This window comes from Trachypithecus francoisi, unplaced genomic scaffold, assembly GCF_009764315.1.
Source record: "Trachypithecus francoisi isolate TF-2019V2 unplaced genomic scaffold, Tfra_2.0 Lachesis_group8, whole genome shotgun sequence".
Taxonomy (NCBI): domain Eukaryota; kingdom Metazoa; phylum Chordata; class Mammalia; order Primates; family Cercopithecidae; genus Trachypithecus; species Trachypithecus francoisi.
In genome coordinates this window covers 7,485,583-7,542,491 of record NW_022681473.1, presented here as the reverse complement: position 1 = coordinate 7,542,491, position 56,909 = coordinate 7,485,583, and the positions used below count along the sequence as shown (strand labels likewise).

Sequence of the window (56,909 nt, the reverse complement as noted above, 5' to 3'; positions counted from 1 at the left end):
ATTGTTTTGTAGTGCTTTAAACATTATCTTAGTGTTTCATTACAGACGTATTATTTATTGGTACGGAAACTGAGAACGAAGGGGCAGAAGGATAACCTGGCAAAACTAGGACAGGCCTAAGAGGCATTGCTCCCCAGGCTACGCTTAGTCATGTTTTGTTTGCTCGTGAGTATCCGTGGTCTGGTTCTCTCTCATTGTGTGTCCATCACAGTCCTGGTCTGTGGTGAACACACGAGAGGAATACTTGGTGGAGAGGCCCAGCGAGGTCCCTAGTTTAGGGGTGGGACAGGGTCTCCTCGTCCACACCAAGCTGGAAGTCTAGGCAACTGTGAGTTTCCCAACTGTCTAGCATTCAGAATTCAGCTGTGGTCCAAGGGCACCTCCTGGCGGTAAAAACAAGCTTAGGCTGGCCGGGCGCGGCGGCTCACGCCTATAATCCCAGCACTTTGGGAGGCTGAGGCGGGCGGATCACGAGTTCAGTAGTTCGACACCAGCTTGGCCAACATGGTGAAATCCCGTCTCTACTAAAAATACAAAAAAATAGCGGGGCGTGGCGGCGGGCGCCTATGAATCCCAACTACTCGGGAGCCTGAGGCAGGAGAATTGTTGGAACCCGGGAGGCGGAGGTTGCAGTGAGCCGAGATGGTGTCACTGCACTCCAGCCTGGGTGACAGAGCAAGACTCGGTCTGGAAAAAAAAAAGTTTAGGCGGATTCCCCAACTGTCACCTTCCAACAAAGAGTAGCCTTTTATGGAGATTGATGGATTGGGTTTATCTCCTAGTAGAGCCTGCCAGGGAGGTTGTCAGCCACCATTCCTCATTGTAGTGGCTCCATAATGGCTTCTCTGATACCATCAGGCACACATTCCCCAGGCTGCCCTCTTCCACCCCAGCTACTTGGATATGTTCTTTCCCTGAGTTCTTTTTGTTTCTCAGCCATTTCAGAAGAGGCACTGTCCTTCCAATTTTATTTTATTTTATTTTATTTATTTTTATTTTTTAATTTTTTAAAGACAGAGTATCACTGTGTCACCCAGGCTGGAGGGCAGTGGTGCGATCTCAGCTTACTGCAACCTCCACCTCCCGCATTCAAGCCATTTTCCTGCTTCAGCCTCCCGAGTAGCTGGGACTACAGGTGTGCGCTACCACACCCAGATAATTTTTGTATTTTTAGTAGAGCTGGGGTTTCACCATGTTGGCCAGGCTGGTGTCAAACTCCTGACCTCAAGCGATCCACTGGCCTTGGCATCCCAAAGTGCTGGGATTACAGGCATGAGCCACCACGCCCGGCCCTTAACTGTTACTACTATTATTTTTGAGTCAGGGTGTCACTTTGTTTTCCAGGCTAGAGTGCAGTGGCACCATTATGGCTCACTGTAGCCTCAACCTCCCAGGTGCAAGTGATCCTCCTATCTTAGCCTCTGGAGCAGCTGGGACCACAGGTGTGGGCCACCCCATCCAGCCGATTTTTAAAATGTTTTTGTAGTGATGGGGGTCTCACTGTGTTGCCCAGGCTGGTCTCAAACTTCTGGGCTCAATATGTTTCCACTGCAGTCTCACAAAATGCTGATTACAGGTGTGAGCCACTGCACCCGGCTTACTATGTGCTTCTAATTTAAAATAGCACTATCCTATGTTAATATCATCTACTGTTTATGCCCAAATTTCTCCTGAATTGTTACAAATGTCTTTTTACAGTTGATTTCTTCTAATCTGGACTGAAACATTGTACATTTGTATAAATTATGTCAATGGTGTGTTTTGAGTTGTATAGCTCACTGTGCCTTACTATTTTTCCGCTAAGAGCTGTGTCGCCACATGATACCTCACTAGTGAGTAATGCAGTCCTCCGTGGTGTACAGTCACATATTGTACCTGTTCATCTCTGGGCATAGGATGCTCAGCTTGCTTCCAGCTCTTTGTCATTATAAACAGGGCTGCAGTGAACATGCTTAAGTATGTGCCCTAATTCTGTGTGAGAATTTGGGGGGATATAAACCCAGAGGTGGAATTGCTGGGTCATAGAGTATACGTAGAACTCACCTGTCTAAGTAGCGCCGAATTGTTCTTGGGAAAAGCTGCACCAGCAAACTCTTCCACCTGCAGCATATGAAGGGCCTTGTATCTCTGCGTCCCTCCTGTGATTGACATTATCTGCTTTTCTAATTTCTGTCAGTCTGATAGATATAAAGTGATATTTCATTGTTGCTTTAATTTGTATTTCTCTCGTTACTAATGATTTTAAGCATCACTTCTTGTTGTCTGTTTTTTTTTGAGATGGAGTCACACTCTGTCCCTCAAGCCGGAGTGCAGTGGTACTGTCTCGGCTCACTGTAACCTCTGCCTGCAGGGTTCAAGCGATTCTCCTGCCTCAGCCTCCTGAGTAGCTGGGATTACAGGCATGCGCCACCACCACGCCCAGCTAATTTTTGTATTTTTAGTAGAGATGAGGTTTCACCATATTGGTCAGGTTGGTCTTGAACTCCTGACCTTGTGATTCGCCCACCTTGGCCTCCCAAAGTGCTGGGATTACAGGCATGAGCCATCATGCACAGCCTTTTCTTTTCTTTTCTTTTCTTTTTTTTTTTGAGACAGAGTCTTGCTTTGTCGCCCAGGCTGGAGTGCAGTGGCACGATATCGGCTAACCGCAACCTCCGCCTCCCGGAGTTCAAGCAGTTCTCCTGTCTCAGCCTCCCGAGTGGCTGGGACTACAGGCACGCATCACCATGCTTGGCTAATTTTTGTATTTTTAGTAGAGACGGGGTTTCACCACATTGGTCAAGCTGGTCTCGAACTCCTGACCTTAAGTAATCCACCCACCTTGGCCTCCCAAATCGCTGGGGTTAAAGGCATGAACCACTGTGCCCAGACTTGTTTTCTGTGAAAGGGTCTTGCTTTATCATGCAGGCTGAAGTGCAGTGGCACAATCATAGCTCACTGTAGCCTTGAGCTCCTGGGCTCAAATAATCCTCCTGCTTCAGGAGGCTGAAGCCCTCAGCCCTCAGCCTCCCAAGTAGCTAGGACTATATGCCCTGCTAATTTTTTTGTTTTTGGTAGAAACGAGGTCTATGTTGCCTGGGCTATTCGAACTCCTAGCCTCAAGTGATCCTCCCACTTCAGCCTCCCAAATCAGTAGGGTTACAGGTGTGAGGCACTACACCTGGCCTCTTGAATTTTTGAGTTTATGCTTCTGTAAATTTCCTGTTCATATCTTTTGCCCATCTTTCTTTTCAGGTTGCAGGCTCCTTTTTTGTTGTTGATTTGTAGGGCTTTTTCGTATATTCTAATCTCTTATTGGTCTCAAATACCATCTCTCATTCCACTAATTATTAACTGTCCATGGTGTCCTTCACTGAACAGAAATCCTTATTTCTTGTGCAATGAAATTAATTTCTATCTTAAAGCTGTGCTTTTGAACTTTTTTTTTTTTTTTTTTTTTTTTTTTGAGACAGCCTGTTGCCCAGGCTAAAGTGCAGTGGTGTGATCATGGCTCACTGCAGCCTCAACCTCCCGGGCTCAAGCAATCCTTCCACCTCAGCCTCCCAAGTAGCTGGGACTACAGTTGGGTGCTACCATGCCTGGCTAATTAAAAATTTTTTTTGGGCCGGGCGCGGTGGCTCAAGCCTGTAATCCCAGCACTTTGGGAGGCCGAGTCGGGTGGATCACGAGGTCAGGAGATCGAGACCATCCTGGCTAACACGGTGAAACCCCGTCTCTACTAAAAAATACAAAAAAACTAGCCGGGCGAGGTGGTGGGCACCTGTAGTCCCAGCTGCTCGGGAGGCTGAGGCAGGAGAATGGCGTGAACCCGGGAGGCGGAGCTTGCAGTGAGCTGAGATCCGGCCACAGCACTCCAGCCTGGGCGACAGAGCGAGACTCCGTCTCAAAAAAAAAAAAAAAAAAAAAAAAAAAAAAAATTTTTTTTGTAGAGATGAGGTTTCGCTGTGTTGCCCAGGCTAGTCTTGAACTTCTGAGCTCCAGTGATCCTCCCATCTCACTTCCCAAAGTGCTGAGATTACAGGTGTGATCCACTGCACCAGGCCTGCTTTTGAACTTTTATATAAGATGTTCTTCTGTAGCCTCCTTAGTCACAAGATATTCTCCTACATTTTAGTCTATTAACATTATGTTTTTGTTTTTTGGGGGATGGAGTTTCGCTCTTGTTGCCCAAGCTGGAGTGTAGTGGTGTGATCTGGGCTCACTGCAACCTCTGCCTCCACAGTTCACGCCATTCTCCTGCCTCAGCCTCCTGAGTAGCTGGGACTACAGGTGTGCGCCACCATGCCTGGCTAATTTTTGTATTTTTAGTAGAGATGGGGTTTCACCATATTGGCCAGGCTGGTCTCGAACTCCTGACCTCATGTGATCCACCCTCCTTGGCCTCCCAAAGTGCTGGGATCACAGGTGTGAGCCACCATACCCGGCCTATTAACATTATATTTTTTACCTTTTGCATTTAGATCTGGAGCCCATTTACAGCAGTGCTATCCAATAAAAATACAATGTTAGCTACGTATGTAATTTAAAAATTTCCAGCAAACACATTAAAAAAGTAACCAAAATAGTTGAAACTCACTTTAATGATCCTTTTGAAACCCAATATATCTAAAATATTATTAAAACACATAATCAATATAAAAATTAAGGTATTTAAAGTTGTTGTCCTTTTCCATGCTTGATGACTGGTGTTTCAGAGCCACGGCACACTTGGTTTGGCTACATCTCAGTAGCCACACATGGCTGGTGGCTGCTGCTGTGGACAGCATGGACCTAACGTCCACTCTTGTAGGTGATGTTAAAAATGCAAATATATTTTTCACTACATAATTAATCCTTTTTTTTTTTTTTGAGACAGGGTCTCACTTTATTGCCCAGACTGGAGTGCAGTGGCATGATCTCAGCTCACTGTAACCTCTACTTCCAAGGTTCAAGCAATGCTCCTGCCTCAGCCTCCCAAGTAGCTGGGACTACAGGTACGTGCCACTACACCTGGCTAATTTTTGTAGAGATGGGGTTTCACCATGTTGCCCAGGCTGGTCTTGAACTCCTGAGCTCAAGTGACCCACTCACCTCAGCTTCCCAAAGTGTTGGGATTATAAGCGTGAACCACCAAGTAATCCATTTTTATCTGCCATCTCTCTCCATTGATTTGTGGTGCCTGCATTTATTGTATTTTTGTGTCTAACTTGTCTCATATCCCTCACCGCCTCATTCCTTCCTGTTGCCTTTCCTGGAAGTTTTGCTTTCTTCCACTCACAGCTGAAGGTGTTTTCTGACTTAATTCCTGACACTATGCTTCCCCTCTTCTATGTCCTATTCTTTTTTTTTTTTTTGAGGCGGAGTCTCGCTCTGTCGCCCGGACTGGAGTGCAGTGGCCAGATCTCAGCTCACTGCAAGCTCCGCCTCCCGGGTTTACGCCATTCTCCTGCCTCAGCCTCCCGAGTAGCTGGGACTACAGGCGCCCGCCACCTCGCCCGGCTAGTTTTTTTTTTTTTTTTGTATTTTTAGTAGAGACGAGGTTTCACCGTGTTCGCCAGGATGGTCTCGATCTCCTGACCTCGTGATCCGCCTGTCTCGGCCTCCCAAAGTGCTGGGATTACAGGCTTGAGCCACCGCGCCCGGCCTCTATGTCCTATTCTTAAAGAATCATGCCCTGAAGTGCTTCTGCTGCCACATTTGCAGATGCTGCTCGGAGCCTTTAGTCTCACGTCTCTGTTCACAATGCCTGCCCCTTCTGAGGGACTGCTTCAACTGGCTGTCCTATTTACATTTATATATCACATTAAAATAATCATTTCTCCATCAATTTCTCCATATACATTTCCTTCTAACATTTCCAAGTATTGTTTCCCTTCAACCCCCCCCACAGGCTTGCCACCTTGGAGTGCAAATACCTAGATTCCCTGAGCACCCCCAAGGTATGACTCTCTTCAAACAGTGGAGATTTTACAGTTGTATTTGAAGAAAAGATGCCTGTGTAATGCTGATGGATTCTTCCACTTAGTCCCATGACAGATTGTTCTAGTTACATGTATCTACCTGTTGGCTGTGGAACAGTCAATCTGCCCATCTTAAAGGGGAAATTATCCTGCAGGCTCTCTGGCCTACCAGATCTCAGGTTTGGAGCCCACTCTGGGGCTGTGATGGGCTAGTTCTGGGCCTGCACACACCTGACTCGGTCTTCATCATGACTGATGATAGTCAGGCCCGCAGTCAATGACACTGAAGATGGGGCTGCCTTCCTGGAAAAACGGTTGTCTGTGTGTATAGAAAACAATGAGAGAACACACTTTTCCTGTTGGAGGCCACCAAGGAGTGGCCACTTCCATCAACATCGGGAGACAAACACCCTGCCCTGAAAGCTCCGATTGCCAAGCCAGAGACAAAGGAGAAGCCACCAGCTCCTTTCTAACACTTCACCGGATCCAGAAGGTAGTCTCAGCTGGGCATGGTGGCTCACACCTGTCATCCCAACAGTCTGAGAGGCCAAGATGGGAGAATCACTTGGGCCCAGGAATTCGAGACTGACCTGGGCAACATAGTGAGACCCCGTCTCTACAAAAAATAAACAAACTTAGTTGGGTGTGATGGCATGTGCCTGTGGTTCAGGCTACTCAGGAGGCTGAGGTGGGAGGATTGCTTGAACCTGGGAGGTGGAGGTTGCAGTGAGCTGTGATTGCGCCACTGCAGTCCAGCTTGGCTGACAGAGTGAGACTCTGTCTCAAAAAAAAAAAATATATATATATATGTGTGTGTGTGTGTGTGTGTGTGTGTGTATATATATAAAATCCTCTGTGTATTTGCACACTTGGGCTGTAAAGTTACCTCATGGCTTCCCAGAGTGACTTCATTCTGTTGGTCAGTTTATTGGAACCTGCCACTTCTCTGATCCCTGTCTGAGCACCCTTGATCTACTGGAGAGCAGACAGCAAGTGGGCGCAGTAAGCACCCGCTATGTGCTCAGCTTTCCACCACTGCGCTGAGCAGTGGCTGAGACTGGCTGGGGGCTGTAGCAGTGCTTCCCAGTCTTCCAATATGAACACAGTTTAGCAACTCACAAGTGAAGAAAATTGTGCACCAGGGAAGGAGCCCTCATTGCTTTTTTTTTTTTGAGGCGGAGTCTCGCTCTGTCACCCGGACTGGAGTGCAGTGGCCAGATCTCAGCTCACTGCAAGCTCCGCCTCCCGGGTTTACGCCATTCTCCTGCCTCAGCCTCCCGAGTAGCTGGGACTACAGGCGCCCGCCACCTCGCTCGGCTAGTTTTTGTATTTTTAGTAGAGACGGGGTTTCACCGTGTTAGCCAGGATGGTCTCGATCTCCTGACCTCGTGATCCGCCCGTCTCGGCCTCCCAAAGTGCTGGGATTACAGGCTTGAGCCACCGCGCCCGGCCTACCTCATTGCTTTTTAACATGAATACTGCTTGGTGACATCATCCCAACCCATGGGGAACTACTTTGGTCTAAAAAGAGGCTTGGCATTGGTCAGCCCAGCACACTGGAGGTCACTGTCACAGGGAAATGAGACTGGGTCAGGGAAGCTCTCAGAGTGACACAGCTCTTCAAGAGCTTGGAGGCTGGGGCAGAGTAGAAACGTGAGATGCAGGAGACCAGAACCAAAGGAGAGGACACGGGCTTGGGCAGAGAGGCTGTGGTCAGGAAAGCAAAGACACCCAGAGGCAGTGAGAGAAGCTGAGCTGTTTAATCACCTCCTTGGCCAGACTCAAGGCGGTGGCTGTCCCTGAACAACACACCTTGAAAGCCATTGAGAGCAGCTGGAGATGGAGTGGCAGCTGGAATTAAAGGGTGGGGATGGGGAGGGAGGGCTCCTGCGCCTATCATCTGGCACTCCTGCCCCCAGGGCCTGCTTCAGCTCTGAGAGGTTCCTGGCTGGTCCGAGGGGTGAGGAACCAGAAGGCAGAAGGCGAGTGCCCTCGCTGTGGTGGGAGAATGACCCTGAGGCAGGGGCAGTCACTCCCCACATGGCCTGTGTTGACGGTGCGGCACTGTCCGCACCTTGGTGAGAGACAGAGGCACGAGGCTGGGGAAAGGGGAGAAGTTGGCGGGGGTGGGAGAGGGGGTTGCCTGGGTCCCACCACCAGTCTGGAATTAAACAGCAGAAGAGAAGGAACTGCCCAGTGACAGTTCCTGGTGATGGGTTGACCTTGGCAACAGACCCTAGCAGCAGGCAGTTGTCCTGACAAGAGGGTGGTCCCTGTCGACTGTCCCTGGCAGTTTCCTGAACGGAGGGAAGGAGCTGGCCTGGGACCTTGCCCCCAGCTACTTGTTCTTCTTGAAGAAGCTGAAGCGTTTTTCTCGCTCTCGTTCTCTGCCGTCTTTGCTGCGGAGCACAACAGGCCCCTCAGCCCCGACAGGTGACACTGGGGGCATGGTCATGGCCCGGGTCATGCCCCGGGTGGTGCTGGGCACCACTGGCTCTTCGAGCTCTCCAGAGGCAGAAGACGCAGTGGCAATGGCTGCGTTCACCACCCGTAGCCACGAGCTCATCTCTGCCTGTGGATGGAAAGACCCTTGGTCAGCTGCAAGGACGCTCCACTGGGGTGGTCACGGTGGACAGCAGGGAAGTGTGAGAGGAGGAGGCAGAAAGTGAGCTGACTGTTTCATGCTATTAGGAGAATGCGGCCGGCTTAGACAGGGAGTGCGGCCTGGTGCGGCCGTCACACATATCCAGTCTTACCACAAAGGACGAGACCAGGAAAAAGAGGGAGGACGGGGAAGGAAGGGGAGTCTGCAGCTGGAGGTTCTGGAATGGCACGGACAGAGAGGAACACGGAGGACAGCTCACCTCATCCTTGGCCTGGAATAAATATTCTTTTCCATCCTGTAAGCTGTTGGGAGAGAGAGGCCACAGGGCAGAGCTGAGAATCTGGATGTGCCAGGTCGCTGCTGGTGAGAGCGCAATCATGACCCAACACCAGGCTGGGACATCTGGCTGCAGCCCTCGGAGCCGGACCAGCCATGCTCTGCACATTCTTCAGTCTCCCCCGACTGCAGAAGCATATCCTTTCTGACTGGCCACAGAGGCAGGGGGAGCTCACTTCCACCCCAGCCTGGGCCTCCTGCTCCGGCTGCTTGCTGGCAGGCAGGGACAGGCCCCAGGAGGTCTTGCCAGATCCCTGCCTTTGGATTTCCCACCCTGGGTAATTTTTCACCCTGACACCGGCAGCCATCAGGCCTGGGTCTTGGTTCTCCTGCTCCCCTTGGTGTGGAGACAACCAGAATCCCCGCCTCCCTTATCTACACTGTCCCCAAGTGGCTGGCCTGGTTATTCCACTCAGGGGTTCCTTACAGAAACTCCCCTCCCTCTGGACCCGACTCACGGCTCACCTGTGCCACGCCCAACTTTCCTCCCATTCCGAGAGCACTGTTCCCTGTTCCTACCCCAGCTTGAAGACGTGTTTGCGCTTTCGGTAATCAAAGGCGACGCTGCCCTGGGCCCTGGCCAGGCTGACAGGCACTTCTCCGTGGTATGGCACTCCCGTGCTGGCTGCCTTGGCATCCTTGTAAAAGCCGAGGCTCCCACGCCGCAGGACACAGTACACGTTCTGCCAGGACCTGCGAGGGACATGGTGCTGACTGGCTGGCCTCGGTGGCTCCTGCAACCCAGGGCCCTCTTGGGTATCCTAGGACTTCCAGTTCTGCTCCCATCTTTAGGCCATGGTCTTCACACCCTCTGGTCCTCCCCTGAGGCCCTGCTCTGGTCCCAAGTCCTACCCTTTGCCCAGAAGATGTACTTTAAAGGGCATCCCTTCCTCTATCTGGACAGAGGCTCTGGGGAGGTCCCCTCTGAGGGCAGGCCCCGGAGAGCCCGTACCTGTTGGCAGCCTTCTTCCCGAAGGCCTCCATCTCTTGCTTGCGACACAGTACCCCCTCCATCTGCTCCTGGGCAGACGGCTCTGGGCCTCGAGGAGGCAGGGTGGCAGCGTGGGCTGACTCGGTGGACCTGCTCTGGGGCATCGCAGGTGGGGCCGGGCCCCGAGTCCGGGTCTGCCTGTCTCCCCGGGGCCCATTGGCTTCGTCCCCTGGGCCAGGTCCCTGGAGGGGAGAGCAGTGTCAGTGTCAAAGGATGAGACGGGAGATCCCTAACCTGGGTGCCAGGAAGCTCCATGTCCAGGAGTTGGTCTTCCTGCCCCCAAGCTGCCCGTGAGACTCTGCCCTCTCCCATCCCATCCCCAGTACTCCACCACCCCCACTCACCACCCCTTCTGGACCCTTCGCCTCCCAGTTATCAACACCCACACTTGCAGGGGAACTCACCGGCCCTTCAGGGGAGCTGCTGTCCTCAAGTCTCTGTTGTCCCAGCAGGGGCTGCAAGAATAAGAATCTGTAAAAGGATGTGCGGGGGTGGAGGGGCTACGACTCCAATGGGGGAACAGGGGGACAGTGGGGTCACCTGTGAGGGCTCTCCATCTGTGCAGACTCCATTAACACTGGGGGCTTGTGTGGATGGTGGCCGTAGCTGGGTTCTGGGATGACCAAAGGCAACACAGAATCATTAGTCCCTGGGTGGCCTGGGCTCAGCCTCCTCCTCCTACCCCAGGCATCCTGGCTCTCACCTGTCCCAGGTGGTGTCAGGAGCTGTCTGGCCGCCCACCAGGTCCCCTGGAGGCACACTGGCTGTGGGTTCAGGAGCAGGCGGCTGTTTCCTTCGCTCCTCCTCCTCCCTCTTTCTCTTTCGCTCCTTCTCCCGCTCCTCTAGCTGTCAAAAAAATGCTGCATTCAGCATGTAGAAGGTCGCGTGTAAGAGGGCCAGGGAAATAGGGAGAGCTGAAATGTCTCAACTCTGATTTGATGAAATAGGATAAAAGAAGAACAGAATTCGAGAAGACGGTGGGGACAAGAGACAAAATGGGAGAAGGTGTCTCAGCCTCACCCAGGGGAACTGACACCTCCTAAAGGTGTGGTGACAACGGCACTCTCAGCTCACATCTGGGAGCCACTGGTACAGTGGCAAGAGAGAAGACATGTCTGCTCCAAGCAGACGCAAGCATGGGTCGGGGGAGCAGGTTGGGGGTGGGCATCTGGGGTCCTGTGTCCCTCACCGCAGTAAGCTTCTCCAGCGCACAGAATCGCTCCTCCCAGGCCACTGCTGACTTCTGGAAGGCCTCGTGCCGCTTGATGAGGCTCTCAACTTCGTCAACCGTGCAACCCAGCTCAGCGCTGCGCACCAGTGGCTCCTGGCTGCAGAGCCAGGCTTCTGCCATCCCTGCATCTCTTCCAAACACGAGCACCTCCAAAACTGGGGGGATCGGGGGTCACAGGAAGATGGTGGGTCAGAGTGGCCACTGGCAGGGCACAGTGGCCATGGCAACCTCAAGAACAGGGACACAGACAAAGCCACTGCCCCAGAGCTGTGCCAGGCAGCGCCAAGGTTGGACATTGTGAGTTTCACACCCAGGGTTCCTGGTCTCACCTACTCTGGAAACCACAGGGTGCAGAATGCCCCCCACTCCCCACAGCACCTGGGGCCCCTCAGCAGCTCACCCAGCTGAAGCCAGTCCATCTTCTCCTGCCACTTCTCAGCCGTCTCCTGGCGCCGCGCCTGCAGCTGAGACAGCTTCTCTGAGATCTGGGGGGCAGAGATATGAGTTAGCACCAGGGTGTGAGGTCTTTCCAGGGCCCCTGGGGAGTCACCCAGGGCGACAGATAATTTCTTTCTTTTTTTTTTTTGAGACAGAGTTTCGCTCTTATCGCCCAGGCAATGGCGCAATCTCAGCTCACTGCAACTTCACCGCCTCCCAGGTTCAAGCGATTCTCCTGCCTCAGCCTCCGAGTAGCTGGGATTACAGGCACCTGCCACCATGCCCGGCTAATTTTTGTGTTTTTAGTAGAAATGGGGTTTCACCATGTTTCATCACAGCCTAGCCACACAACCCTTGGAGGCTAGGCTGGTCTCGAACTCGTGGCCTTAGGTGATCTGCCCACCTGGGCCTCCCAAAGTGCTGGGATTACAGGCGTGAGCCACCATGCCTGGTCCAGGACCAGTGATTTCTGATGTCAAGAGGCAGACGGTTCTCACATTTCCAGAATGCAAGAAACCCCTGAATGGCACTGAGGGGAGAGAATGAAAAATTTCTTGCAAAGAAAGAACGAGAGGAAGCAGAAAGCCGCCAAGAAGTCAGCGTTCAGCACTGCACAGTGAGAATGGCCCGGCCACCCAGGCCTCACCCACCTCCTCGGCCGCATAGTGGCTCCTGGCCAGCAGCTCCTTCCCCATGTCGATGCAGGAGGAGAAGCGGTCCGCCCGGGCCTCTATCTCTGCCTTGATGCCTTGCTGGTTCTTGATGACTAGATCCGCGGAGGACACATCCCTGGGGGGAGGCAGAAACAGCATCATCTGCTGCCCATAGCCCCATCACAGCCCAGCCACACAACCCATGGAGGCCCCGGGCCCTGGGGTTCTCACCGGGGACGCTCCTGGGCATCCATCTGCAGGTTGACCTCATCCATCCAGAGCATCAGTTCCCGGACAGCCTTGAAGAAGCGGAACTTGTCCGTGGTGTCCAGCAGCAGCTGCCGGCGGGCGGCAGAGCTTCCCTGAAGCTGAGCCCAGGCCTCAGCCACGGCCTGCATGTGGCGGCCGATCTCCTCAGCCTTGTCTCCAGCATATGCCTTCTGGAGCCGGTGGCCATCGTCCTGCACCTGCTGGACCTGCGGGGCCCCGGGTCAGAGTCAGGCAGAGTGGGGGACTCCAAGGAGCCGCAGCCTGCCTCAGTTCTGGCTGCCACTCTCACCTGCTGCTGCCTGTCTCACAGCCAAAGAAGCAGGGGGTAGAGCCAGGGAGTGGGGGTGCTGGGAAAGATGAAGGCAGGTGCTTGGCCACACTCTGCCCTATTGAGTCTCATCTGGGAACCTGGGCTTAACTTGGGGAGAATCTGGAAAAGGGCCATTGGCCAGTTGAACTTTCAGAGGCCTGTCTAGGATGTGATGGACCTTGGAGATTGCTAGAACGAGACACTTAGCCTGAAGAGGGGATTCAGGCAGGGGCTGATGGGTTTTAGTGGTTGAGGGAAAGATCCATGCTTCCTGAGTGTGGGCCTAGAGCTCAAGCCTGGGAAGCACCAACAGGCAGATTTAGCAGCGCATGAAGAGTCTCCTGGCCACTGGGAAGCCCTGAAGACAGTATGGGCTCTCGGGGGGGCTTGTCATTAAAAGTGTGATGCGCTGGCTAGATGTCCCCTGCCAGAGACGGTTTCTTTCTTTTTGAGACGAGTTTCGCTCTTGTTGCCCAGGCTGGAGTACAGTGGTGTGTACAACCTCTGCCTCCCAGGTTCAAGTGGTTCTCCTGCCTCAGCCTCCTGAGTAGCTGGGATGACAGACATGTGCCACCAGGCCCAGCTAATTTTGTATTTTTAGTGGAGACGGGGTTTCTCTATGTTGGTCAGGCTGGTCTCAAACTCCCCATCTCAGGTGATCTGCCCTCCTCAGCCTCCCAAAGCGCTGGGATTACAGGCAAGAGCCACCATGCCCGGTCAAACAGAGATTTTCCTTGGAGCAATTTCCTCATTTCAAAATGGCCCTCCAAAGGGTGCCATCCTCCCAGCATTTCTGAGCTCTGCCCTAGCTCCTGGGAACTCTCCCTGGCATTTCCCCCTTGGCCTCCTCTAAGCCTCCCCCACCTCCGCATGCTTGGGTCAGACCTGGGCGCTGAGGGCCTGGATGTCGTGCTCGTAGGCACAGTGTCGGCGCTGTAGGGCCTCGGCAGCGTTGAGGTCACGGCCAGTCCCGTCTGGAAGCTGCTGCTGCTTGTGCTGCACCCGCGCCAGGGCTTGGCGTGCCCCGTGCAGGAAGCGCTGCAGCTCGTACGCCGCGGCCAGCACCTGACCCCGCGTGTCCAGCAGCTCAAGCAGGTCAGCCCAGGCTTCGTTGAGACTGTCCTTCCACTCGGCCACGGTGGCCCGTGCAGCATGGCCCCCAGCAATGAGCCCATTGGCCAGTGCATTGGCGCTATCTACGCGCTCCTGACCGATGGTGCTCGTGTCCCGGGAGAACTCTCGGAATTTGTCTCGGAGCATCTGGTAGAGGAAGCAGATGGACAGACCATGCCGTGATGTTGGGGGATGTGGTCCCTGCCTGATGAAGCGAGTCCTCCACTCCAAACTCAGAACCTACCTCTCCCTGCTGGCCACGGGGCCGGGACAGGTTTCCTCCCGGTGGTTAAGGAGCAGGCGTGGCTGCTTCCCACTGACCCTGTATTTGACAGGCGCCCTCAACCCCCGGCAAAGGCATTTTGAGGTGCTTGGGACCCCCAGGCCTCAGACAAGAACCCCCTAACTATGGCCCATATTTCTGTACGACAGAGGCTCCAAGCCCCCAAACCGTGGAGGGAATCATACCCCGTTTTGTTGAATTCTGTTGAAAAGTGTGAGTGATAATTTCCTATTTGCCCTTGTCTCAGCTCAGCTTCATGTCCCCTTTCGGCACAATTCTTCAAATTTGTGTGTGTGTGTGTGTGTATTTAGAGATGGGGTCTTGCTCTGGAGTGCACTGGCGCAATCACTGCAGTGTCGACCTCCTAGGCTCAAGAGATCCTCCCACCTTAGCCTCCCGAGTAGCTGGGCCTACAGTCATGCACTGCCATGCCTAGCTAAAAAACATTTTTTTTGTAGAGATGGGGGTCTCACTGTGTTGCCCAGGCTGGTCTCAAACTCCTGGACTTAAGCAATCCTCCCACCTCAGCCTCCCAAGGTGCTAGGATTACATATGTGAGCCACCATGCCCAGCCTCTTCAAATCATATACCTCAAAATCAGGAGGGCAGTGCCTGCTCAGCCTGGTCTTGTCTCCTGGCCCTCCAGTGCTCTGCCTGCAACCAGGTCCTAGTCTCCCTGTGGGTCCTCCACTCTTCCCATGGCTGATCTGAGCTGGGTGCTCTCCCTACACTCACAGTCACATGCTCGTAGTCCTGGCCCAGCTCGTGGGAGGCCGCCACGACCTCGCGCTCCTGGATCCACTGCTCTAGGTCATCCAGCTCGCGGCGGAGCTGGCACAGCCGGAGGTGCTCCTGCAGGCGCTCCCGCCGCTCTCCCGCCAGCTCCTTCAGGCCAGCATACAGCTTGTCCACCTGGGCTTGGCGGATGGATATCCGCGTGCTGCAGAAACAATGGGAGAGGCATTGTGGGACTTAGGGGTGTAGCTCTGACCTCCAGCCTGTTCTGTGGAGCTCTGTCCCTGTGAGTCTCCCAACAGCTCGCCCACCCTGCGCTCCAGCTTTCTAGGAGGCTCCATGCACACAGCACTGAAGGCTCCACATTCCCTGCACCTTCCTGTTCCTGCAGCCAGCTCTCCCCTAGGCTGGGCCGGGCTGCCGCTGCACCCACCTCTCTGGGTGCTCATGGTCAATCATGTCCTGGCTGCTGGCCGCCAGCTGGTGGATGGTCTGCGCGTAGTCGGCCAGGGCTTGCTCCAGCACCTGGTGCTTCTTCACCTCTGCCTGGGCACTCAGCTCATCCTGGGGGAAGGGACGGCGGGAGGGGACAGTGGCATCAAGCAGCGGGTCGGGGGAGGGCAGAACTGGCCACATATACCAGGCTCTGTCCTGGCCCTCACCTTGGCCTTCTCCTGGCCCATCATGTGTAATTCCTGCTCGCCCATCCAGGCCTCCGCCTCAGCGGCATCACGGTAGAACTGCTGGGCTCGCAGGGCCTCCTCGAGTCGCTTCCCTCGAAGTTCCAGCTCGTGGCCCAGGCGTTTCCACATTTCCTGCAGCTGGGCTAGCTCCGGGCCTGCTGCTGCTGCACCTAGAGCACGCTGCCGCTCCCTCAGGTCCGCGATCCGGGGCTCATGGCCCTGAATCTCCTTCTGCAGAGTCTGCCCACGGCCACAGAAGAGAAAATGCGGAAAGGCCTGCCACAGCCCCACATGCTCCCGGAGACCGCCCTTCACCCCTGTGCCTCTCTCCTTCCTGGGTCCTCTGCTCCCTCTCCTAGCCTGGGGGTGCGATGGTAACACCCCTCAGCCCCCCAGTCCCCACTATGTCCCACTGAGAGGACCCACCCTCCCAAGGTGAGGAAAGACAGCCACTGAAGTCCAGGGTTACACTCAGCATCGAGGGGGGCCTGGTCTTAAGAAAAAACACACGTCCAAGTCTGGGGAGGCTCCTGGGAACTTCTCTTTTGCCTTCAGCCTCTGCCTCACCTGGTTTTTCTTCATGAGAAGCTGGACACTGGGTAGGTCCTTGCCATGCTCCATGGAGCTGGCCATGGGCAGCCGCTCTGTCACCCACAACTGGAAGAGGAAGAGGAGGTCAGTGGAGGCCCAGAGGCCAAGGCAAGCACCAGGGACTGATTAGTGGGAGTGGGGACACCTGGGGCTACCTCTGTGTGTGTAGGGAATGGTCATCTCTGGTTCTGGGGGGCATCCCCAAGTCTCCCTAGAGGGGAGATGGTCAATCCCAAAGAGAAGAGGGAACAGAGCCCTGCTGGCATTGAGGAGGGAGGCTGGAAAGCCACGTGGCTGGGGGCAGCTTGCCGTCCTTGGCCCCAGTGACTCACGATCTCATCCTCCACGTCCCGGTGGAACTGGTGCTGCTCGCGAGAAGCCTGCAGGCGCCGGCAGCGTTCCCGCATGGGCTGGCACAAGGCCCTGAACTTCTCTTCCACAGCTCTCGAGGTCCTCTCCACCTCCCCTGCACCCTGGTCCTCCTGGGCCAGCGCTTTGGCCTGGGCCTGGATTGCCTCCACCTCCTTCTCTCTCACAGCCATCTCCCATTCCAGCATCTGCAAACCACCAGGAGGAAGGACATGTTAGCTCTGCATTTCTGCCTTCACGCCCAGCAGAGACACCAGTCTCTATCCAGCCCACTGTGGCTGCTTATCACTGCAGCTCACCCAGGGAGAGCATCTCCTCATGGGCTGGATCAGTGGATCTCGAACTTTATATACACAAGAGTCCAAGGGCAGGGGTTGAAAGAATCTCTATCGGATACTGTGCTTACTACATGGGTGATGGGTTCAATTCTGCCCCGAACTTCAGCATCACACAATATAACCTTATAACAAACCTGCACCCACACCCCCACATCTAAGACTGAGATTAAAAACTCCAGGGTAGTGTGATAACTGTGCCCGTTATCAACTCATTGTCTCTCCATCCCCAATCCATCGTGGCCCTGCTTTGAGACACTGGAACTGGTCTCTGGAAACATTCCTCCTTTACCAGCGGGCACAATCTAGGCCTTGTCAGCAGAGGGCGCTGGAGGGACACCACAATGCCTAGCAGATGAGGGGCATTCCACGGTTCCAGGGTCTTAATCTTATCTTTCTCCTACAGCAAAACTGTCCACAGTGCGCAAGAGATTTGGTGGCTCTTAACTCTCTGGCAAGTTTTGCTGCACTCCAGTGGCCACTTCCTGCTGGTCAGCCTTGGCTTGCTGGCTTCAGACCTGCTCTGGCCTGTGATACCCCAGCAAATTTCCAGGCCATGCAGTGGGCCTCTGCCCTCTCCAAGGAGGTCTGAGACTCAGCCATCTTGCTCCTTCCTGGGGTACTCCTCGACCCCAGAGGTGTCAGCTGCTCCCTACACTTCCCATTCTGCATTCTTTAGAGCAGGGACCAGCAAGTCCAGCCCACTGCCGAGCCTTATAAAGTTTTTATTGGACCACAGCTGCACCCACCCCTTTTTAAAAATTTTTTTGAGACAAGTCTCGCTCTGCCACTCAGGCTGGAGTGCAGTGGCACGGTCACAGCCCACTGCAGCCTCGACTTCCCAGGCTCAAGCAATCTTCTCACCTCAGCCTCCAGAGTAGCTGGGACTACAGGCACACACCACCACCACGCCCAGCTATTTTTTGTATTTTTTTGTAGAGATGGGGTTTTGCCATGTTGCCCAGGCTGGTCTCAAAGTCCTGGACTCAAGTGATCTGCCCACTTCGGCCTCCCAAAGTGTTGGGATTACAAGTGTGAGCCACCACACCTGGCCATACCCCTTATTTTACATATAATCCACAGCTGCTTTTACCTTACAAGGGCAGAGGTGAAGGGCTGTGACACAGACTTCATGACCCACAAAGCCCCAAATATTTACTATCTGGCGCTTTACTGAAAAAGTTTTCTGACCCCTGCCGTAGAGTTCTCTTTACTACCTTTTCCTAATTCACACTTCTTTTTTTTGAGACGGAGTCTCGCTCTATCATCCAGGCTGGAGTGCAATGGCACGATCATGGCTCACTGCAACCTCTGCCTCCTGGGTTCTAGCCATTCTCCTGCCTCAGCCTCCCAAATAGCTGGGATTACAGGCACGTGCCACCACGCCCGGCTAATTTTTGTATTTTTAGTAAAGATGGGGTTTCATCATGTTGGCCAGGCTGGTCTTGAACTCCTGACCTCAAGTGACCCACCTGCCTCAGCCTCCCAAAGTGCTGGGATTACAGGCGTGAGCCACTGTGCCTGGCCTAATTAATATTTCTTTTTACTGAAGTTCTCATCTTCAAATTATTAGTGGGTCTGTCTCCTAACTCTAATCCTGACTGTGACATATCCCTAGAGATTCTGATACTGGCTGCCCAGAGAAATGATTCTGGGAAATGCTACTGAAGGTGTTATCTGCCAGGCCTTAGCTGGCCTCCCAAATCTTGAAAGCTTTAGACCCCTTCCTTTCTTCTGCTATTCACCATCCCCATCAAAGGCCCACAGCACACCTGCTGCTTCTTGAGCAGGATGTTGACGCTGGTGAGGTCCTTGCCGTAGTCATCTGAGTGCAGCTGGGCCTGCAGGCTCTCCAGCCAGCTCTCCAGGGCACAGCAGCTCTGAGCAAACAGCTCAGCTCGGTTGGCATCAAAGAGGCTGCGGGCCTTGGCTTGGGTGGTGGTCTCCAGCTCGTCCCAGCGCCTGTGCAGGTCCCCCAGCTTCTCCGACACCAGGGCTTTCAGCTCTGGCTTCTCAAGAGTCAGCTCCCGCCCCTCCTGGAAGGCAGGACAGAGAACGTCAAAGTGCCCAAATTAGCTTGAACTTTAGAGGCTGAGAGCACGGGCAGCAGAGACCTGAAGTGTGGGCAATAATTCCAAGTCCTTGTGTGTTCTCATCGACACACTCTTCGCAGAGGTTTAAGATCCCTTCTAAACTGCTGTTCCCTCACCGCTGATGAACCCCACTCCTCCTTCAAGACCCAGCTCAAAGAGCATTTCAACGAGGAAGCCCTTTCAATCTCTCTTTAGTTTGGGTTCCTTGGTGCCTGTGGTTTCTGGCACCACACTGCACATTGACTTATTTGCCATCGTTTTGTATTTCTCAACTCATTACTCTTCACTTCATTGATAGCAAGTGAGTCCCACCTGGTTTCCCCACTTCTAGCTTTTCTGCTTGAGGATTTTTGCATCTGGGGTGGTGAGGCAAGTGTGCTCCCTTGAACTGTGTGGAAGGCAAATTGGAAGAGCCATGGAGTTAATGAGCCCAGAAGCAGCCCTCAACCAGTGACAGACAGGGAGCTGATGGATAAATATGCAGCATCCAAGTGCTGTGGCTGTGCGGGTGCTGTGTTCTGTGTTCCATCTACACCCCCACAGAGTGCCCCATGAGGGTTGGGCTCCCGCTGCCCATGGGGGTAACTGGCATGACTTCTGTCCCTTCTCATCACTCCATTCCCCTACTGATGCTTCCCGGGGTCACCTCCCTAGAATCATTGTTTCTGGGTCTGCTTCTAGGGGAACACAAACCCAGATACTGCCTTCAGGCCATTTTGCAGGTGGCTGTGGCTGTCAGGATGAAGAGCATCAAAGGCTAGCACTGCTTGGGTAGCTTCACAGCTTTGAGCACAATCCACACTTGGAAGCACACACATGTGGTGGTCAGGGTTTTCCGGGGCTTCTCTCCCACCTCTTCTTCCCTGGGGCCCTGCACACATTCTCTGCTGCTGCCAGACTGACTCACCCCCTTGCTCCCAAACAGGCACGGCCTACCACTGGTTTTCTGTTCAGTTTTCTCTACCTGGAAACATCTTTTCCTCAATATCTCCACTTGTCCAAATTCTACTCATCCGCCATGGACTGCCCTGGATGTTGCTGCTTCTAGAATTTTCATATCTCCTCTCTCCTTATTCCCCAGGCTTCAGCAGGGCCACTCTCACAGCACTCATCAGATTCTTCTCTGGATTCTATTTAGCTACCTGCGTATATGCCTCATATCCTGACGACAGCGTTATTCCTTCAGGGTGGAGCCTACCAGGGGATCCCTTTCGGACCCCACGCAGTGCCTAATACAATGCTTTGGATATAGTAGTACCAAGTAAATATTTGCTGAATGAATGGAAACAATTGAAAGCACACTGGTCTCCTTTTGTCCCAACCGTCATGCCCTTGGGGGAAGGAAAGTGTCTTTTCGTAGACCTTGCAGTGCCTCACAGACTGTTGAGCGCATATCATGTTCTATAGGGATACTTGCGGAGCAGATATAAAACTTTATATGTCCTTGGCTCTTGAGGAAGAGCTGGGTGGAAGAGCAAGAACCAGGGACAGCAAGACTCGAAAATAAGGACTGGCAGACTACATACAGCCCATGAGGTAATCTGGCCCACTGCCTGTTTTTACAAATAAAGTTTTATTGGGAAACAGCCATGTTCATTCATTCACCTATTCTCTGCGGCTGCTCTTGTCCTACAACGACAGAGATGAGCAGTTGTAGCAGAAACTGTTTGGACTGCAAAGCCTCAAATATTGACCATCCAGGCCAAGCCCTCTCCAGACAAGGTTTGCAGAGCCCACTGAATAGCGTCATCCTGCTTTGAACTCAGGAACAGTTACGGTGTTAAATCCAAGCTGCAGTTTGGCTACCTACTAATTTGTACTTTATCAAGGTTCTGGACTCACTGTCCCACTCTCTGTCTCCAACAAAGACGTTTGTTTCCCAGGCCATAACTTTCCACTGTGGAGCTGTGGCACCAGAAGCCCCACAATCTCTAACCATGACGAAAACCACGTCCTGGAGCCAGGCCCTCACCTGCACGGTGGGGGACTCTGCCCAGAGGCAGCCCCCACAGCACCACTCACCTTGTCCACCTTGTCCAGCCAGTCTTTGTTGGCAGCCAGCTCAGCCATGAACGCCTGGTGCTTCTGCCACTTGGTATGCAGGTTGCGGGCCTCGTCGTAGGACACGTCCTGGGCTGTTAGCATCTTCTCATCAATCCAGAGCTTCAGCTGGACCAAACATAAAACAGGGACAAAGGAGGGGGGCATTTCCCAGGGAGGGAAGAGGGGGGCATAAAAGCAGGGCCAGAGTGAGCCAGGAGAAGTAGGCACCTTGGGAAGAAGCCATGAAGGGGCTCAGTCTCTGGTGACCTTGTGCTGGACTTATTCTAGGCTCAAGGTGGGAAAGAGATGGCTAGAGAATATCCCGGAGCCCCAGGGAGCCTCACCTCGTGACAATCTTGCAGGAAATGCTGCTGCTCCCGGTTGTCCCGAAGACGGCCCAGAAACTGCTGTGCTGCATCTTGATTCTTCCTGTGCCTGGAATGACACCCTCTTGTGAAACCCTGGAATTTGCTGTGAAAGGGTTGTGACCCTTTGGCTAACCTAGGGGCCTTCATTTCTTCTAGGGGAATAACGCCTTCCAGGACCACGAGGTTACCTGGAATCCTGACTTCCTTTTGGCCCTGGTTGAGGGTAGAACCTCCCAGCCCTCTCCAACCACTTGGTTCTTCCCCTCTACTTCTCTGTCAGCTCCTACCCCATCTGTGCGTTTCCTGTGCCACATTCATCTTTGAGGCCACCCTGTTTCCCAGATTCCCCCCAGGACCCCTAATTCATGGACTCCTCAGACCTCCTCTCGATGGAGTCTGCCTTTTCCCGAATCTTGTCGGCGTGGATGTTGCCTTCAGACACCAGCTGGCGCCCAGCCTCCAGGAGCCCGTGGATCCGTTCCCCATTGGCGTCCATGGTGCTCATGAAGTCCTCCAATTTTTTAATGGCAGCATCAGCAGCCTGGAGTGTCCCTGGCATCTCCGTGTGAGACAGAACATATTCCTGTGTGGGAGCGGTGACATTCAGCTCGTTTTCCCCAGCACAATTCACCCCCTTAGGAGAGACCCACCCAGGGGCAAATCTGAGAGGTAGGGGCCAACCCACGGACAGGGAGGGTAGCCAGGAGAGCTCTGAAGACAGGGAGACTGCCAGCCAGCGTGGGAGTCTCAGAAAGTCACAGGGAAGCTGGGTGGGAAGGACTTTCCATTCCCCAGCCCAAATCCTGTTCTATCTCACTTCTAGCTCCTGATTCCATTTCTTTAACAGTTACATGACAAACTGGATTTTCGATTTCTCCTAAAGTCAGTTTTAGTAAATTATATTCACATCTTTTTCATTCCCATTTTTCTTTCTTTTTTCCTTTTCTGAGACAGGGTCTCATTCTATGGCCCAGGTTGGAGTGCAGTGGTATGATCATAGCTCACTGCAGCCTCAAACTCCTGGCTCAAGTGATCCTCCAGCCTCAGCCTCCCCAGTAGCTGGGACTACAGGCATGCATAACCATGCCCAGCTAATTTTTTTTTTCTTTTTGTAGAGATGGGGGTCTCACTATGTTGCCCAGGCTGGTCTCAAACTCCTGAACTCAAGTTATCCTCCTGCCTCGGCCTCCCAAAGTACTGGGATTACAGGTGTGAGCCATCCTGTCTGGCTCCCATTTTTCTTTATAAAAAATTCTTCTATTTTCTTAATTTTTTTTTTTTTTTTTGTAAAGACAAGGTCTTGCCATGTTGCCCAGGTTGGTCTGGATATTCTCAGCCTCAAGTGATCCTCCCACTTTGGCCTCCCAAAGTGCTGGGATTTCAGGCCTGAACCACTGCATAGCCCCGTTTTGCTAACATGTCCTTCCTGTCCATCCTGCTCCTTCACATTTCCCTGGGTCCCTACTTTGCTCTTCCTCCTGGTTGGGACTTTGCCCGGACTTTCACCTGGCTGCTGAGTACGCCCTCAGCCTGACGAGCATCCCGCAGGAATCCCTGGAAGCCGTGGGCCTGGGCCAGGCGACCTTGCCGGCTCTCCCACATTCGGCCCAGCTCCTCCCAGCCAGTTCCTAGGGCCTCCAGTCGCTGTCGTAGGAAGAGGCACTGGGGGTCAGCCTGGTCCCGGGTCACCTCCTCGCCCAGGGCTCGCAGCCGGCTGTACTCGCTCTGGGCCCGCTCCACCTCTCCCCGAAGGGCTGCGTGTTGGGCCAGGAGGGCCTCTGCCTCAGGCAGGGTGGCTGGCCCTTCTTCAGAGGCCACAGCAGTCTGAGTACGGCCTAGCCAGGCCTGGAAGTCATCCAAGCTGCGCAGGAAGTCCTGCAGCCGCCGCGCCTCCCCCAGCGACTCTTCTCGACGCCGCATGGTGGCCCTGAGGTCCTCCCAGCCGGTCTGCACTTCTCTGAGCCGGGCGTTGATGGCCGCTGCCTGAGCAGGATGGCCAGCAGCCAGGGCATTTGCCTCTCGAGTCAGTTCACCGACCCGGGCAGCAATGGCCTCCAGGTCCCGCTCCGTGCCGGCCAGCTTGCGCTGCAGGGCCAGCACCCCAGCCAGATCGTTGCCTAGGCCCTGGGTGGACTCGATGACCTTGGTCTTCTCTCTCATCCAGGCCTGGGTCTCCGTACACTCTAAGTGGTAGTTCTGGATGCTCAGGGCTGAGGTCAGAGCTGCCTTCTTACCGTCTGCCAGAGACCGAAACTGCTGCCACCTGAGAGCAGGGGAAAGGTTCAGCTTCTTGCCCTGGCCAGGCCTATTTGGAAGCTTTTTCCCTGCTTCTCTCTCCCTTGGTATCTCCCCTTGACTCCTCCCTTTCTGGCCAGCAGCTGCTTCAGACTACCTTGACTCCCTCTCTCGTCTCTTTGATCCTTTTTCCTTTCCCAACATATTCCAGACTGGTTTGCTTCCTCCTTGGTGGCCACTCTTCCAGGCTCTACAAAACTTGCCTCCCACTGCCATCCCCATTGCTTCATTTCTCTGTCAGTTTCCCAGTCCTGCCCTCCCAAGCCCACCTGTGGTTGAGCTGCTCCTGGGTGTTGACAATGCGGTCCTTGCCTGGGGGGCTGGCCTTCAGTAACTTCTCGGCAATGTTATTCACCGCGGTGATTTGTGCTGCAAGGGTGTTCATTTCAGGCTCCAGGGTCTCGAACCTGAGAGGGTGGAAGAGTCAGACGTGAACTGTGGGAGGCAGCAGCGTGCCCAGTCTACCTAAGTCCACCTCTCTTAGACACCCAGGAGGGTGTCTCCTTCACCAGGAGGCTTATCTGCAGGAGTCTCTGTGCCTCTCAGCCTATGAGGATCATAGTATCTGTGGGTCAAGGGAGGAACCCCCAACTCCCCCAAAACAAGCGGAATAACTATTATTGCTAGAACTGCTCAAAAGATGGTGAAAGGTAAAGGTCAGGAACATACATACAAGTCAAACTAGACCCTGGCATGGGGCAACCCTTTATCGGATCCTCTGAACCTCCTGGGACTTCCCCCTTAGCTGCCTATCTGGGTCTCATCCCACTCATATGTGTTAGAAAATGAAGTAATAACCAAAAATATTTGTCTGGGTGATAAAAATGTGAAGGATAACTTCTTCCAGGGATATTTTATGTTTTGTTTTTGTTTTTGAGACGGAGTCTCGCTCTGTCACCCAGGCTGGAGTGTAGTGGTACGATCTTGGCTCACTGCAACCTCTGCCTCCTGGGTTCAAGCAATTCTCTGCCTCAGCCTCCCGAGTAGCTGGGATTATAGGTGCCCACCACCAAGCCCAGCTAATTTTTGTATTTTTAGTAGAGACAGGGGTTTCACTATCTTGGCCAGGCTGGTCTTGAACACCTGATCTCATGATCCACCCTCCTCAGCCTCCCAAAGTGCTGGGATTACAAGCTTGAGCCACCTCGCCCGGCCGGCATCTTATGTTCCAATAGGGCAGGGTTTGCAAATGTTTTCTGTAAAAGGCTCGACGGTAAATATTATAGGCTTCATGAGCCATGCAGCTGCTGCAGCAACTATTCAGCCCTGCTGCTGTAGCCTGAAAGTAGCCATGGGCGATACGCAAAAAGAGTGTAGCTCTCTTCCAATAAAGCAGAAACAGGCAGCAGGCTGGATTTGGCCCACGGGTTGTAGTTTGTTAACCTCTACATTAGGATACCTTGAAAACTAAAAAAAAATCTTTAATTACATTTTTATTTTTATTTATTTATTTATTTTGAGAACTCTGTCACCCAGGTTGGAGTGCAGTGGCACGATCTCAGCTCACTGCAGCCTCGACCTCTGGGCTCAAGCAATACTCCTGCCTCAGCGTCCCCAGTAGCTAGGACTACAGGTGCCCACCACCATGCCTGGCTAATTAAAAAAAAAAATAATGTGTAGAGGTGGAGTCTCACTATGTTGCCCAGGTTGGTTATGAACTCCTGGACTCAAGTGATCCTCTTGCCTTGGCCTCCAAAAGTGCTGGGATTACAGGTGTGAGCCACCAGGCCCAACCTAATTACATTTTTTTAAACACCAGGAAATTGGATTACACATTGATCATAGATCATATCAAGAAATTCCTAATTTTGTCTATGTGACAATGGTTCTATAAAATTTTTTTAAGATTTATTATTGAATAAATGATTTGAAGATTTATTCTGTAAATAAAGCTATTTTAGTGTCTCTGTCTAAAAGGCTTATGTATAACTTCAAAGCCTCAGGTATTTTAAGTCCACACAGACAATTTCAAAATAATATATTGTAGGTACGAATGCTTCCTTGTATTTCTTTTTTTTTTTTTTTTTGAGACAGAGTCTCACTCTGTCGCCCGGGCTGGAGTGCAGTGGCAGGATCTCAGCTCATTGCAAGCTCCGCCTCCCGGGTTTACACCATTCTCCTGCCTCAGCCTCCTGCCACCTCGCCCGGCTAGATTTTTGTATTTTTTAGTAGAGACGGGGTTTCACCATGTTAGCCAGGATGGTCTTGATCTCCTGACCTCGTGATCCACCCATCTCGGCCTCCCAAAGTGCTGGGATTACAGGCTTGAGCCACCGCACCCGGCCCTTGCTTGTATTTCTTAAAGGGCGCACCCTGAAGAATGTAGGAGGGACATGCTAATATTGGGGATTTGCTTTTCAAAAGGGCAGAGAATCAAATCAAGCAAGATATTGGCAATGACTGAATCTGGGTGATGGGTGTAGAGAGGTTTGCGGTGAAATGTCTCTACGGTTAACATCTTTTGTTAAAACTAGAAATGGACAACCATTAAGACTCAAAGGGGTGAGGCAGGCAGTTTAAGGAGGGACTCACTACCCACATCCTGGCCCCCCACGCTGCCTCCCAAGGCCAGTCCCACTGGGAGCCTGAGGGGCCTACCTCTGCTGCACCACCTCCAGGTCCTCCAGGCGCTCAGGCAGGGCCAGCCCGTTGAGCCACTGCTCCTTCTCCTCCACCCAAAGCCCGCAGGCCCCGGCCTCACTGAGCATGGTGTAGAGCGCTAGGGCTGCCGCCAGGGCCTGCGCTCGCTCGCCTGCCCGGGCCTGCAGCTCCTCGTAGTGCCGCTCCAGGGTGGGCACCCGACCTTGCACCTCGGGCGTGCGGCTCAGTGCGGGAGGCAGGGCTGCTGCCTGTTCCCTCAAGGCGTCCAGGGTTGGCCGGTGGCTTCGGATCTCCTCCTCCAGGGCCCGATGCTGCCTGGCTAGAGCCTGCGTGGAGAACTCGTCGTGACCCAGCTCGGGGCTGGACACCAGGCGCAGTGCGTCTACCAACCAGGCCTCCATGTCGTTTGCATCAGCCTGGAACTGGTAGAGGCTGGCAGCTTGGGCCAGCCGCTGGGCACGCTCCTCAGCCAGGGCCTCTAGCCGCTCCCACTGGGCTTGGAGCTCAGCTGCACGGGCAGAGGCCTGGCTTGCCCCAGGGTGACCCTCGGCCACCAACTGCTGGCCCTGCTCCAGGGTGAGCTTCAGGGGCCCCAGCCGGCCGCTCATCTCACCCCGCAGGGCTGTGTGCTTGTTGAGCAGGCGGAGGACACCAGTCAGGTCCCGGCCCGTGTCGGCTGAGGCCAGGAGGTGCTGCTGCTCCCGCACCCAGGCCTCAGCTTCGCCCACCTCCCAGAGGAAACGCCAGAGCCGTCGTGACTCCTCCAGCCGGGACCGCCGCGCCGCTGCCAACTCGCACAGTGCCTCATAACTCTGCTCTAGCTTGGCTACCCGCTCTGACACCAGCTGCGGGTCGCAAGGTCTATACTCTGAGAAAGTCACAGGAGAGGGTCAGAGCTGCAACCCAGCCCTCCGGCTGCTCCCTGCCACCACACTCTCTTGGGCTTCCCACCTTGGCTCCAGCTCAGTCACCATCGTTTGGTCACCATCTTTCCTGTCCCCAGGTTTCCCAACCCTTCCACCTCGGCTCTTGATGTGCTCCTTCCCAGCCCCGCCCTCTCCAGTGCCTTCCCCAGCTTTTCACCTTTCCCTGGGTTGCAGAAGCGCAGGGCAGAGGCACTGACGGCCCGCACCCTCTCGGCCTGCACGGCGATGTCTGCCTCCACCAGCTCGTGCAGCTGCAGCAGGTCCTCCACTCCTGTCAGGTGCTTGCCCAGGTCCTGAGACTGCAGCCGGCCCTGCCAGGCACACATGGAGTGCGGATGCCCGCCTGAGCACACACGCGCTAACCTGCTGTGTTTTCCTTCCAACCTCTCTGTGGCTCCAGGTGTTGCACCCAGGTGAGAAACCTGATTGCTCACATACACTGAGATACCCCAGTTCTGCTCTGGCACCCCGACCTCCTTATCCTTATCCTTAACTCTCCTGCTGTGGAACAATGTTCTAACTAACTCCTGCTCTTGGAAGCTTTGCTGTGACTAATCTTCTCAGCCTCAGAATCATTGACACCCTCCTGTCACCACTGTTCTGCCCCAGCACCCAGCAGCCTTCCTTCCACATCTTTCCCCAATCCACCCTCCTGGCCACTGCCCGCCTGGGAGACGGCAGCAACCCTAACAGGTCTTGCTCTCATGCTGCCTGCCCACAGGCCTTCTTCAGAGTAGCCAAAGTGACCTTTTTACAAACGTAAGGTACAATGAAGTCTCTACCCCTCTCAAAACCTTTTAATCACTTTTTTATTTTTTGAGATGCAGTCTTGCTCCCATTGTGCAGGATGGAGTGCAGTGGCGCAATCTTGGCTCACTGCAACCTCCACCTCCCGGATTCAAGCAATTCTCCTTCCTCAGCCTCCCGAGTAGCTGGGATTACAGGCGTGTGCCACCACGTGTGGCTAATTTTTGTATTTTTACTAGAGACGGGGTTTTGCCATGTTGGCCAGGCTGGTCTCGAACTCCTGACCTCAGGTGATCCACCCACCCTGGCCTCCCAAAGTCCTAGGATTACAGTGTGAGCCACCTTGCCTAGCTGTGTTTTTTTTTTTTTTTTTTTTTTTTTTTGAGACTGAGTCTTGCCCTATCACCTAGGCTGGAGTGCAGTGGTACAATCTCGGCTCACTGCATCCTCCGCCTCCTGGGTTCAAGTGATTCTCCTGTCTCAGCTTCCTGAGTAGCTGGGACTACAGGCGCCCACCACCACACCCAGCTAATTTCTGTATTTTTATAGAGATGGGGTTTCACCATGTTGGCCAGGCTGGTCTTGAACTCCTGACCTCAAGTGATCTGCCCACCTTGGCCTCCCAAAGAGCTGGGATTGCAGGCGTGAGCACCGTGCCTGGCCCCTTCAAATCACTTTAAAGGATCCATGTTACTTTGAATAAAATCTAAACTCCCTGACCAGGCCTGTAAGGCCCTAATGGGCTGGCTGTGCCCTCCCAAATCTCAGTCCACGGCCCCCACTCCTCATGCTCACAGCCCACCGGCCTTCCTTCTGATCCTGAACACACCATGCTGGTCCAGGCTGAGGGCCTGTGCCGGCTCTTCCTTCTGCCTGGAACGTTCTCTCCTGAGAGCTCTCTGTGCTGGTTCTTGGCACTATTTTGGTCTCGGCTTAAATGGCATTTTCTCAGAGGCCTTATCTGACCAGCTCCTCACGCCGCCCTGTTCCAGATTCATCAGTGGTTTTATGACCCCTGCTCTTTTGTTTATGGAAAGGTCCGTGAGTTTTGTCATCAGCCTCCTCCATCTAGAACATGAACCCGGTGTGGACAGGGCCCTGTTTACTTTGTTCACTGCCACTGGGGTCAGGGCCCTGTGCTGGTTCACACTCCACGGAGACTGGCCGAGCAGACAGGCAAACGCATCCACTGTGGGGCCCCCTCAACTCTTGATCACCTGTACCCCACCCAGCACGCCTCACTGATACCTTCATCTCTTCCATCCAGTCCATGAGGTAGAGCAGGTCCTGGAACACCTTCTGCAGCTCCAGGTTGAGGAGGAGCCGCTCCCGCCGGGCGGCCACCATCTGCCTCAAGAAGTCCCAGAGCCGTGCCACGTTGTGCTGCCGAGCGGCGATACGCTTGATGTCGTGGTAGCGCTCGGCGGCCAGCTCTGCAGCCACGGCGTCCACCGCCTGCACCCGGCCGCTGTAGGCCACGATGTCCGTCTCAATGGCTTCGTGCTTCCGTACTGCTGCCTCGACAGCTGCCAGCTCCAGCCCAAAGTTGTCCTGTGTCGGGGGCAGGGAGAGGAGGTGTGGGGACCAAGGGACAGTGCCTCTGCCGGCTCCTCTGTCCTGCAGAGCACTTGGGCTGCAAGACCCCAGCTCCATGTGGTGGCTCTAAGTTCCCTCTCTATCCCACCCCCATCCTGTTTCACCAGCACTCTCTTCTGTCCCAGCCTCTGGCCCCTTGCTCCCGGACCTCTAGGCCTTTTTACCCAGGTTACGGATTTCGTGTTTCATTGTCTCTCCAACCCACGGGGCTTCTTATCCACCCGTCTCTCTCCCAGTTCTGACCAGCCTAAGCATCCTAGGAGCCTCTAGTCCTACCTGGGACACGAGGCGCTGGTTCTCGCTGAGCCAGGTCTCCCGCATAGCAGCCTTGCGGTCGAAGCGGGCGGCCAGCTGCTCCAGCTTCTCCTGGCGGATGAGCTCGGTGCGCAGGGCCAGCTCACGCTCGTGCTCTGCCTTCTCCAGCCGCTCCCAAGCCTGTGGGGTGGGGACAGAGTCAGTGGAAGGGACAGGGCGGGGGGGGCTCAGGGGGGCTGGAGGCACATGGTAAGTCCCATGGAAGCTCGGTCTAGTGGATCCGTGGAATGCAGTGGGTGAGACGCCTGGGTGTGGAAACAGGAAACAGGGCAGCACTGGGAGTCTGTGACGCTATGTAGAAGCTTCTGGAAAAGGACTGAAGGGAGCGGGAACAGTGGAAACCATCTGATTCCTTTGTGTTGGCAGGACTGTGTGCAAACCTTATTTTTACTTTTAGTCATCTTACAACATCGTGAAAAAAATAAAAGGAAGGGATAGTGAGTTGGGGACAGGTGGAATAAGCTGAGGGACTTGGGGCATAATTTCCTTATGTGACCTCGTATGGAGAGTCAGACAAAGGAGCAGGGAGCCATGTGCCTGAGAGGACGGGAGAATCACACCTGGCACAGTGTGGGCAGCTGGGCGGAGTGCTCGAGTTTCAAGTTGGGGCAGCAGATAGTAGAGTTTGGTGAAGGTTGAGATGGCCCCGGGTTTGGGGATGTGTGCAAGGCGTCTGGGCCAGGCGCTACCCTGAGGGTGGGTGGCCTGTGGGCAGCCACAGACCTTGTTGATGTCCGAGATGAGCCGGCCCTCGCGGGGCGTGTAGACCTTCTGGTTGTTGGCCCGAAGCTTGCTCTGGATGGTGAAGAGCAGCACTTCCAAGTTGCCTTTCTCGGTAAACCTGAGGCAGGAGGCCAGGTTGGGGTCAGAATTAAAGCCCATGAGGGTCACAAGGACTCTTTCCTCTTCAAAATGGCTGTCCTCTGTTGCTTTTCTTCTTACAAAAGTAATACAAGCTCTTTACGTGGAAACCAGAAAATACTGGCGAACCAAAAGAACATCATTTTATTTTATTTTGAGACAGAGTCTTGCTTTGTCACCCAGGCTGGAGTGCAGTGGCACAATCTGGGCTCACTGCAACCTCTGCCTCCTGGGTTCAAGCCATTCTCTTGCCTCAGCCTCCTGAGTAGCTGGGATTACAGGCGCGTGCACTACCACACCTGGCTAATTTATGTATTTTTAGTAGAGTCGGGGTTTCAAATTCCCGACCTCAAGTGATCCACCCACCTCAGCCTCCCAAAGTGCTGGGATTACAGGCGTGAGCCACTGTGCCCAGCTGAAATAATTCTTTTTTTTTTTTTTGAGATGAAGTCTCACTCTGTCCCCCAGGCTGGAGTGCAGTGGCACGATCTCGGCTCACTGCAAGCTCCGCCTCCCGGGTTCCCGCCATTCTCCTGCCTCAGCCTCCTGAGTAGCTGGGACTACAGGCGCCCGCCACCGCGCCTGGCTAATTTTTTGTATTTTTAGTAGCGACAGGGTTTCACCGTGGTCTCGATCTCCTGACCTTGTGATCCGCCCGCCTCGGCCTCCCAAAGTGCTGGGATTACAGGCGTGAGCCGCCGTGCCCGGCCTGAAATAATTCTTTTATAACCTATTTCCCTGCTTATTTTTCATGAACATTTTTCCACGTCAATAAATGCATTTCTTTAATGTCATTTTCAGTGGCTGACCCGTGACTTATTTTTCTTTTATAGTGGTTGTGTTGATGAACATCCTTGAAGCTACATCTTTGTTTAATGCCCAGAAGACGACTTCCTAGGTTAAAGGGTACACCTTAAATCATTCCCTGGAACGTATAGAAACAGTTGTTTCTGGACTAATATTAGTTTCAGAGCTGATATATATTAATTCCCAAAGAACTCCATGACAGCATAAACACAGACATTTTGGCAGGTACTGAACAGAATTGCCTAAGAGCAATCACATACTTGGAACAGTTAATTGCTAAAATATTGAAATGATAAGAACCTCTGCAATTCTCACGTTACCAGCCACACCCACGTTGCCGGTTATGACCTGCCTGTCAGGTCCAGTCCCCTCTATCTTATGCTGGGATTGGGTTGCCATGACACCCTGATCAGTAATCTTATCTGATGGATTGCACTGACTCAACACACCATAGCAATCATTTCCACAGCATGTTTTTTTGTTTGTTTTTTAAGATGGAGTCTTGCTCTGTCACCCAGCCTGGAGTACAACAGCATGATCTCAGCTCACTGCAACCTTTGCCTCCCAGGTTCAGGTGGTTCTCCTGCCTCAGCCTCCTGAGTAGCTGGGATTACAGGCATGTGCCACTATCCCCAGCTAATTTTTTTGTATCTTTAGTACAGACAGGGTTTCACCATGTTGGCCAGGCTGGTCTCACAACTCCCGACCTCAGTAGAGATGGGGTTTCACCATGTTGGCCAGACTGGTCTCGGTGATCCATCCGCCTTGGCCTCCCAAAGTGCTGGGATTACAGGCATGAGCCACCATGCCCTGCCCACAGCATGATTTTTAAAAATGGCTAATCATTAAAAAAAAATTATTTTGTATCAACTACGTTGTTTGGATGCTTCTGGCGTGGGAAATCTCTACTGCACTTATGTACTGCCAAATTTCCCTCCCTGAAGGTTGTGCTAATTTAGGCTTCCTCTCGTGGGACCACAGCTCAGGGCAGGGTGGGGCCCCAGGGACACCTACTTGGGTGGCTTCTCCACGGTGCGGTAGGAGTTGAAGGACTGCAGCTGGTTCTGGACCCCACTCAGGGAGTTGGCCAGCTGCCGGTCATTGAGGGTCACAATCGTTTGCTCGATCCACTGCAGCAGCTCCGAGGCCAGGGACTCGTACTTCTCCACCAGGCGCTCTGCCTCCATGGCATGGTCCAGCACCTGGGAGGCAGAAGACAGGGACATGACAGTCCCAGCCACAGGGTCCCTGGCCCAGTCCTGCAGCTCCACCCTGCCCTTGCACTGGGGGAGTAAGACCCCTCAGCCGGGTCTCCTCTGGCCTTTATGGGTACTGCCCATGGACAGTACCTTGCCAATTCTCTTGCCTTCCACTGCCAGGGCCTTCATCTTGGAGAAGTAATGGTAGTAAGTAGCCACATAGGTAATGATCGACTTCTCATCTGGCTGGTCCACATTCACATCTGCAAGAGAGGACCATTTGGGTCAGGCCTCCCAGAAGTACATCCACAACTTGCATCACCTACCCCAAACCCTGGGCCTGCCCAGTCCTCCAAAGCTGACATCTCTCCATCCCCTTTTAGAGCAAAATGACAACTTGGCCATTCAAATGAAAAGGGCACCAAAAGCTCACCTTTTTTCCCTTCTGGAAACAAGAAGGGCCCTCCAAGCAGAGCACAAACTCCAGAAGGAGGCTTTTACCCAGAGTTCCCCATGGAGACCAAAATTAGTTGTTTGGGGAAGAAAAGCAAGAAAAGAAACAGCATTGCTATGTGGGGATGGATCACAGCCTTTTAGGCTGGAACAATGTTTAAGAAGTCAATGGAGGCCAGGCGCGGTGGCTCATGCCTGTAATCCCAGCACTTTGGGATGCCGAGGTGGGCGGATCACGAGGTCAGGAGATTGAGACCATCCTGGCTAACACAGTGAAACCCTATCTCTACTAAAAATACAAAAAAATTAGCCGGGCATGGTGGCGGGCGCCTGTAGTCCCAGCTACTCGGGAGGCTGAGGCAGGAGAATGGCGTGAACCCAGGAGGCAGAGCTTGCAGTGAGCTGAGATCCGGCCACTGCACTCCAGCCTGGGGGACAGAGCAAGACTCTGTCTCAAAAAAAAAAAAAAAAAAAAAGTCAATGGACTGAGGGGCAGCAGAACAGAAGGTATGAACTAAGCCTCCTGAACCTAAGATGCTCAGAGCGATGGGCCCTGTGATCCCCGCAGCTCAGTGGGGACAGAGGCCAGCTCTCAGCACCATCTCCAGGTGTGCTCACACTGTTTCTAACCTCAATCCCAACCTCAGCTGTGGGCCCAAGGAGCGGAGTGTCTTTCAAGCCGAACTGGCTTCTACCACACAACCGAGGCTGACTGTAACTTGCAATCTATGGGTTCTCTTAAATAGGCCAGATTTTATCCTAAAGGTAAGACTATGAGACTGGAAGCCTCTTGCCCATTTCTGGAAACACACAAGCAAGCAGGAGCCACTGAAGTCATCTCGGAAAGTTACAGAATGCTTAGCTTTATTTCCAGGTTCTGAATTACAGCCATGCTGCCCAGAGGCTCTCCAAGGAGCACTGCATGAAGCCTATGTCTGTTGCTAGCTCACTGACACTTGTCATTCTGGAGTAAAAGGGTCCAGGTGATAGGGCTACAGGTAGAATGGAAAACAGGGAGAAAATGGCCAAGACCAGCGAACATCCACCCAGTGAACTTTAGGAGCACCTCCAGCAGGGGAGTCACTGGGCCCTTCTCTCCTCCCTGTTCTGGCTGCACCAAGATTGGTCTCCACTCTCCCAGGGGCAGCAGAGGAAACAGGCTCTGGAGCGAAGCTGCCTGAATGCCAATCTCAGCCCCATCTGCCGGAGGACTTGGGCAAGTTGCTTACCCATTATAGGCCCCCATGGTCTCTTCCATGAACTGAGGATAACAGTACTGATTTCAAAGGGGTACTGTGAAGATTAAAGCATGTCAAGCGCAGAACCAGGTACCAAATAAGAGAAAAATCGCAGTCGGGTACAGGGGCTCACACCTGTTATCCCAGTACATTGGGAGGCTGAGGTGGGCGGATCACAAGGTCAGGAGTTAGAGACCAGCCTGACCAACATGGTGAAACCCCGTCTCTACTAAAAATACAAAAACTAGCCAGCCTGGTGGCACACGCCTGTAATTCTAGCCACTCGGGAGGCTGAGGAGGATAATTGCTCGAACCCAGGAGGCGGAGGTTACAGTGAGCTGAGATCGCGCCATTGCACTCCAGTCTGGGCAACAGAGAGAGACTCTGTCTCAAAAAAAAAAAAAAAGAGCCCAATCGCTGTTACTGATCTCATCTATCTCGTCAGCATTATGACCAGAACCACAGGAACCAATCAGCAAGGTCAGCTGACCACAGGCCAGTTCTGGGTAAGAGTGGAAGGTCATGCAGCTTAATTTTTTTTCTTAAAAATTTGTTTTAAAAAAATAAAGACAGGCCGGGCGCGGTGGCTCAAGCCTGTAATCCCAGCACTTTGGGAGGCCGAGACGGGTAGATCACGAGGTCAGGAGATAGAGAGCATCCTGATTAATACGGTGAAACCCCGTCTCTACTAAAAAACATACAAAAAACTAGCCGGGTGAGGTGGCGGGCGCCTGTAGTCCCAGCTACTCGGGAGGCTGAGGCAGGAGAATGGCATAAACCCGGGAGGCAGAGCTTGCAGTGAGCTGAGATCCCGCCACTGCACTCCAGCCTGGGCGACAGAGCGAGACTCCGTTTCAATAAATAAATAAATAAATAAATAAATAAATAAAGACAGGTCTTGCTGTTGCCCAGGCTGGAGTACAGTGGCCTTTGACAGGTGTGATCCCACTACTGATCAGTGTGGGAGTTTTGACCTGCTCCATTCTGACCTGGGCTAGGTCAGTCCTCCTTAGGTAACCTGGTGGTCCCCTGAACCCAGGAGATCACCAATGCTGAACTTAGTGTGGATACCCAATCAGCATAGCCCACTGCAGCCTAGAACTCTTGGGCTCAAGTGATCCTCTCACCTCAGCCTCCCTAGCAGCTAGCACTACAGGCAGGTACCACCATGGCCAGCAACACGTAGCTTAATTTAGAATCCTAGAATTTTAGAAGAGCCCTTAAATAGACCAATTCTCTCTTTTAAGACATGAGGAAACTGAGCCACAGAGGCCAGCCACTGGCTGTACGTCACAGAGCTCCTGTGTGCTCTGCCTGGGACACAACCCATGGCCCAGCGCTCTTTCTGTCACTGGGCTGCCCTTCTTCCGACCCACAGTCTTTTGTTAAAAAAAAAACTGAGAGCCGGGCGCGGTGGCTCAAGCCTGTAATCCCAGCACTTTGGGAGGCCGAGACAGGTGGATCACGAGGTCAGGAGATCGAGACCATCCTAGCTAACACAGTGAAACCCCATCTCTACTAAAAAATACAAAAAACTAGCCGGGCGAGGTGGCGGGCGCCTGTAGTCCCAGCTACTCGGGAGGCTGAGGCAGGAGAATGGCATGAACCCGGGAGGCGGAGCTTGCAGTGAGCTGAGATCCGGCCACTGCACTCCAGCCTGGGCGACAGAGCGAGACTCCGTCTCAAAAAAATAAATAAATAAAAAATAACTGAGAAATGATTTTCATACCACAAAATTCACCCTTTTAATGTATATAATTCAGTGGTTTTCAGTGTAAAGATGTATTTTTTAGGGGGAGGGGTAGTCATGGGGTCTCAGTATGTTGCCCAGGCTGGTATCAAACTCCTGGGCTCAAGCGATCCTCCTGCCTTGGCCTCCCAAAGTGCTGTGTGTGAGCTCCCACGTGGTTTTCAGCATATTTACAAGGTTGTGTAACTATCACCACTTTCTAATTCCAGAACATTATCTTCCCCCACCAAAGAAGTTCCTGTATCGGTTGGTGGTTACACCATGTCTTCCCCCTCTGCGGCCCCTGGCAACCACTGGTCTACCTCCTGTCTCTACCCTACCACCTCTTTTTCACCTAGCTCTGGCCCCACCTTCAGGATCCAGCAGCTTGGTAAGTCCCAGTTCCTTTTCAGCCAGATTGAATGCATTCTGCAGATTATAGTGTGCATTACACTTCTTCAGAGACTCAAAATCCAGCAGGTCTGGCCTGGGTGGGGAGGAAAGACAGAAGGGATCAGAAACATGTGAGATCTTAAAGAGGAAGAGGAAACCCACACCAATCTTTATCCCTAAGTCACCGACCCAATTTTGTCCAGAAGTAGGCATCCCAAACCCACACTGCTGCTCACAGGCCCTCCCCATACTGCCTCCCCTGCTTCCCATCACAAGCGCTCTGTGTAGTCCTGCACCCCCACGTTCTGGTTCTGCTCCGAGTGCTATCCCTTCCTTCTGACTGCTATGCAGCTCATCTCATCTCTGCCTCCACATGTGCAGCCCAGGTCATTAGCTGACCCCATCTTCTCACCGGTGTTTATGCACAATGGCGTTGAAGGCTAGTCCATCTCTCCAGCTGGTGGTGAAGTTGTGTACATTGACGTTGGGATAACTATAAACAGAGATTCGGAAAACGGTGAGTAGGGCTGAGCCCTGGTCTGTGATTCCAGGGCAGTCACCAGCTCATGGTTCCTGGAGCCCACCACAGCCTGGGGGTCACTGACCCTCCAGTGCCACATGCCCAGGGCATCCTCACCCTGCAGTCTTCATCTGGCACCACAGAAGCAGGGCATCCTTGGCTGACTTCTTCTCCTTGTTGTCTTCTGTCTCCACACTGATGTCTTGGATCTAGGAAGGAAGCAAGCAGGGCCCTCACTCCCTGGACAGGAACTCCTGGTGTTATCAGAGATGCTCAGATAAATGGCAGGAAACTACTCTTTAGACTGTGGTAACGGGGTGGACAGGCATAGCCTGAGGTCCTTTCAACCTAGGCCAGGGACCACAGAACACTGGGTGTAAGGGGTTTGAGGCAGCAGATTAGGGTAGGATGCTGAAGAATGGATGTGTCCCTGAGTTGAGGTGCTGGTCCCTCCAGGTGGGGAACTGCAGGCGGAAGAGTGAATATTTTCTGAGACTGGCTCTCCAAGGTGTCTAAAAGCTGGCTTTCCAAAGTGAAGCCGACAGAACCCGGGAAGGAAGGGGGTGATCAAGAATGCTGTGATGACATGAGGACACTGGGGCATGGGAAGCAGGAGGGTGACTGTTCCACTGGGGTTTATTCCAGCAGAGTTTATGGCAGGGGATTGGGGCCAGTGACCAGACCCTCTAGAAGTTCCCAAACCCCTTGTGGTGAAGGACCAGTTTGTAAAACTTCCAGTCCCTCGTGGACCAACCTGTGGTCCTACTGCACATGACCAATACACAGACCAGGGCACAGGGAACTTGCCACAGGGGTTTGACATTCACCCACGCTGGTTTCTACCCTGTTGAAGGAGGGGAGTCCACTGATCTGGTGCTTGGATAGTGCCGCAATGGCAACTGCTACATAAGGCTCTAGATCCTCCGTCTTTGTGTTTGTTGTGTCACGGGCCAGCAGGAACGGTCTGTGGTACAGAACCAGGGCAGGAACCACACCCTGTGTGATAGTGTGCTGGGGTACCTGGAATCGAAGGATGATGGTCCAGACCAGCCCAAGGGTCAGTCGGTGGTTTCCGTCCACAATGTCATGGGAGCCCATGTTTTCCAAGTGCACTTTCTGCTCCTTGAGGAACTGCAATGCCTTGTCCACGTTCTCCAGGCAGTGGATCCGCATGCGGCCCTTTGTGGGCTTTGGCTGTGGAGGGACGGGGGCAAAATGGCACGGGACTGTGGGCTTCCACCTTCTTCCCCAGCCTTCCCAGGGCCCAGCTTTGCACACCTTTCCCATGACCTACCTCAGGAACACGTGCACAGCCCCAGGGCTGGAGCCAAAGCTGAGGTTACAGATGAGGCTTGGGCAGATTAAGATTCCCAAGGGAATTAATTGCACCCAGAGTAGGTGGAAAAAGAAATGTTTTCAATGGGGCCACTGTTCCTGTCTCCACGAAGCAATGCTCCTATGTAATCCAAGTGGCAAAGGCACTCGAAATGAACCCATCCCCTGAGCAGAGGGAGCCACTGCTTCCCGCCCTGTGCCGTCACTCTCTCTGAGGGCTGCTCCTCCAGCTGGTCCCCTTGGACACTTTTCTGAGGCCCCCTCTTCCCTTCATGACCACAGCTCACCAGTGTCTCTCCCGAGAGCACCTCGAGGAGCCTCAGCAGGTTGCGTCCATCCCGGAGGTCGCTGTACAGGTCCCCCACCCGGCACGTGACCCGGGCCAGGTGCGAGTTTACCCACTTGGTGAAGGTTTTCTTCTGTACGGCTTCTCGTTCATCTGCAGTGGCAACATGGGGTTATTTCTGTCCTTCGAGTTCAGCATGCCTGCTTCTAAACACCAGTTGGCAGGGGTGGGGGATGGAGGAGCCTGAGAGATGGGAAGCGGGGTCCTCCAAGGAGGAGGAAGGGAAGGAAGATGACCAGGAGGAAAGCCCGTAACTTAGAATGAGCTCATAAGCAAGATAAAGAAGAAAGATGAAAGACAGAAAACAGGCTTTGAGAAGAAAGGATGAAGACCTCGGAAACCGTGGGACATGCAGGGAGGGGCTGGGGTGGGGCAGTCGTGTAAGTGGTGGAACACTGGTCAAGTGACTTCATCCATCAGAGCCCCAGTGTCCTCATCTGTAAAATGGGAACATCACTTTCTACTTCAACAGGTCATTGTGTTGATTAAATGAGATAAGGTATATAAAACACCTAGTTGGTGTCTGGCACAAAACGGCTCCTTGGTTAGCTGCTGTTATAAAGTGGTGTGATCTGACCTGAAGGAGAGCAAGAGCTGCCCAGGCCGGTGGGAGGTATGGCTGTTCTCTTTTGGTTGTGGACAAAGGAGAGGGTGTGGGCTAAAATCATAGCAGCGGCTCTTCCAAGCGGTCATTAGGACTTGATGGTATCGAGGCTGCAGGCCTCCTGAGTCAGCTTACTGTCCTTGGATAACTTAAAAGAAAAGGCAGCCTCCTCTGTTTTGGGGGTTGGGAACGGTACGTTCAACAGGCTGCAAGGGGATCCAGTTCCAGGACATAAACACCCCATTGCTCAGAAGAACAAGATGTTGAGAGTTGGCAACTGGGAAAACAGTGAGGCCAGGAAACATGGGGGAAAAAAAGCCAGGCAGAGTTAGGCACCAATCTCAAAAAAAAGTTAGGCAATGCCCTGCTGCCCAGCTCACAGAGGAGGGGAGCCACTGAAGAGGGGAAATAAGTACTAGGTTCCACAGGAAAATAAAAATTAAGAATGTTCTAAGTGACAAAGTGAAAGCATCAGAAGCTGCTCTGGTGATGAGGATTTCTGCCACTTCCCCACAGAGAAGCCCTGTGCAAGGACCCAACCCAAGTGGCTGGGGTCTGAAGAGTCACTTTTGCTTCCGTCTCAGCACCAGCATCTCAGACACCAGAAAGACTCATCCCTTAATCTCACATTCCTAAGCACCTCACCCATAAGACACAACAACACACCCACGTCGCTCCCTGTCTCTTACTTTCAGCCACTATACCGGCACAAAACCTGGGGTCCTAATAACAACATGGGATGGCCCCATGCTCTCCAGCACCTGTGAAACCAAGGGTGCCTTGGGGCCTCCCGGCAGGTCTACAGGCCCCATCTGAGCCAGGAGGAGCCTGGGTCACAGGCCATCACTGGATCCAGGGGGACTGCCCTGCTGCTGGGCACCCTGGGGTGAGACCATTTTGGCACACAGGCAGAAGACACAGAAGTAGTGTCAGCTAGGAGGAAAATGGGCAAAGTCAAGCACGAGAAACCAAGTGTTATGTCACAAGACGCCCACAGCATCTCTAGATCCTTACACACACACACACACACCAGTGATTCCCAGAAACACACCCAAGCACTTGTGCCAGAGTGAACACACACCTGCGCACACATCTACCTGGGCCTGTTTGCACAGATCCTCTCCTTCAAGACACTCCCTCTGCTTCCACATACACTGCCCCCTTGCACACATTCAGACGCACACTCAGAAGCGTGGAAAACACAATCTCCTGGTCCCGGGGCCTGGCTCACCCTTACTCCTCCCCTAACTGTCCTGGCTGGCGCTCCACCGCCAGATCCAGATCCGCCTTAGAGGCACCGTTCGGGCCTTCCCGGGTGCTGGCGCCCCCGCGCCCCCCAAGGCTGTTTGCCTTTGCTCCATGCAGCACCCCGAGGCCCGGCAGTCACACGCACCCATGTCATCATACACGGTCCCTGCCAGTGGGTCCAAGCCTTTCCCCATTCTGTTGACATCTGTGTATTTTCCAGCCTCTTGTAATTATCCCCTCTAAGCTGCATCACGTTGTCTCCCAACACAAACACTGGAGTCACACTGTGTCCCGTGCTGGGTCCTCAGCTCCGGCCACTCTCCCCACACCCAGGTCCCTCTGGCCCAGGTGCAGTCGTCCCCACAGGGGGCCCCTGGGCCTCACCTTGCAGCTGTTTGAAGCGTCCTTCCAGCACGCTGGCATACTGAGCAGGGTTGATGAAGGCAGCTGGTGAGAGCAGGAGGCCCCCGGGGTTCTGGGCCCCTTCCACAGCCTCATAGTAAAACTCGCCGGCCTCGTGCAGGCCGTTCCTGTGCACCCTGTTCACTCCGTTCCCATTCATGCTGCCAGCTGCTGGCTACAGAGCCCAGGGCCCAGAGTCCATGCTCCCCGCCGGCAGGGGGCCAGTTTCTGTTCCCCAGTGGAACCTCAGGCTGGACTCCAGGGTCGGGGGATTCAAGAATGGTGGGAATTACAAGGAGCGGCAAAAAGAGTTATGGGGTGTCCCGAGCTCCCGAGACAGAGAGTGGGGGCACGCCTGGCTGCAGCGAGAGGGGACAGGCGGCTCCAGACAAACAGGTTAGACAGTGTCGGGGAGGGGAAGGAGGCGGAGCGTGGCTGGCGGGGGCAGGGCCAGGCCCTGCGGGGCGGCGGAGGAGGGCACTGCCAGCACCTTGGAGACCCGCCCATCAGGCCCCAAGTTACCTAAGAATACGCAAGATCCACGAGAGGGGCCCCCCAGTGCAAACTCCTGTTTCCCAAAGGTTTGCAGGAACAGCGAGGGCCACCCCTCTCTGCGTGACTCTGGGAGGTCCTTTTCCAGGATGTGTGGGCTTTGAGCCCCAGCTCAGAAACAGACAAAGAGAAATCCGGAAATGAGGAGATCCTCAAAGAGGAAAGGCCAGGCACCGTGCGAGGTACTTTCTTTTACTCCCTTGTCTGTGAAATGGGCACTGTTTCTACCTTTCCACCTGTTTACCACCACCTCCAGTGCCAGCTCCTTCCCTGCCCTCCGGCCCACTAGGGCCATCCTCCACTAGGCCATCCCAGCCCCCAGACACCCTGCTGCTGGGCACATCTACCAGGCGCTCTTCCTCTCGGCTTCAGCGTTTGCCACGTGCAGCCTACACTTGCCCTTCCCTGTCTTCATTGTTTATTTGACACCTACTGGCTGGAGACATAGTGCTAGGCAAAGCCCATGCAGAGCTGCCTCTTCAGGGAAGCCCAGTTTAGTGGTGGAGATAAACACCCAATGAGAGCACGAGGTCGCACAGATGTGTGCACAGACACAGTGACAGTCCTGGGTGGTCCGAGTTATGTGCAGCCAGACATGGTGACAGTCCTGGGAGGCATGTGTCCTATGTACACAGGCATGGTGACAATACTGGGTGGCACTTGTCATGTGTGCAAACATGGTGGGTGGCACATGTTGTACACACATAGACATCATGACAGTTCTAGAGGCTACATGAATCCAAAACCAGAGTGCCAGGAATATTTCCCCCAAACATGACATTCTCCATAACCCACACCTTCTGTCTTCTCTGATGTATAGACGCACTGGTAGGAGCGTTTCACAGCCGGCCTGAAGACCCAACCAGCAGGACAGAGAAGCCCAGGAGAAAATGAGAGGGGGTCCCAGGAAGCTATGGCTGCCACAAGGGGGTCCTCAGACTGGTGCTGAGCTGGCTCAAAAGAATCACTTGGGGAGCTTTTGAAAAACCCTGAGTTCTGGACCAAGATTCTAATTTTCTGCGTCTAGGGAGGGGCTTGGAAACCTGTATTTGTTTAAAAAAAAATCCCTGGGTGATCCTGTAAAACATGTGGCCAGGTTTGGGAACCTCCCCCTTGGAGTCTCTCTTCTTCTAGGGGCCAACCCCACCCCCACTGGGAGCATCACCTCTTGGTGAGAATAGCTGGGGCCTTTCAGACTGGGTTGGGCTGGGCTGGGCTGGGCAGCTGGCAGGTCAATGGCAATGACAAGGGTGGGATGGAGGAGGAAGCCAAACGGGGTGGGTGGCCTTGGGGTGTGTGGGTGAGTCAGCCCCACGCCAGCCACTGGTGGTGTCAGGTGGCAGCCGCACTCTTGTTGCCATGACAACTCCTCCCCCGGAAGACAGGGAGGCCGTCAGACGAGTTTCTGCTCAGAGCAGAGAGCCCAGGCCCCAGGCCGTAGGGAAGGGCAGGGGCCAAGGCAGGCAGAGAGCACACCCAGGAGAATGGGCAGCTGCTGAAACCAGCAGCAGCGGGAGGAGGGAACCTGCTTCAGGGAACAGGCAGATGAGATAATGGGAGTAACAGGCGGCAGGTGGAAGGAACAGGTGGGGAGGGAGCAGAGGGGAAATACTAGACCCGGAACAGGTGTGGGAAATGACGGTGGAAATCAAAGAAGACACAACAAGGGCATGACAGGTAAGGGAGAGGTGGGCAGAGACGGGAGTGGCAAGAGTGAGAGTGCCGAAGGATGAAGGGACGTGACCCTGGGGGCTGAGGCCAGAGAGGGAAGCTGTTTTAGTCAGCTTAGCCAGTCCAGGGGCCAGTGCAGCGTCTCTATGCTTGGTGGGAGGAGCTGGGGAAAGTTCTGAATGGCCTGAAGGCTATTCTTGAGGCTGGATTTGGGGACCAGGGAATTGATAGGGTGTTCTGGGTCTCCCACTTAGAAAGAAAAGTCAGTCTTCCCATAAAGTTAAAGGGCTCTTCATGACAAGCTGACAAAGCCTCCTCCAGCATCCCCCCAGCTCGACCCTCCCCTGACCTCACCTGCCAGAGCCTTAATGCGAGACCTCTCAAAGAGGCGGGCTGAGCTGCTGTCATTGTCCCAGTCGGAGTCAGGAAGGTCCCAGCGGTTGTTGATGTCGCTGTACTGGCCCTGGATCTCCAAGCTGTCAAAGTCTGTGGGTGACAGAGTGCTGCTCATGGTGGTGGCTGGCTTTCTGCTCCTGCAAGGAGAATGCGGCCAGTGAGGGTTGTTGAGGGACCACTAAGCCCTCCACTCACCACCAGGGTCTTCTGTCTTCCTGCCCTACCTGTGCCCCGCTCTCCTTGTGGCCAGAGGCTGTGGTTGGCTGCTCAGTGGAAATCAGCCCCCAGAGGGAGAGGGGAAGCCACCAGGGAAGCCTAGGGACAGGAATACATCAGAAGCACAGAAAGTGAAACAGGAAGGGAGCAGCAGCTCAGAGTAATGCGGTGGTCAGGAAAAGCTCCAACGGCTTCAGGCCAGAGACGGATGGGTTTGGGGGCAAGGAAAGGGGTGATGGGCTTCAGTGCTTCAGACAGCAGTGTACAGCCCAGGATAATGCAGGGAGCATATATGGGGCCCCGTGGGCAATAATGCCTAGAAAGTGGCATTCTTTCCTTCCACAAACTGTCCTGAGCCTGTGATCAACCCAAGATGGCCTCCTCTACCCTGTCAGCAAGTTGAGATAAAAAGACCCAGATTCGTTGGGTGTGGTGGCTCACACCTGTAATCCCAGCACTTTGGGAGGCTGAGGTGAGTGGATCACCTGAGGTCAGAAGTTCAAGACCAGCCTGACCAACATGGTGAAAACCCATCTCTACTAAAAATACAAAAAATTAGCTGGGCATAGTGGCAGGCGCCTGTAATCCCAGCTACTCTGGAGGCTGAGGCAGGAGAATCGCTTGAACCTGGGTGCACCACTGCACTCCAGCCTAGACAAGAGAGCGACACTTGTCTTAAAAAAAAAAAAAAAAAAGGACCCAGTTTCTGCTCTTGAGTTAAGAAAAAGCTATGATACACCAGGAAGACTGATGTGCTGTTTGGCAAGTATGGATATACCAGGAAGATCGATAATGCTGTTTGGCAAGTGCCCAGGAGTTCAAAGGAAGACACAGTATGGTTCTCTCCCCTTCGTTTCCTTTGGTTTGCCACAAAGAATGTTAGTAAGTACTCAATAAATGTCGGCTGTGACACGTCCCTGCCACTGACATGCATCACCTCACCATAACTCCCCGTGGGGTGAGGGCCCACTATCATCCCCATTTCATAGATAAGGAAGCCGCACAAAAGACATTAAGTTGGCCAGGCGCAGTGGCTCACGCCTGTAATCCTAGCACTTTGGGAAGCCGAGGCGGGTGGATCATCTGAGGTCAGGAGTTCGAGACCAGCCTGGCCAACATGGTAAAACCCCGCCTCTACGGAAAATACAAAATTAGCCGGGCATGGTAGCACACGCCTGTAGTCCCAGCTACTGGGGAGGCTGAGACAGGAGAATCACTTGAACCTGGGAGGCAGAGGCTGCAGTGAGCTGAGATTGCACTACTGCACTCCAGCCTGGGGGAGACAGAGTGAGACTCCACCTCAAAAAAAAAAAAAAAAAAAAAATAAAAAATAAAGACATTAAGTTACTGGTTCAAGGTCACGCAGCTGGAAGAAACAGTGCTGGGTTTTGAAAAGTTATTTCCGACTCTGGGGACATGCTCTTAAACGCAGCCTCTTGAACAGAGAATATGCACAGGTTCCTCAACCGTCCTAGAGGCCTCGAGTCCTCCCCGGAGGGATGAGCAGCCATGGCTCCTGCCTAGGGCCCAGGCTGGGGAAATGTGAACCACGTCTGCTTAACAGCACTACTTATGGCTCTAACTTACGCAAACACACTCTGTCCTCAAAACTAACAAATGAGGTTCAGAATAGCTGCTGGGGATTTAAAAAAAAAAAAAAAACACCTCTACTGTCTAAAGTTCTTGCGTAATTCAGCACTCAGCAGCCATTCGAGAGAGGGGAGGGGACTGGGTCTGTAACTTTCACAAAACCCCCCAAAATTTATCCTGATCCCTACTTCCTAGGACCAGGGCTGTGGTCTGGTAGCCTCAGGTTCTGGAAAGGAAGGAGGTATGGAGAAGAGAGAAGTGCTGGGTGGTGAGACTCGGGTAGGTGGTGGGACCCATGGGCATACAAAGGCAGGACCTGGCTTCCATCATTAACTAATTCCATGAAGCTGAACCTGACCTGCTTGAAGGCCAGGGTTGTCTGCCCCTCCCCTTTCTCCTAAAGAGAAAATGTGCGCAAGGATTTTTCTTGGGAGGAGCATTAATGAGATGCAAGGGAGCCAAGGTCTAAGGCTTGTAGATTTGGGCTTTAATTCCCTGTAGAAGGAAAGGGAGCTTAATTTCTACTAGGCCTAGGACTCTTCTCATTCAAAATCCACCGTTTCTCCCCACAGATTCTCTGGATTTGTTCTGTAAATATTTATATAAAAATATATTCTAGGGCAGAGTTGAATCACCCTGAGCAAAGAGCGCTGTGGGCAAGGCATGACCTGAACTAGTGTCACCTAATACTCTCAGCTTCTAGACGGGAAAGTTAGTCCACGCCTCAGGACCAAGTATAATTCCACTTCTCTCAGCCCCTCAGATTAGTGCTTCCTAACCAGCAGCCACACTTATGCTCAGCTCTGGGATGGACGTCTCCAGCACTCAAACTCTCCCTGCACAGACAGACCTGCCCACAAAAACGCCTACACCCAAGTCCCACCCTGCCCCTGCTTCGGTTTCCATGACCCCTTACTAGGAGTCACAAATGTACCAAGGCTAGCCCCCGGGAGTGTTTTGCTGGGCCAATAAGCTATTTTTAAATGACTGATTTTTTGGCCAGGTGAGGAGGCTCACGCCTGTAATCCCAGCACTTTGGGAGGCCAAGGCGGGCAGATCACCTGAGGTCAGGAGTTTGACACCAGCCTGGCCAACAAGGCGAAACCCCGTCTCTACTAAAAATACAAAAACTCAGCTGGGCGTGGTGGCAGGTGCCTGTAGTTCCAGCTACTCAGGAGGCTGAGGCTGTCAAGTCGCTTGAACCCGGGAGGCAGAGGTTGCAGTGAGCCAAGACTGCACCATTGCACTCTAGCCTGGATGACAGAGTAAAACTTGTCTCAAAAAAAAAAAAAAAAAAAAAGAGAGAGACTGATTTTGGATTCCTTTAGATGGGTCTGCATTGTCTCTCTACAGGCCCAGCCACTTCACATACTATGTTACCTGCCTGGCCCCAACTGCTGAGGTTTGCAAACCCAGCCTCATATATCTTTGTACTCCACAAAGAGCAGAAACTCAAAGAAGCTAACCATCTGACCCTGTCTCCAAACTCCAGTATCTCTGAGGCCCCTGCAAGCTGCAAAGAACCTAAACATGGACTGCTTTGGCTTGTTTTTGGGGCTCCAACTTGGTCCTCCCAAGGGGAGGGGCAGACAACCCTGGCCTTCAAGCAGGTCAGGTTCAGCTTCATGGAACCAGTTAATGATGGAAGCCAGGTCCTGCCTTTGTATGCCCATGGGCACACACTTCCCCACTTACCCGAGTATCACCACCCATCACTTCTGTCTTCTCCACACCTCCTTCCTTTCCAGAACCAGTGACTGCCAAGACCACAGCCCTGGTCCTAGGAAGTAGGGCTCAGGAGAAATGCAGAATTGGGGGTTTTGTTAAAGTTACAAAGGGGTCCAATTGGGAGCCAGACCCTCCAGGGAAGTCCAACTGTTAGAATGTCTCTGTGGATTCCTACCATTACCAAGAGAAAGTATGGAGCTAGAACCTCCTCTTCCCCCAGATAAAACCTCGGCCACTTAAATGCTCCTCTCCCCAAAATGAATTTGAAGCATGCAAGCTGTGTGTCCTGAGTTTCCAGAAATGCTGTGATATGGATAAGGAACCAAGCTGGCACTGGTGTCCTCAGATCACAGACCCCCACAGGGCCACCATGTTGTGACTCCAGGGAGTTTGTTCCCACAGCCTTCCATGTGAATGGTGCTCTCTGGCATTGTTCAGCATGTGGCTCTGAGGCTCTGCTACCTCTGTGTCTTTGAGCATTCTGGCTCTGCAGCTCCCTGGCCTTGTGGACAATATGCTGTGTTCTCAGCATGTATCCCCTGCTGCCATCTCTAGATTCCCACTGATTTCTATTTGTATTTCTCCTACACATATCCAGCGCTGGTTTCTTGCCACTGAGTAGATCATTCCTCATCTATGACCAGGGTCTCCATGCTCACACTTCCTTAGTTGGCCAGCAGCCCCCCAGCTTTATGACCTCCTGTCTCTCTTGAAGCTGGAGAATCCTCAGTTGTCCTCTCTTCCACGGATTCCTGAAGTCTGGCAATAGGGCGGTGCAGTAGCTAATCCAGATTACAGTCTCATCATACCTTATTCTTAGCAATTGACCTCAAGGCCAGGCCCAAGTAGCTTACACTGTTAGTGCTAGAAGAATGCCAACCCCCGCCAGCTGCAGGCTTGGGGTCCTGCTGGAATCTATGCTAGGTGCTGCTGGAGGCAGACTAGGCTCACGCGTGCTGATCCTTCAGGGCAGCTTTCCTCTCTTTCAGCTGATATGTTAAGCTAGACATCCTATACCCTGGGCTAGAGGCTGCCTTGTACCCTAATTCTTCCTCTCACTACATCCTGCTCCTGACGAATTCTTTCCCTCCCTCAGAGTTGATCATTCCCTCCTCTGTGCTCCCAGGGCCCTTCGGCATGCAGCTAGTATTGTACTTACCACATCGCATTACAGTTAGTTGTTTACATGTCTCTCTGCCCACTCCACATTTAACTCATTGAGGACAAGGGCTGTTCACTCGTTTTGGTGTTTTTCCAGACTCAGTACAATAGATATGCAATAAAGAGATATTGAATGACTTGACTATAATTCATTTTTTTGGCTATCGAATTAATGTCTTTCTTAGGACTAGAGAGAAGCTCAAGGAAAGAATGAACAGGACATGGGAGAAGACCTGCTCCTGGGCTGGAATACTTTCAGGGTTGAGCTCAGCAGCTCAGGACTGGGGATTCTCAAACTTCCATGAATCACAACAACCTGGAGGACTGTTAAATCACAGGTCACTCCCAGCATCCCCCAGCTGCTGAGTCGGTACTCTGGGAATGGTACCTGGGAATGTGCATTTCTAACCTTTTCCCGGGTGACACTGAAGCTACTGGTCTGGGGACCACACTTTGAGGGCCACCCTTGTCCAAAGATGGGAAGCAGCTGGAATTGGTTAGAGGAGCCATGAGTGCTGAGAAAACACAAAGTTTCAGGGGTGAGTGTGACCCAGGGTTAGCTTATTGGTCTGCTCAGGCCCTACCCCACACTAAACTCAAATATCACTTCGCCTCAGAAGCTCAGCCAATGAGAGAGGAAGATGAAGATGGAGTAGGTACCAGAGGTAATGAAAGAAACAGTGCTGATGCCCCAACAGCGAACTGCAGATATGCGGGAGGAGGACGGCAGAGCTAGAGAAGTCATGGGAAGGCAGAGTTGAACAAATGACAGCGGGATGAATAATAGATTAGAAGCAATGAGGACTTTGGCAAAGTTCAAATCTTATTTGCTTCTAAGTATAAATGGGTGGACTGGCAGAGAGATAAAAGGAAAAAAAGTCACAAATCAGCTCAGGGTCCCCAGGAAGGCAAGAGAAAGATGGGCCCCAGGGCAGAAAACAGGAGAAGGCAGGAACAGCAAAACCCCAACCCACCTCTCAGACTGTGTTCCTGATCAAATCCCTCGGAGGAAGTTAGGAACTGGGCTGAAGAGGGGGACCGAAATTTTATTTTCTCTTCTAGAACACTCCAGTTATGGCAGATTTATTCAAATATTCAAATTCTTCACTCCCTTGCTACCTCCCTTCCCCAAGCCCGGGGTCACATCAATTTTTCTAAGGGAAGAATCTAAACTCCATCCTACCGTCTCCGCGGCCAATCCTTTGCCCTTCTGAATATGCCAAGAGGTTGCCCCACACCTCAAGCTAAGACACATATTTGTAACTCACTCTGCCCTCTTCACCTTCAAGGAAAACTGGTTTGTGGCTACCTCTGCCCATGCCTGAAACCCCCGGGCTCTCCAGCGTTGAGGGCATGTAGCAGGTTAAGACCGGGGCAAGCCTGCACCTCACACAAGCACGCAATGTCCTGGGGTCAATGGGGTAAAAGTTCCAAGCCGAGCGGAAGGTAAATCATGACTGTGGCGCCGGAGCTGGAACACCCCCGCGAGCAGGCCTCGCCGGGTAGTTCCGTGCGGGGCGGACCGCACAGCCCTATCAGCGTCCCGGCCGCAGAAACGCCGCACGCGGCCGCTTCCCCGCCGCCCGAAGCGTCTGCGTTCTCCTCGGGCCAGTTCCGGCCACCACAGCCAACCGCGTGCCCCTCTCCCACACACTGTGGGGGAACAGAAGGGAGCGCGGGGAGCCAGCTGCCAAACAGGCGAGGAGGAGCCCACGCGGCTCCCGGGAGGAGGGAGCCGGGCTCCCGTAGCCCGCCGGACAGAGGCGGCCAAGCGCGCCCCCAGCACCTGGCCCGGCGCCGGCCCGTCCGCCTCGCAGCCCGGGCGACGCGAGAGGCCGGCGCTGTCAGACCCGCTCTCAGCCTGGCCGCGAACGTGTCCGTCAGACCCAACTGTTCCAGACTCTTCTCCCAGCTCCAGAGAGGCCCGAATCCCCCACGGCCTTGGCCCCCACCGCCCTCTCCCCGGTACCTGTGTGGCTGGCACGGGACCCTCTCCGTCCCGTCCCCGCCTGCTCCCGCCCCGGGGTCCCGGCCGCCGGGACCCGACCCCGACCCCGACCCCGACCCCGCCGCCCGCACGCTGCAGCACAAAGCGCGCCGCCCCGCGGGCCGGGACAAAGCGGGCGGGGGCGCCGGCACCTACCTCCGCGCGGAGCGGCGGCCGGGCGGGCGGGGGCGCGGCGGGCGGGGGCGCACCGGTAGTTGCCGCGCCCGCAGCCCGGCCGCGACAGGAGGTTGCAGGCAGCGGCCGGGCGCACCGCGGGCGGCGGGCGGGCGCTGTCACGGGGCGCAGGCGGCGCGGGGGGCGCGCGGGGCGGGCGGCGGCGGGGCGCGTGGCGGTGGCGCGCGGGCGCGAGCGGCGGGACTGCGGCGCCGCGGAAGGAGGACAATAGCCTCCCCCTGCCGCAGGCCGCCGGCTCCCGCGGGAGGCCCGGGACCATCTGGAGCCGGCGGCCCCGCGGGGCTCGGGGCGGGGCCCGAGTCGCCCCTTCCCCGCCCGGCGCCATGGCAACCGCGGCCCCTGTCGGTGCTCCCCGCCGTTCCCCGCCCGGGGTCGTTGACCTGCTCCGGGGCGAACGCGGCGGCAGCTCCGAGGCCGGTTGCCGAACCCCAGCCACCTTCCGTGCGGGTTCCCCGCAAAACCCCGCCTTCCCGTCCTCTCTGGCCCCAGATCCCCACCACAGCTCACAGATCGTGGTCTCCCCCGATTCGGACACCTCACCTTTCTCCCTATTCTGCTTTTCCTCCAAAATTCGTATCCCCAAGACACGCGATCCTTCCTCTAATGACACTGCCGAGACACGCGATCCTTCCTCTAATGACACTGCCGACGAGGTTTCCCGAGATCCAGCCTCCGTTCCCCTTTCCTCTCCGGGCACCTCCAGTCCGTCTTCGCTAAGCATTCCTCTCACCAGTCCCCTCGCTCTCGCGTCCTCCTTCAGGCAGCTGGGCCGGCTCTGCCTCCCAGAACATCTCCATGGCACAGTGAAGATTCGCCTTCTACACAGATCAGATGCTCGGAACAGGCATCTCAGCGCTTCTCAGCTCCTCTCATTTATCAACCAGGAGAATTCCGGCCTAGTCACCGTCTTGAGGGGGGTGGGGGTGGGGGCAGACATTTCTAGGCCTGGCACTGGGTTTCTCCTTGGTTTGTTAGTGTCTGGGTGGTCTAAGGTCCTTAACCAAGGTGAACTGCTGCCTGCTTAGGAGAGGAAGGAATTATGCCCAAATCATGACAAACTCACAGAGTGCCAGGTGGGTGCTAAAAGCGCATCATCTCATGTGACACTCCCACCCCCACTCCAGCTCTGAGAAGTAGGTGCTGTTTTTCCAGATTAGAAAACTCAGCTCAGAGATGAACCAGTGGTAACAGGGTGAGCTTTGTACACAGCCGTTAGTTTATGTACTGCCCCTGAAGATGTGGGCCCATTTCTATCCAGGGAATGCCTGAAATGGCCAACTAAGGGCACTCAAAGAACGGGCTTTGAGCGAATTATTGGATTTAAGGTTTTATAATAGCTTAATGAGTAATTTAGGATTTTGCTCCTTTCTGAAAAGGTATGCATACTGAAACAAATATATGCAATTGAAGGACTTACCAGATACGGTTTTCACAACCCTAACTAGTGGTGTCATCTACCTGGCCTTGGTTTTCCTAGTCTATAAAATGGGCTGGGAGGAGGGTTGGGGAGTTCCACTGAAAGATTACTTTGAAGTTCTCTCCTAGCTCTGATATCTGTGCTTCTGCCACAAAACTGGAACTGGTTTTCTGGTGTGTACCTCACAGTTAGCTGCATTTGAGGCTATTTATGATTATGATTATGATTATGATTATTTTGAGACAGAGTCTTGCTCTGTCACCCAGGCTGGAGTGCAGTGGTGTGATCTCGGCTCACTGCAGCCTTCTCCCCCCAGGTTCAAGCAATTCTCCTGCCTCAGCCTCCCTAGTAGCTGGGATTACAGGTGCATGCCACCATGCCTGGCTAATTTTTGTATCTTTAGTAGAGTCAGGGTTTCACTACATTGGCCAGGCTGGTCTTGAACTCCTGACCTCAGGTGATCCGCCTGCCTCAGCCTCCCAAAGTGCTGGGATTATAGGCATGAGCTGCTGTGCCTGGCCTGAGGCTATTTATTTTTTTTTTTTAATAGCCACTCTTTCAGGCAATGGCATTGTAAGGTAATGGCATTAAAGAAACAAGGGCAGGCCGGGCGCGGTGGCTCAAGCCTGTAATCCCAGCACTTTGGGAGGCCGAGACGGGCGGATCACGAGGTCAGGAGATCGAGACCATCCTGGCTAACATGGTGAAACCCCGTCTCTACTAAAAATACAAAAAAACTAGCCGGGCGAGGTGGCGGGCGCCTGTCGTCCCAGCTACTTGGGAGGCTGAGGCAGGAGAATGGCCGGAACCCGGGAGGCGGAGCTTGCAGTGAGCTGAGGTCCGGCCACTGCACTCCAGCCTGGGCGACAGAGCGAGACTCCGTCTCAAAAAAAAAAAAAAAAAAAGAAACAAGGGCATAAACTGCAACTCTTCCTAGAGGTAGGAGTACATGTTGGTTGGTTCAGGGGGAAGCAGGCACCAACTTGTGCATGACGGTCATCAGGGACACTTGGTCAGGGACATTAAAGCTGATGGGATGAGAATCAGCTGCCCATGGCTGGGCGCAGTGGCTCACGCTTGTAATCCCAGCACGTTGGGAGGCTGAGGCAGGTGGATCATGAGGTCAAGAGTTTGAGACCAGCCTGGACAACATGGTGAAACCCCTTCTCTACTAAAAATACAGAAATTAGCCAGGCGTGGTGGTGGGCACCTGTAATCTCAGCTACTCAGGAGGCTGAGGCAGGAGAATCGCTTGAACCTGGGAGGCAGAGGTTGCAGTGAGCTGAGATCATGCCACTGCACTACAGTCTGGGTGACAGAACGAGACTTCATCTCAAAAAAAAAAAAAAAGAGAAAGAATCAGCTGCCCTGCCAAAGGAACTGGAACCACCAAGCTGCTGCTGCTGTACTGGTTATGGGAACTGAGGGTCACAGTGACAGCCTATAATATTGTGACCCAATTAGAAGTCAAAGGTATTAAGTCTTATGATTAGCAAAATAATATATTTGTAAAGTTATTTCCTATTTTCAGCATTTCATAATCCTTCAAGAAGACTTGTAAGATAAACATTCTCATTCTTATTCCATTGATAAACAGACTGATGTTCAGACACCTAAGTAAATGTACAAGTTCACAGAATTAGTTCATGATAGAAACTCCAGGTCTTCTGAATCCTGATATGTTCTTTCCTCTCTGCTAGACAGGGAGTATAGCAAAATGGTTAAAAGCATTGATTTTGGAGTCAGACTCCTTGGGTTTAAACTGTAGTTCTGCCACCCACTCACTGTGTGACCTTGGGCAAGTTACCTCCCTAGGATTCAGTTTCCTTACATGCAAAATGGTACCATAATGTGGGGAACATCAAATGAGTTATTGCAGGTAAAGTAAGAACAGTGCCCAGCACATAGTAAGCACTTAACCAGTATCAGCCATTATGATTTTACCATATTATTTCCCATACTGTTTCCCGATTTGGAGAGGAAGCATGTTGAATAAACAGAGCACTGAGATCGCCTATCTCAGCTCTGTGACTCGGTTGCTTTGGAAACTTGTTATTTTGCTCTGTAGTGAACCAGCACAGTCAATGATGAAGAAAACATCTGGTTCCTTCTTACTTGAGTTGCAAAAGTGAATGGAATGATGTCCACCAAGTTTGTTGAGCTTCTCAGTGAATCCACATTTGCTGCTTACATTATCAAGATTCATGGAAAGGTCTCAGCTCTGCCCACCAAACATACATACATAGCTAAATTCTCAGCTCTTGTTTCTATATCAGGGAAGAGGTGTCTCTCCTTCCACCTAAGATGGGTTCTTCTGGCTCCTATGGTAAGTCTCATCCCCTTCCACAGCCTCATGGCCCTCACTCCTCCCTCTCTGCTGGCTCCTTCCCATCAGCATTTAAACATGCTCAAGCATTTGCCAGCTTAAAAAATAATCAAGAAGCCCTGATCTCCCTCCATGCATTCCCCTTGCTCTTTATGTTCACAGTCTTCCTGAGTCATTTGCACTCATTGGCTTCACTTCCTCGCCCCTGTTCAATCAAATATTTATGCAAAAACTGTATGGCTAATTATATGCCAGGCACTTTGCTGGGATCTGGGGACATAATGATGAGTAAAATGCATACTGTCTGTTTTCTCTCAGAAGAGCCTGTGGTGGGATTGACAAACATTAATAAAATAACCCAGCAGATATATAACCACAAAGTACAATGAGTGTTATGAATGAAAAGTTCAGAATGTTAAGAGAATTGAACAGAGTCATAACCTCAGATCACCTGAGCTGAGATCTGAAATATGAGAAGCATTAACTAGACAGAGTGGGGAATAATAATAGCTGTTACTAACATTAATGTGGAACTGTATTTCTAATACTTTACACATAACATTTCATTTAATCCTTTATAACAACTCTGAGAGGTAAGTATTAACCCCATTTCGCAGGTGAGGAAACGGAGACATTGAGAGATTAAGTACCTTACTCAGGGTCATCAAACCAGGCAAGGGTAGTGCTGGGATTTTAACCCAATCTGACCCTTGAACCCGTACTCTTACCCACAGAGTGAATGGCTAACAAGCCTGATGTTGCAGGACACATGGTGTACATAAGAAACGGAGAAGAGTCTGGGCGCAGTGGCTCACTCCTGTAATCCCAGCACTTTGGGAGGCGGAGTCAGGTGGATCATGAGGTCAGGAGATGGAGACCATCCTGGCTAACACAGTGAAACCCTGTCTCTACTAAAAAAATACAAAAAAATTAGCCAGGCGTGGTCTCAGATGCCTGTAGTCCCAGCTACTCAGGAGGCTGAGGCAGGAGAATGGCGAGAACCCAGAAGGCGGAGCTTGCAGTGAGCCGACATCATGCCATTGCACTCCAGCCTAGGCAACAGAGTGAGACTCAGTCTCAAAAAAAAAAAAAAAAAAAAAAAAGGAGGAAAGAGGCAGGGCACAGTCGCTCACGCCTGTAATCCCAGCGCTTTAGGAGGCTGAGGCAGGTGGATCACCTGAGGTCAGGAGTTCGAGACTAGCCTGGCCAACATGGTGAAACCTCATCTCTACTAAAAATACAAGAATTAGCCGGGTGTGGTGGCAGGTGCCTGTAATCATAGCTACTTGAGAGGCTGAGGCAGGGAGGCGGAGACTGCAGTAAGCTGAGATCGTGCCACTGCACTGCAGCCTGGGTGACAGAGCAAGACTCTGTTTCAAAAAACAAAACAATACAAAAGAAATGGAGAAAAGACCAGGGTGCAGGGAAAACAGGCGAAGAGGGAATGTGTAGAGAATTGCGGCTGGGGAGATAGGCAAGGGCTAGATCATGCAGAGCTTTTTATGTCATTTGAAGAATTTTGATTTTCACCTTTAGAACTTTGAGAGACTATTGCAAGGTTGAAATAAGGAAGTGATAGGATCAACTTTGTATTTTAAAAAGGTTACTGTAGCTGCTATGGGGGGAATAGGTTACTCCAGCTGCTATGGAGGGGTGCAAAGACTGGTGTGAGAAACCAGTTAGGAGGCTACCACTGCGGGTAGGGTGAGAGAGAAGATGGTAGCTTGAACTCAGTTGCTGGCAGTGGAGATGGAGTGCACAGGTTGAAAGAATTGACCAGATGTGGGCTGGGCGCTGTGGCTCACACCTGTAATCCCAGCACTTTGGGAGGCCGGGGCAGGCGGATCACGAGGTCAGGAGATCGAGACGATCCTGGTTAACACGACGAAACCCCATCTCTACTAAAAATACAAAAAAGTTAGCTGGGGGTGGTGGTGGGCGCCTATAGTCCCAGCTACTTGAGAAGTTGGCGCAGGAGAATGGTGAGAACTCGGGAGGCGGAGCTTGCTGTGAACCAAGATCACACCACTGTACTCCAGCCTGGGCAACAAAGCCTCAAAAAAAAACAAAAAACAAAAAAAAAAGGAATTGACCAGATGTGGTGATGGAATAGATATAGGGTGGTGGTGAGGAAAAAAGGTTGGTCAAGGATGGGGTGTGCAATTAGAATAATGGAGCTACTATTTGCTGAGATGAGGAACACTCCAGGAGAACCAGGTTTGGGTGGAGAAATTGTTGGTTTTGGAACCTGGGTTTGAGGTATCTTTGAACCAATCAAGTGGAGATATTGAGTAGTCAATTATATATGGGCAAGGACTTTAAAGGGGATGTCTGGACTTAATATATCCATTTGGAATACGTCAGTGTAGAAATATATGGTAATTGAAGGGGATAGATGAGCATTGATATAATTGACTTAATCCAATGCAATAGAACTTCCACTGTAAAGCTACTTTCAAGAAGGTTGTCAATAATCCTATTGCAAAATCCAGCTGTTAGTTTCCAATTGCTCTCTTACTTCTCCTCTTGGCAGCAATTGACTCTAATTATACCCTGCTTCTTGAAATTTTCTTCTTTTGATATGGGGTTGCCATTCTCTTGGTTTTCCTTCAACCCCTGTGGTCCCTTCTCTGTTTCTTTTGTGGGTTCCTTTTCTGCTTGTCACTTAA

At 53.0% G+C, this 56,909-nt stretch overlaps 1 protein-coding gene and 1 long non-coding RNA gene across 8 annotated transcripts; one reads left to right on the top strand and one right to left on the bottom strand.

Moving 5' to 3' along the window:
• Positions 1–7,679: 7,679 nt before the first annotated feature.
• On the bottom strand, positions 7,680–51,543 carry SPTBN2 (spectrin beta, non-erythrocytic 2). 7 transcript variants are annotated; one of them, XM_033204865.1, is made up of 38 exons: positions 51,038–51,543; positions 43,845–43,935; positions 43,579–43,757; positions 38,689–38,840; positions 38,087–38,260; positions 37,184–37,275; positions 36,959–37,039; positions 36,525–36,640; positions 32,884–32,996; positions 32,549–32,736; positions 30,590–30,707; positions 29,828–29,986; positions 29,204–29,506; positions 27,366–27,519; positions 26,280–27,150; positions 23,951–24,088; positions 22,893–23,649; positions 21,767–21,969; positions 21,363–21,453; positions 20,998–21,144; positions 18,655–18,918; positions 16,511–16,735; positions 16,155–16,244; positions 15,567–15,827; positions 15,338–15,468; positions 14,905–15,109; positions 13,659–14,033; positions 12,425–12,669; positions 12,191–12,329; positions 11,503–11,587; positions 11,061–11,257; positions 10,575–10,717; positions 10,412–10,484; positions 10,276–10,326; positions 9,833–10,053; positions 9,400–9,573; positions 8,804–8,846; positions 7,680–8,511 (listed from the first exon to the last, which is right to left on the bottom strand). In XM_033204865.1, exons 3-38 carry the CDS (start codon positions 43,733–43,735, stop codon positions 8,278–8,280), a joined length of 7,170 nt encoding a protein of 2,389 aa, XP_033060756.1. In that variant the 5' UTR covers positions 43,736–43,757; positions 43,845–43,935; positions 51,038–51,543; the 3' UTR covers positions 7,680–8,277. The 7 variants fall into 7 exon arrangements, with proteins under 7 accessions (XP_033060756.1, XP_033060759.1, XP_033060757.1 ...); XM_033204868.1 differs by lacking the exon at positions 51,038–51,543 and adding an exon at positions 50,459–50,623; XM_033204866.1 differs by lacking the exon at positions 51,038–51,543 and adding an exon at positions 49,499–49,593.
• LOC117080167 lies at positions 41,593–42,552 on the top strand. Its single transcript, XR_004435740.1, has 2 exons — positions 41,593–41,735; positions 42,374–42,552. It is a non-coding gene; the product is annotated as an uncharacterized LOC117080167 (long non-coding RNA).
• Positions 51,544–56,909: the final 5,366 nt, after the last annotated feature.

What these genes read in the sequence shown, in the direction of transcription:
- SPTBN2 (XM_033204864.1), bottom strand. Translation starts at nt 41,161, where the DNA reads ATGAATGGGAACGGAGTGAACAGGGTGCACAGGAACGGCCTGCACGAG. An exon ending in ACGCTTCAAACAGCTGCAAG is followed by an intron (nt 38,841 to 40,983) that starts GTGAGGCCCAGG and finishes TTGCCACTGCAG; the next exon opens with ATGAACGAGAAGCCGTACAG. An exon ending in GGCTGGACAAGGTGGACAAG is followed by an intron (nt 18,919 to 20,997) that starts GTGAGTGGTGCT and finishes CCTGCCTTCCAG; the next exon opens with GAGGGGCGGGAGCTGACTCT.